Consider the following 70,007-nt stretch of genomic DNA (forward strand, 5'->3'; position numbering starts at 1 on the left):
GTGGTCACGAACATTTTTCAAGGACAGTTTTAAGTGACCCTCTTCTTTGAAGATGGCTTTTGAGGGTGGAATGCCTCTTTGGGGTCACTGTGGTGCCTTTGGGGGTATCTGTCCCCTTAAGCATGCCCAAGGAAGCAGTGGACAGATCCCAGGGAGGGATTCAGTACAGTTGGTGCAGCAGAACCACTGGAAACCAATTAACAGGCTGAATACCAGAGTAAGGACAGTGGCCAAAGAACAGGCACCCTGTGGTAAACAATTACCAGTGTGGGCAGGGACGGCAATGTAGGTCAGCTCTCAGCCAGGAAATCGTTTCACAAGTGCAAAATGCGAATCCTTCTGGAAGTGGAATTTAGGGAATGAGTTGTTTTGTTTTCTATATTTGGGAGGATGGCCACCTGGTCACCCTGCACCTCACCTTGGTTTCTAAGATAGCTGGTCTTGGCGTCCACCTTCCTCCAAAAGAAAGTGGCTCAGAGGCCTTTCTAACTTTGACCTTCTGGCTGAGGATCGTGACAGACGAGGCCAGTTCTTGCTTTATGGACCAGGTCTGGGTTCCAGATAGTGTGCAGGAGTTGTATGTCCACGTTTTGGTAGACACTGGATATTTTTTGGCATGGAAGTATTTGATTCTTTCTTGTTTGTTTATTTTTTAAGAATACACAACTGTCGGCATCTAGAGTACTTGTAAAGATTTGACGTTTTACATGAGTGTCTAGGGAACCTGAAATTAAGGTCAATGTCCAGGCTTTAAGGACTATTCTGGAAGGGATTTGGTCAGCAGAAACAGGAGACTTTGGGGTTCAGATCTTGGTCTAGAGGCTCAGGTCCATATGAGCCACTGTGACATTTAACCTCCTAACTTGGCGTGGGCACAGGACCTTTGAGTTTACAAAGCGTTTCCGTGTTTCTTCTCTCTCTGTTCCTCAGAACAGTTTTGGAAAGCAGGCAGGGCAGGTGTTAAAATCTTTGCATGTTGGATAAGGTTCAAAGAGGCTAAAGCTTTTTTTTAAAAAAAAAAATAGAGATGAGGTCTTTCTATGTTGCCCAGGCTGGTCTTGAACTCCTGACCTAGAGCAATCCTCCCACCTCGGCCTCCCAAAGTGCTGGGATAACAGGCGTGAGCCACACCTGGCCAAGAAAGGCTAAATCTTGTACATGGCAGTCAAGGCTGGAGTAAGATCTCCTAGTATGGAGGCCAGGAGTCTTTTCCCCATGCAATAGTGTGATTAGGTGGTCTTCTGAGAGAACCCTGCTCAGACAGGACAGCTGTACTAGAGAAAACATATTTCTGGCATCTAGCTGTTAACCTTATTCTAGGAAATACTTGGATTTAGTAATAACTCAAGGGAAGTTGGGCCACCACATTGCTTGGTATCGGCATGTGGCCTACTGGATACCACCTTCCCTGGAAGGCCCAAGCCACAGAACCCTGACAGGCATCTTCCTGGGTGGTCCCTGATTCTGCTGCAAGAAGACCAGAGGAGAAACTGCATCTTCTAAATATCTGTGACTCCCTAGGGAAGCGAGAGTTGCCATTTCGAAGGGCTTCAGAGGCTCTGCTGTCTGCTCTCTGACCTCACTCCAGTGCGTCTTTCTCCTGAGGTTGCATTCCCTGCTGGCATACTTTGGCACTTTGGCCTCTGGATTATGGGTGAGTACTGACCAAACCCCTAGATCCTCACCTTCTCAGGCACTGCATGGGACATCTCTTTGACATATGGCCCTAACGATGGCTAAACTTTCTGCTAGCCTTTTCTTTTCTTTTGGATTCAGGGTCTCACCCTGTCAGCCAGGCTGGAATGCAGTGAGGCAATCATGGTTCACTGCAGCCTTGAGCTCCCAAGCTCAAGCGATCCTCCCACCTCAGCCTCTTGAGTAGCTGGGACTACAGGTGTGTGCTATCACACTCAGCTAATTTTTATTATTATTATTTTTTGTAGAGACAGAGTCCCACTATGTTGCCCAGGCCGGTTTGCTGGCCTTTTCATAAAAGAGCAAATAACTGTCATCCTTAACTTAGCAGTGTAAACCTTCATCCATGAAAAGCACCTGCTGACAGCTAGTCATTTTAAGAAATATAGCATTTCTTAAAATGGTACATGAGAACGTTTGCAGAAGCAATTGTCTAGAACCCTTCTGGTCTTGCTTCACACTGCCAGCTGAGTTATCATCCTAAGTGAATCACAGTAGAATCCTGCTTTGACGCATTTCTAACCAATTGGACCAGCTGCAGCTCACACTGCCCTCAACTCCCCAAATAGCGTTCCATGCAGTAAATAGTAGGTTGGCCCAAAAGTAATCGCGGTTTTTGCCATCACTTTTCAATGATTAAAAACTGAGATTACTTTTGCACCAACCCGATACTTGGCATGAAATGGCTTTCAGGGTACTCTCTAGAGCCTCATTATAGAGGGGTAAATGTTAGGGGCAAAGGAATTCATTGTGCAGCTGTAGGAGTTTAATGTCTTTTAAGCCAGGAATTGTGTAATTAATGAGCATGCCATGAAAGCCACAGACCACCTCATTAAATGTCAGAGCCATTTCCCAGGTTGGGGAGAAATGAACATCCTCAAAGAAAACCCACCTCATCAATTAATGAAGATTTTTTTTTTTATGTGGTAAATATTCAGCAGACATTTCTAATTGACAAAGAGCATTCACCAGAGGACTTAAAGAAGAAAAGCCCCAGATTTCTGGTGGGATGTGGAGGGAGGAGGGTGGTGAGAAGGAAGAGGCTTCTCTACATGGTGTACTCCGTTGTCAAGAAGCAGCTGGTTTGTGATTTCAGGGTTCGGATGATTTTCAGTGGCTCTCCCTTCCTTTCAAGGACCCTTCTATCATTGTAGGTATTGCTTACTCTTCTAGAGCCACCATTAGGATTGTTGTGTGGTTAAAAGAGAGAATCCAGACTGGGCGCAGTGGCTCAAGCCTGGAATCTTAGCACTTTGGGAGGCTAAGGCAGGCAGATCGCCTGAGATCAGGAGTTCCGAGACCAGCCTGGCCTACATGGTGAAGCCCCGTCTCTATTAAAAATAAAAAAAAAAAAAAAAAAAAAAAAAAAAATTAGCCAGGCATGGTGTCCTATGCTTGTAATCCCAGCTACTCAGGAGGCTGAGGCAGGAGAATTGCTTGAACCCAGGAGGCAGAGGTTGCAGTGAGCTGAAATCACACCACTGCACTCCAACCTGGGCAGCAGAACAAGACTCCGTCTCAAAAAAAAAAAAAGAAAGAAAGAAAAAAGAGAAAAAAAAAGAGAGAGAGAGAGAGAATCCACCAGGTACAGTGGTGCACACCTGTAGTCCCAGCTACTTTGGAGGTTGAGAGGCAGGAGGATTACTTGGGCCTGGGAGTTTGAGGCTGCAGTGAGCTCTGGTCTTGCCACTGCACTCCAGCCTGGGTAGCAGAGCAAGACCTTATCTCAAAAAAAAAAAAAAAGTTCTTTAAAAAATGTAATATGTGTACAGCTTCACCTACCCTTTACTGAACAGCATGTGTTGTTCTTACTTGTTAAACACTATAAACAGCAATTCTTAGGTTCCACTGTGAGGATGAGATAAACTTAAGCCTGCCTACGTATGTTTAAAGCAAAAGAAAACCAGAATTCATTAAAAAAACGTAAAAAGCTAGGCACAGTAGTGCATGCCTGTAATCCCAGCTACCTGGGAGGCTAAGGTGGGAGGACCCCTTGAGCCCAGGAGTTCAAGGCCAGACTGGTCAACATAGTGAGACCCTGTCTCAAACAAAACAAAACAAAACAAAACAAACAATCACAACAAAAGAGAATCCACAAAAAGCTTATGCTTCAGTGCCTGACACACAGCAAACGTTTGGGGGTATTTGCTGCCTTATGTTATTTAAAAATATCATTATTGAGGGAGGACAGTGTCCCTTTGTGTGAAAGGGGAAATAGAGGCAGAAGTCAAGGAGAACTGGTGGCCTTGGCCACTGCAGAAGGTCTCATCTGCTCTTGGGTGTACCTGTCACAGGCCAGGCTGTGAAAGTGACAGTGACAATGACAGTGTTGGAGGAAGTGTTGGAAGGAGCCCAGACTGCATGTCCATGGGTGCTGGTCAGGCACTGACAGCAGCCCTCCAGGGTATGTTGGTGGTCTGGGTTATGTGAAGACAGCAGTGTGGTCACAAATAAAAGGGCTCCAGGCTGTCCTTTATCAAGAGCCTTGTTCACTGCCTGGTGCCTTGCAGCAAGACCCTGCTTACACTGCACCAGCCTCAGCATAGGCCTCCAAACAGACCTCCATGCCTCCAGTTGGTCTCACCCTCGGCTTGCCTGCATACAGCCACCACAGAGTGCCCTCTAAGATGAGCTTCTGATTTGGGCCCTGATACAGCCCTGGGTTAAAATCACCACTGGCTCTCCTTTGCCTACAGGTCAAATCCATACATCCTGGTGTGGTCTTCAGGGCCCTTTGCGATCCCGTTCCCTAACTATCTCTCTGGAAGCATTGGCACTAGCCACTCTGAACTTGCCACGTGTTGGGAGACAGGCCCTTTCTCATTCCAAGCTCAGGACATGCCCTTTCCCCTGCCTGGAAAGCCCTTCCCTACTACCTTGTCTGCCTGGCAAGCTCGTGTTTCACTGATCAGGAATCAGGCAGGGTGGCCCGTTTGTGTGGCCTTTGCTGACTTCTTCCAGCAAGGACCTTCCTGTGGCTACCTGATAGGGCACCCTCACACACCAGGTAAAACTCTTGTGCCTCCCTTGTAGACAATGACCTCTTCCAGGGCAGGTCTCAGTCCCCGAGGCCTCGCCTAGAACGTGATGTATAACAGACATTAGGTGTTTGTTGAATGAAGTGCCCTTTGTATGCAATGCCAGGGTTTTCAGCAATTTTCTAAAAGTCTGACTTGATGGGTAAGACACAGTGCTTGAATTAGGTAAAGGAATTTCTTTTTTGTCTGTAGCCTAAGAAATAAAAACCAGTCTGATGGGCAGGAGGTGGGGATTGGGGAGTTTCTCTTCTCCATCTTCTGTTACCTCCTCAGACTCAGTTGCACCCCAGCTCTGAAAGGGGCCCTGGGGAGTGTCTGCTATGGTTACTTCCCATTTCTGCCTTCACACACTCTTTTGTGAAGGAACCTTCTGCTCGCCCAATATGTTTCCTGCTATTCGAGAGGCGGCCGCCCTTGCCGACCCCACTGCCACTTTCTGCATGGGGCTTGGGTATTGCAGAACAATGTAGCCTGGCCTTGGATAACACTCTTTGAGACTTGCCATATGTGGTCTCTTTCAGCCTCCTTCAAAGGCACAGTGTGAACATTTACACCAGAAATTGTCCTAGGCATGAAACTTGTGTCATTGATGATTAAAGGATGGTGAACACCATTTAATCACCTCCTCATTTTTGTAATAACAAAATGCCAAAGCACTAGGGACTGGACTTGAACTGTCCTCTGAACTCTGTAGCAGGGGCTGTCATCTTGGGTTGGGGGGGTCAAAGTATTTCAGAACCACCTGCCGATTTTTCTTGCACAGATGGGCTGACTGATCCTGGTGCCCCTCCCTCTTGCCCCCCAGATTCTAAATGCCCCTCCTCACCCCTTTGCCTCCTCTGTCCTGCCGCAGTCACGGAGTAGGGCTTCACCATTACAGACCCTGCATCTGAATCCCAGCCCTCTGCTCAACGGCTGTGCCACCTTGGCCAAATTGCTCTTCCTCTCTGAGTCCCATTTCCTCCTCTGTAGAATGGAGGTAAGACGTTTGATCTCATTTGATTTGAAGATCAAATGAGAGTCTGTGAAGTTTTTAGTAGACACCAAAAACAAGTTCATTCCATTCTCCTCATCCCTTCCTTGTTTTAGCTAGAAATTCACCCCAGGTTCCACCGAAGAAACGGCACCCCAGGTGGCCACGTAGGAAGTTGTCTGGGCACTTCCACTGTCTGGACAGTGCAGCTTTGGCAAAGAGAGAGTGAGGCCTTGGGCAAAACATAGGCCATCTCCCTCTTCTTTCTACTGCCTGAGGAAAGCTCTACATACTGACCAGACCCTTCATGGCAAGGGGTTCCACAGATTTGAACTTATGTCTGGGCCAGCAGAGGTGGGGGGCATTGTGGTGCATTTCCTTGGGGGGCAGTGAAAGGTAGTAAGCTCTCTAGGAGGTATGCCAGGTAGCGCTGTAGAGTGACCAAATGGCCTGGCTGCGAGAGAGGGACCAAGAAGAAGCACGTGGGGAGAGGGTGAAAGCTGACCAATGAGGCAGGGCCATAGCAGGGCTATATTGGCAGTGGACAGGGAGCCCTTGGTAGCCCACCAGTCATTTGACGCCCTGCTCAGGGCTACTCCTTTTACTTTAAGGTTACATTTGAGCACACTGCAAGCATGTCCACCCATGTTCTTGACCTCACTGTTTTTAAAATGGAGGCAAGTCCCTACCTTACAAAGTGATTGGCAAGGATGGTGACAATGATGCTCTCCAGGTGCCGTGTTGGATGCTGAGAGCTTCATGTGTATCCACGCGTTTAATTCCCACAACCCTGGGAGGTAAGTACACTAACAGCCCATGTTTTCAATACCGGGAACTAAGGCACAGAGAGGCTAACTAACTGCCTAAGGTGGGATGATGGGTACTTGGGAGACTTGGAACTGAGCCCTGGTGATCTGGGCCTGCGGAGCTTGCCCCTCACCATCTATCATGCTACAGAAAGAGCTCTTTTTGCCCTTGAAACCTAAATGACTTTTTTGGCTCAGGTTGTCCTCCAGTAGTTGAGGTTAAGTCAGCAGCACTGGCTTAGAGAAGATACATCTAAGAATCTGGAGATTCCTCTTCCTCTTAGATAATGTACCTTTAGGTTGCCATTTTCCAAAGGCCCCAAACCAATGCACGAGGGGTGTGCTCTTGAGTTCATGGGACGTTCATTTATTATTCAATATGTGCTTACCAGCCAGGCACTGGGTGCCTGGAGCACAGACAGGCAAGGCCCCTGCTCTCATGAACCTTATATTGGGGTTGGGGAAATAGCTGATAAATAAAAAAGTCAACAAATAAGGTAATTTCAGGTAATCATAAAAAAATGAAGAAAAGCCAAGGCAGGTTAATGGGGTACAGACTGAACAGTAGTTGGAGAAAGGGAAGGAGAATGGGGAAATGACACGCTGGTGCAGCAGGCAGATTATTCTGTAGGAATTTTGAACTCAACATTTCCTAATTCTGTGATCTCCTTCAGGCAGAGAAAATGTCATTTGACTTGTACAGCAACCTCTACACACACCCACTTGCCCAACCACCCTATCCTGACATAAAGTGTGTCAGTTTAGGCACAGGTTAAGCATCAAATAAGGGAAGATGTTCTCTAAATGCCGGAGCTTCTGGAGCTCAGGGAGGCTGTGAGTCTCCTTGTTCACCTGGCCCCCGGTGTAAATGCTTCAGAAACATAGTCCCCTGCAGGCTGGCTACTGGCTGGGTCAGAGGGCTGGATAGCAATTGTTGAATCTCAGATCTGAGCATTTTGCATAAAGAAGACTGTTTGCACTCACAACTTTGCATAGTACTGGCTTTTAGCAAAATCTCCAGTTACAGGCCATGAAGACCCCAACCCTAGTGGGCTGTGGAGTTATAGAACTGAAAGGGTCCTGAGAGGTCGCCCAGTCTCTGTCTCCACACAGGGAATGTATAAGCCATCCTGGTTACAGGGCTCCATTTCTCTTCTTGGATATACCCAAGGACAAGAGCTCATAGTCATCTGGGCCTGGGCAGCATGCACTTTACCACCCATCATGCTACAGAAAGAGCTCTTTTTGCCCTTGAAACTTAAATGACTTTTTGTGGCTCAGGTTGTCCTCCAGTAGTTGAGGTTAAGTCAGCAGCACTGGCTTAGAGAAGATACATCTAGGAATCTGGAGATTCCTCTTCCTCTTAGATAATGTACCTTTCCGTTGCATTCCAAAGGCCCCAAACCAATGCACCAGGGGTGTGCTCAAGGCTGGGAGCTCCTGGAGGGCAGAGGGCACATCTCTCTTTTCGTATCCCCAGTGCTCAGCACTGAGCAGGCGCTCAGCAAGTGTCTGTGGAGCAAACAGAGAAATGACAATAGAAGGTGGGTAGTTGCTATAATAAAAATGAGCATTTGCACCTGTTTTTACAGGTGTCAAAGCATTCTCCATGCACGTTATTTCGAAATTTAATATTTCCCAAAACGTATTCACCCAGTGTCCTCAGAATTACAGCTCTGCCTCAGATCTAGACTTGGAACTCAGGCTACAGTGTTTTCCTTCAGAAGTGTGGTCCCTGAAAGGGACTCCAGCAGGGGCCATTCGAGTATCTGATTGCTTATGTGACACTGTCTCACTTGTAGGCTGGGCTTTCGTTCTTGTGGAAATGTGAACTATTTAGAAAACAGGACCCTACCTGTCTTCATGGTCCCTTGCTGCAAAGAATATATTATCTTGATTAAGGTAATGAGAAACCTGCTCTGAAATATGTGGGTGAGGACCAAAGCAGATGGGCTGAATTAATCTGTGTTTGCCAGCTCTACATAGAGCACTGCAAGGAACTTTGGAAATCATGCCAGGCTCTTTGGGGATGGCATCAATGTGAGACACGTCACTGTGAACTGGCTGAAGGGCTTGGGTGACTCAAATGACCTAAGTAAGTTTTGTGCCTATGATGCCGAGTTGCTTTTTGTTTTTTAAATCAGGATCTTGAACAGTTTCATTTCTGAGAGGTTGACACCTATTAAGGACAGTGCCCACTGCTAGGCACCAAGAGGCACAGCAATGAATTAGCCACAAGCTGATCTTGCAGGGCCTTGAAGCCTTGTGGAAGAGGCCAGATGTGCACTGGTTCTTTCCTACTCAGCCCTTGGACTCTCAGCTCCCATGTAACTTTCCAGAGGCCTCCCCCATCCTCAGTCTGTGACTCCATAACACCCTTGAATTGATTCATCATTCCACACTCACTGAGCAACTACCCTGTGCCAGGCACTGTTTTAGGCACTGGGAGTGCATCGGTAAAGAAAATTGACGGCCGGGCGCAGTGGCTCAAGCCTGTAATCCCAGCACTTTGGGAGGCCGAGACGGGCGGATCACGAGGTCAGGAGATCAAGACCATCCTGGCTAACATGGTGAAACCCCGTCTCTACTAAAAAATACAAAAAACTAGCCGGGCGAGGTGGCGGCCGCATGGAGTCCCAGCTACTTGGGAGGCTAAGGCAGGAGAATGGCGTGAACCCGGGAGGCGGAGCTTGCAGTGAGCTGAGATCCGGCCACTGCACTTCAGCCCGGGTGACAGAGCGAGACTCCGTCTCTAAAAAAAAAAAAAAAAAAAGAAAATTGACAATTGTGCTAATCTCGTGATAGATATGATAGCTTTCTGTGTACCTCTCTGGCTCCCTGCACTGGGCTGGGAGCTCCTGGAAGGCAGTGGGCACATCTTTCTTTTTGTATCCCCAGTGCTTGGCACAAAGCAGGCACTCAGCAAGTGTCTGTGGAGCAAATAAAGAGATAGAAGATGCGTAGTTGCTAAAATAAAAATGAGCATTTTTACCTATTCATACAGGTGTCAAAGCATTCTCCATGCACGTTATTTCATCCGATTCTTCACAACCACTCCTCTCAGAGCACTTGTTTCCATTTCTGGGGGGGAAGATGGAGGCTGGGAGAAGCAATGACCCACCCAGACGAAAAGCATGGAACACTTGAATCCGAATCCCCTGTTCTTTCTACGCCACATCGGAGTGTTTTATAAAAAGTCTTGAGGGAGATAATGAGCTGGAAAAACTCAAGGGAGGGAGAGGTCTCTTCTGGCCAAGGCTTCAGGGAAATCAGGGCTGAAGCTGACACGGAAAGGTGGCCTCCTGACAAGCGGTGCTGGGGTCAGGGGAGAGGAAGCCTGAGCAAAGATACGAGAACAAGACAGCCCTGGAGAGTCACAGACCATAGGTGTTGGAAGGGACCTCATCCAGCCCAGAAGTTCTTAGCCCAGCTGAGCCTTAGCATTCCCTGGGGAGTTTCTAAAAGAGTGGTTCCCATAATCCAGCTCCAGAGACAGTAATTCAGTCGATCTGGGGCAGATCTTTTTGAAAAGTTCCAGAGGCTTTGGGATGTGGAGGCCCCCTTTTAAAAATCCATTATTCTATTTTTGCCTATTGGACAATCTTAGAATTCAAAAGCCATCTGGGAGGCGTTTCTGGCTACACTGAGTGGGGGTTGCCCATCCCAATCTGTAGAAAGAGTGCTGTCTGGGATTTGCTGGTGACTTTCTGCATTTCCCCTAATGCTTGCCTCCTGGCCTTTGTCTACCAGCCACGCCCCCGTTTCCTGTCTTCCATCTCCTCTGCCTGAATGTGAAGGGACAACCTCTTCCGTGGACTGTGAATGTACATGTCAGTTTCTCTCTTGGGCAGGTGTCTGTGACTCACACCTTGGACTTCCTGGAGGACGGGACTGAGGACTCTAGACAGGTTGATGCCAGATGCCTTGGCTAGCAGGCCTGGTGGGGAATGATCTGAGCAGGGTAGTGTAGCCTGCACAGACAGGACCAAGTGCAAGCGCATTTTCAGTAAGGCCCAGGAATGTCTCCTCAACAGCAATGGGGACAAACGCTCTCTGCAGAGTGAACTGATTTCCTGTGCTCCCAGACTGGCCTTTGCCTCAACCTGCCTCTCACACCTCCTCCACACTCTTTTTTTTTTTTTTTTAAGTCCAAATTAAAAGACATTAGAAACCCATGGCTTGGTAGCACTAGTCCTCAGACTGAATGCTAAAGGCTCTGACCAGGCTGCTGTGAAGTCAAGCAATCAGACATCCTTCCAGAGACCGTTTACTGTAGATGAAGAGGACTATTTCCTGCCACTGTTGTGCTAGTCAATATCTCACTTGACTATGGACAAGTGAGATAAAAAGCTAGTATCATTCTTACCATATATGCCCATTTTAAATTCACATGGCTCTTCCCACTAGATTGGAAGTTCCTTGAGAGCAGAGACCAGTCTGGTTCATGGTCATGGTCATGTCCCATGTCTGTTGCATGTACATGTTCCGTTTGTTGACTCAGTGAAAAGATATGTATTTAAATAAGATTTGATTCATTAAAATCTTGCATGCATTTTCAAGATCATGTTCAAGATCGTACATATTTTGAGAGGTGTAATGCTTCATGTAAATATGAAGAGTAAGAACAAAGACATTTCTCTCTCAGCCCCCAGCAGTCCTACTTTCCTTGGCATTAATTGGACTAGAGTGTCTGGATTATGACAACAAAGTAACTGTGCCTCCGTGTTTTCACTTTACTATTAAAAGTGTGTTGAGAGGCATGGGAAATATTAATACTTAATAGTAATCAGCAGCATGGAAAGTTTTTGAAGTTTAGTTTCCATTTTCAATCAACAAAATTAGGGAAAATTTTAAAAAGCAGTAACAACAAAACCGAAGATGCTACAATGAAGTTGTTACGTGCTTTGCTATATAATGTGCTGAAAAGCAAAGCGAAATCCATAAAACTTTTTCATATAATTTGACCTACCAATCCTATTCCTGGACATTTGTCCTAAAGAAAGAATTCAAAAGATGCAAAAGCTAACTAAATGAAGATTTCAGCATAAAAAAAATTGGAGCCATATAGATGTTCCTTCCATAAAGGGAAAATAGTTTAATAAATTATGGTACATCAACATGTTGAAGTATTACTCAGTCTTAAAATAATTATGAAGGTTGTAGATATTTGGAGAAAGAATATTTAACTGTGTTTGCTAAGATTACAAATGTTAAAAATATGCATGTGTGCCTACTGGCAAGAAAGTAATGTGCAACATAAATTTAGTCATTAAGAATGAAAAAATACGCAAAATATTAACAACAGTTATCTCTGACCAAAAGGATTATGGATGATTTTTATTTTCCTCTTTAATCTTCTCTATATCTCCCAAGCTTTCCATTTTTCAAAAAAAGCATGTGTTTTTATTTTGGGGGAAGAATATAATAGCTTCTGTAAGAATGAGCCTTTTGTGTCTGGAAAAATAATGTATAATGATGATATACGTTATGAGTTAGCATTTACTTCAATGCTACATTTACAATAAAATTATTACTTTTTAAAAAATAAATAGATTCTATACCCAGAAGCTGACCACTTCTCATGACACCGTAGGGACCGCTCTGGTCATCATCTGTCACTTAGATTATGCTAATAGCTTCTACTTGGTCTTCTGTCTTCTGCTTTTGCCTAATCTCAACTTGGCAGCCAAGAGCGGATTTGAAGACATCCATCAGGCACCACTCCTCTGCTCAGCTGCCTGCGATGGCTCTGCATCTGACCCAGAGTGACACTGCGTGTCTCCTGTCCCCATCTCTGACTGCTCTACCCACCTGGCTCCAGCCACACCCACTGCTGGTCCTTCCTCTAACAGGCTAGACATGCTGTCTCCTGAGGACCTTTGTGCCCCCTCATCCAGGAGCACTCTTCTCCCACCTATCTACAGGCCAACAACCTTGTTTCCTTCTGATTCTTCACCTGGGTGTTCCTTGACCATCTGTGTCAGATCTCATCCTCTGCCAATCCCCTGCCCTGCCCATGCCCTCCAGATCTCCATAGCCTGCTCTACTTTCTTTTTTTCTTTTTTTTTTCTTTGAGACAGAGTGTTGCTTTGTCACCAAGGCTAGAGTGCAGTGGTATGATCTCGGCTCACTGCCGAGATTCAAGAGATTCTCTTGTCTCAGCCACCTAAGTAGTTGGGATTACAAGTGCCCCCCACCACGCCCGGCTAATTTTTGTATTTTTAGTAGAGACGGGGTTTCACCATGTTGGTCAGGCTGGTCTTGAACTCCTGACCTCGTGATCTGACCGCTTTGGCCTCCCAAAGTGCTGGGATTACTGGCATGAGCCACCGCGCCTTACTTTCTCTTTTCCGTGGCATGTATCCTCTTCTTCCATTCTATGTGAATTATGTATATTCACTTTCTGTCTCCTCCCGTTAGTATATGGGAGGAGGGAGTTTTGGCCTGTTCTGTTCACTGATGAGCCTGATATGTGCCATCTAGGTGCTTAATATATATTTACTGAATAAATGTGTTACAGATGATTTGAATCAGATGATGGCCTGCTGGGAACTCCATTAAAAAGGAAAAGAGCGCTGGGCACAGTGGCTCAAGCCTGTAATCCTAGCACTTTGGGAGGCTGAGGTGGGTCGATTGCCTGAGCTCAGGAGTTTGAGACCACCCTGAACAATATGGTGAGACCCCATCTGTACTAAAATACAAAAAAATTAGCTGGGCATGGTGGTGCGCGGATGTAGTCCCAGCTACTCAGGAGGCTGAGGTGGGAGAATCACTTGAACCCAGGAGGCTGAGGTTGCAGTGAGCCGAGATCCCGCCACTGCCCTCCAGCCTGGGTGACAGAGTGAGACTCAGTCTCAAAAAAAAAAGGAAAAAAAAAAAAAGGAAGGAACACGGTGAAACCCCGTCTCTACTAAAAAATACAAAAAACTAGCCGGGCGAGTTGGCAGGCGCCTGTAGTCCCAGCTACTTGGGAGGCTGAGGCAGGAGAATGGCGTAAACCCAGGAGGCGGAGCTTGCAGTGAGCTGAGATCCGGCCACTGCACTCCAGCCTGGGCGACAGAGCGAGACTCCATCTCAAAAAAAAAAAAAAAAGGAAGGAAAACTGCGAACTGAGGTCCAGCCTGGGCTGGGGAAATCCTCTACGGAGTGGCCAAGAGTCCAGATCCAGAGTCTTCAGGACCTAGTATGCTTATGTCTGGTCTAGGCTGGTATCGTCAGGATCCCAGTATTGTATGCAGGTGGTGGGGTGGGGGGGCAGCAGTTTCCAGACAATACGTCCCAGCTGGCAGGGTGGGAGCCCCCACCATTCTCCCAGGGTTGATCTGCAGGTGGCTGGTGATTCTTGTTAACAGTGGCTAAAGCTAGAGCAGACTCAGGCTGTCTGCTGGAGGTGCTCACCAGCCAGAGTAGACCCAGGACACCTACATCTCCCATCAAAGAGAACAAATGTCAGAGAGACGCAGCTCTTAGCCAGTCACAAAAGGGACCAAGGACCAAGGCCCCACTGCACAGATCCCCTCATATAAACACGAGGTGGGCATGAAAACTATGAACCTAGGAGCTTTATTATTTAAGCCCCAGAATGATGGCTTTGTTTGCCCTCCCAAGAAGAAATGCATCGCCAGTCAGCGGCTGGATTGGAATAAACGGAGGGAAGGGTGGCAAAAAAGGGAGGGATGAAGGACAGGAGACAGAGATAAACAATGTATTTAACTAGAACAAGGGATTTCTTATTAAGTAACCTTGGTCAGCAATCATATCCTACCCCAGAGTTAGATGATACTTTTAACTTATATCTAAACATTAAGTGAAACAGTGATCTTAGTTTTATCTCTTAATTAAAACAATGAATAGCTTTGATTTTCTCTGTACACTTTGTCCAAAAACACTCATGCATTTCCTTGATGTGAATGTTCCTGCTGGTCAGTGTCTTCCCCTGCCTGCCATGTGCTTTGCTGCTGTGGTGTTTCTTTGCTTGTTTGTTTTTGCAGAAACAATCCATGTTGGCGATATTGGTCAAGCTAAGTCCACTTGGGTAAATTCCAACTTGTCAAACGATTCTCCTTTTTTTTTTCCTTAAGAAAATGGATTATATGTCCAGAATCTGTCCATCTCTCATGACATCCCTGGCTACCACCCTGGCCCGAGCCACCATCACCTCTCGCTGGGTCACCTTCATATCTCCAGCGCTTAGTCTTCCATCTTCCACCCCAGACCCTCAACATGGCAGCCAGAGGGCATCTCTGAGCAGGACAGTCTGAATGAGGCTTGCTCAGTTTTACCCGTGGGCATTTGTCACCACAGTCGTTCAGCCTCTTGGGATAGGATTTAAGTGTGTCCAAAAATACCTCCAGAGATTTGTGCTTCCGCGTCGACTGTTAGGAGGGCTGCTGCTTCCTAAACTGTTTGAATGTAAAGGCACACAGATGAACGTCAGAAAGGGCTGGGAGAAGCTTCCCTAATCAGGAAAGGAAAGTGGCACGCCACCCGTGTAGACAAAAAATAAAACACCCAATTTTAGTTTTATGAGTTGCTGTCTTGTGTGTTGGTAACTGAGTCACCAAAAGTCTGTTCTCCTTTGATTGCTAACTCCTCCGAAGTGACCTCGGGTCTTCTCTGTTACATGGTGGGGTTTGGTTGGTTCTGGTTTCTGGATGAGAGTCAATAGGCTCGTGAACTTTCAACTTCATTGTGGGGTGCTGCCTTAATGGACGAAGAAAACAGATATTCCTGCTTAATTCTCAGAATGACTTCTAAACTAATGCTAAAGCAAAATAATATAGCTGTCTTCATTATTCCATTTAAAAGGTAGAAAAGTAGATCCTCTTACCATGTAAAAGGCTCTTTCATCCGAACTTATTATGAGGACTTTATTTTAAAAACTATGTGAAGATAAACATCTTTGTCCCAAGAGGCAGAGTGGCTTTATTTGACATTAGAAACCCATTTAAAATGGCAGATAAGAGCATGAACAAAAGTAAAGTTTAGTTCCTCGAATGCCTGCTTTTGTAACGCGGGTGGATCTGGCTGTAGTCTTTAAGGTTATTAATTGGAATGAATGCCCCAAGGCTGCTCTCAGTTTCTCTGCCTGTGAAGCATTTTATATGGGAGCTCTGGGGTGACTCTGGGTCCACAGTCATGTTCACAAGCCATCTCTTCCACAGGACTGCCCTGGCTTGACGGCTGTTGGCTGGGTCCCCAGATACTCTCAGGGCAAGAACTGTTGTGTTATAACCACCTGCCATCTGTTGGTGCAAATTTTCTGAATTCTAGATGATGAATCACTTACTTCTCCTGCTGTTCCTTCTGCTGCCAAGACTAATTTACCTATTGGACTTTATCGGGAATATACGGGAGTAACCTATCGTGAAGGTTTGTCCTATGCAAAGTTCCTACTCCATCACTAGGAAAGGTGGGGAAGGGTTTTCTTAGCATCTCCAGAAGGTGGGGAGAAGACCCAGTAATAACAATGTGGGATCCTCACTCTGGGGTCCTTTGCACATAAAGCTGTAGCCACTGACTTCAGTAAGGTTTGAGTTGAGAGTTCAATGGTGGGTTCGTATTTTCTTGCCAACACTTTCTTGCCAGGACACCCATGCTTGTCTTGAAGTGTGGCACCGGGTAAGCCCTCAATGACCATTGGTTAAATGAATAACTGAGGTCTGTGACCCCAAATGGGGCAAGGCTGACCCACCCAAAGCCACCAAGGGGAGTGTGCTAGGCCAGTTGAGCCCATTGAGGACAGGGGGCCTCAGCTGCAGTGCCACATGAGGAGCCATCAGGAACTCTGAATGCTGATTTAGTTTGTTCTTGCCAACCCTCAAAATCAGAGTACTTGGAATGATGTTTAGGAAAAATTCAGGTGACTCTTACCCAGACAAGCTAAGTGCTGTGACAGAAGCTGAGAACAGGAGCCCCGGAGCTTCTGCAGTGGGCATCGGAAGTGTCCAGGGAGGAGGACATGGTTCTAACAGTGGAACAAGTGCTTTCCCAATGAGAAAACTGAAGATCAGGCTAACACACCCCTCTGTCCAGTCGTGTGTGGGAGGTGAAGTCTTAGGTTAAAATACGAGATGCACTTCTCCACTGACTCAGTTTCACACAAGTTGGTTTTTATTGTTAGTAACATCATCTTTCGTCCAAAAAAAAAAAGTTTATTATGATGGTTTGAGTCTAGCTTTATTCACATATCCTAAAATATTTCTATGCTTATACCTTCCACTTTTTCCCAACCCCAAAATTCTAAGCTCACCAGCAGCAGCAGCAAATCCTAAGTGTAGAAGATTCTAACTCCTTTAAGCTTGCTCCATTTCACTCAAGTTTTCTAAAGCTTTCCTGTCTGGAGAAATTACCAAGTCCCAGGTGGGTGGCATTTTATTCTTACCACAGAGTAGGTGTGATTTTATGGGAGGCTCTTCCCCCAGCCTCCTAGATCAGACGTAGAGTTACATGCCCGAGTCCTGGTGGGAAGTGAAATTCCTGTACTTTTAGGTTCTGGGCTCAAGTTCCCTCTGCTGTGGTCATTAACGGGAAGAGGTGGCCAGTTGTGTGGGCCTGCCCGAGGCACCACTGGCCCCAGCTGACCTTTCCAATCAAAGGAATGGCTGACCAAACCAGGATGGTATTAAGAAATTCTGTAAAACATTCAGAAATAACCTATTCTAGAGTGATCTGGGTGGTGGTGTGGGATACAGTTAGGACAAGGCCAGCCTTATTCTGAGCAAATGGCAGTGGCGCCCATCTCCACTGCTAAGCCTCAGTACACAACAAAAACACTCCCAACCATGCACCTTATCTGAGCACAGGATGCGCTTGTTGCTGGGGTAGCCACATGTATATGCTTCTGGAACTCCTGATTCCTGCCTTCTCTCTGTATACCCAGGAGGCGGGGGCACACACCAGAACTCAGGGCTTCGTGATGACCAAGCTCTGGGGGAACAACATGCCCAGAACGTCTGAGTGTTCCCTACTCTGAAGGATGATTTGGCCATAAAAGGGATCAGATGAGTCATGGAGCCTGGCTGAACTTGCAATAGAAGAGAACATTGGCAAATCGTCCACATCATCACTTCAAAGTTGGAAGCACAAGACCCCATGGTCTTCAAAGCAGCTCAGGCTAAGACAGGCTGATGTACTTCATGCCGGCCAACCAGATGTTTGGGGCACATGGTCTTTCAGTACAGGCACAGCAAAGTAACACCAGACCAAGGCACACCCCTCCTCCTCCAGAGGTTCTAAGTCAGAACAGGCACCTCTGTCACAGCTCCAAAGGACACTCCATGTTTGAAGTGGGCAACACACTGAAACTGGGGAATAAAACAACTGCTCCAACCCCAGATAAGCCAAGGAAGTCATCAGTACAAACCCGTTTAGACATAGAGGTTTGTACATTTTAAAAACAAAAGATTCCATTACTGACAAAAGCAAAAGAAATCAGATTGCACTGGCTTTTTCTGTTTTGGAAGAATTCAGCCCACAAAGTAGCTACCAGAAGTTGTAAACCTAGTCAGTCTCTATTAAAAAGTAGCTACTGGGTAATCCATGCTCATGGAAGCAACTTACTTTCAAGCTCTAGAACTATTTTAGAAAAGCTGATGTTTTGGGGGAAGAAAACCCATTCTTCCCTTCGATGCCACCTCATACAAATAATAAATCCCTAAGAAACTAACCATGCATGGCCAAGGGCTACTTCCAAGACGGGGTCAACAGCCTGTTTCTTTAAAATACTTGCAAGAAACACAAATGCCAGTTAGATAGTTCCTACACCCTGGTTATTTACCAGACTAGAATCCACTCTGGGAAATGTTTAATCCTGCATCAAATACAGAAAGGAAAGCATTGGCTTCAAGAGAATCAGAGTTCACTGTAAAGGCAAGCTGGTGTTCCAAAAGGACCATTAGTTTAGAAGGACCCAAAACTCTGGAAAGGAGAAGTCGTGATCACCACTGTTTCAGGAACAGCCTTGGTAACTTGCCAGTTATGCTGATGGCGGAGAGAATGGAACAGCTGGAAGGGAGCCTTCTCAGCGCATTTGGCGCAGGCACAGATTTCACTGCTTCAGAGGACACGCAGTGGAAACGAGAGTCCCACGCTTCCCAGTTGCACCAGGTCCACATGGCACTTGAAACAGGCTGCCTGGGAGGCCACGATGCCCAAGCATCCTCCTTTGCTCAGAGACCCAGGACCTCAGCTGGGTGGCTGTAGACCCAGGGCTACCCTTCCCCATCTTCCAGTGAGATGCCCAGCACAGACTTGTGGGGGATTCGGCACTCTTGTAGAGATTTGGTGAGGTCAGAAAATCGCCTCCTGGGCACCTCCATTGTTTCAATGCTGCAGTGTCGGTAGGAGGTTTTGTTTTTCTGTTCGGCCACAGCAACAATGGTTTGCAAATCATCAGTTGGCCGGAAATGGCGTACAAACCTTTGGCCTGTTGGTGATCTGACAGCAAGCAGCAACCTTGGTTCTTGATCCGATGGTTCCTCCAGGTTTCCAGCCCTGGAAGAGCCCTGTTTCTTGGTTCGGACAATGAATTTCCTCTCCATGGCAAAAGCTTGAGCTCTGGAATCTTGTTCACTTGTCTTCATGCTGCAGGTCTCCTCTTGGTAAAGAGCCTGGATACTGCTCAGTTGCAGTGAGCTGGCCTTTTTGGCGACGCTTTCCACAGCCTCCTCCTCCGGGTTCTTTCTGTTGATAGAAGGAAGGACTGGATACTTATTGAGAGAAGAGGAAGCTCCAATGGGAACTTGCTGCAGCAGCTCAGGGATCTCATCAGAAGCTCCCTGGTTTGGAGATTTGGGTGCACAGGCTCCTGGTTTTTGGCTGTTTGGCGACTCATAGGGAATGGCTGGAGGCGGAGATGGTATATGATGAGCGCACACCTCCGCGCCCTGGGATTTTTGCAGACTCGGTCTTGTCCGTCCCTTGGCGGACTTGGGCCTTATCATGTGCATATTTAGTGAGTTTGGCTGCCAAATGAGGTCGTCAACTGCTGTGCTGACAACAGGGCTACACTCAGGTGGTGCTATATTCACAGGGGCTTCTGTGGCCATTGCTTCTCCAGACCCCTAAGGAAGCAGGAAAAAAACAGGAGACTGTGGGTTAAACTTCCTGGGACTCCTAGATCCAAGCCATTCCCTCCCTGAGTGCCCAGAATAAGCACAAATTTCTGGCATCTAGAAAGGGGCACCAGCTGCAATGTATTCATTCACGCATGCATTCATTTATTTTAGGCACTTGGGAGACATCAGCGAAACGAAGTCCTTGCAATGTAAATCATTATAGTGAGGAAAGACAGGGGTTAAAACCCACAAGTAAATAGGCATTTTCAAAGAGTAACAACTGCTATCAAGAAAATAAAAAGTATTGCACCTGAGTGTGATTAAGGTGGGGGGACTCATTCTTACTCTTTTAGGAGGGGGGAAGTTTCTGGTAAAAACCAGAAAACCTGCTGTGTTTCAATAAAACTTCATTTTTGGACTCTGAAATTTGAATTTCAGATAATTTTCATGTGTCACAAAATACGCTCTTTTGATTCTTCTTCAATGATTTTAAAATGTGAAAGCTATTCTAAGTTCATGAGCCACACAAAATAGGTGACAGGCCGGATTTGGGCTGTGGGCCATCATTTGTTGGTCCCTGTCCTATAGCAACTCTGGGCATATGCTAATTCTACAGATGTGTGAGCCAGAAAGGTAGAGTGATTTCCTGATGGTCACACAGCCAGCTGGTGGCAGAGCAGGAGATAGGACCCAGGTCTTGTGACACCCAGTCCTGTGTCCTCTGTACCCATACAAGCTGCTTCCTGAGCCCAGCACATCACATTCTGTATGTCTGCTAGCTGCTCACATTTCTTTCTTTCTTTCTTTCTTTCTTTCTTTCTTTCTTTCTTTCTTTCTCTCTCTCTCTCTCTCTCTCTCTTTCTTTCTTTCTTTCTTCTTTCTTCTTCTTTCTTTCTTTTTTTTTGAGACAGAGTCTCACTCCATCACTCAGGCTGCAATGCAGTGGCACGATCTCAGCTCATTGCAATCTCCGCCTCCCAGGTTCAAGCAATTATTGTGCCTCAGCCTCCCGAGCTGTTCAGACTTCTGTCTTCCCAGCTACCTGATAGGCACCCTGGGGCCTCTGTATCTGGATCTCCCACCAAGAGTCTACGTGAGTGCTGGTTAAATCCACCAGAAGCAATGAACTGAAGCATGGTGGGAGGCGTGAACATTTCTCTGTGCAGACCCGAAATTGCTAAACCACAACACCTCCTCTTTCATTGCCATCTTGGTGGCCACTTCACTAACACTACTACCAGCACCTCCTCCTCCCAATCTCCAGTTCCATCTTTCCCTAAACATTGCAGACATCTTGTTGGGCTCCCTGCCTCCCTCTGAGTCCTGACCACCACTGTGACTCCTGACTTTTCTGCTCACAAGTGAACCTGGCCTCTCCTAGCCTTCTAAAGACCTCCTGGTGACTTTCCAGTGATTCATGATCCCCAAGAAACAGCATATTTGGGAGCAAAGGACAGAGGACCGGGTGTCACAAGGTGTGGGTTCAATTTCAGCTTCTCTGTCACTGGCTAGCTACCTGATCAAGGGGCAATCACTCTACCTTTCTGGCACAAAACTTTCCTCATCTATCAAATTAGCTAAATGATCTTAGAGGTATTACTTAAATACCTCAGAACATCCACCTTTTTGTCTGTAACATGAGGATAATAACATGAAATAATGTAGGTAAGGCGGGAAGCGTTTAGTTAAGGGTTTTTGTTGTTGTTGTTGTTGTTGTTTGCTTTGGGTTGTCTGTTTAGTGCTTTCTGTGTGCTAAGTTCAAAAGCCTTCCTTGTTTTGCTCTAGAACTTTTCCCCTTGTGTCCTCGGTGATTCTACTCCTAGTCAACCAGCTGGGTGAGTCCTGAAACTCATGCCTGCTGTGTCCACTGCACAGAAATGCAGGGAGGTGGATTGCAATGAGCTACCACCTATGCAGTTGCCTCAAAAACATGTGAAAAAAAAAAAATCCTGAGTTGATCACTTCTCTTCTAATTCCACATTTTACTTACCTCAAATTCACTTCCCATAGAATGAGTACTTTCTGCAAATTCATTCCTTTCATCACAAAATCTTCAACATAATCTGATCCTCTCAAGGTATGTATTCTAACCTTACCATTCCGTGCATGTAACCACTGCTGCCTAATTTTAGGGAGTATCTGCTTCCTCTCCACTCAAACCAGGACCAAACAAAACACAGTATCCCTGCATCTTCCTGATGTCCTGCTCAATTCAAAATCTGGGACAAAGCTACCCTCTTTTAAAAGCCTCTATGTCGGCTGCATTCTACTCACAGCCTGAGTCTCCCTCCACTCCCCATTTTCCACTTCTCCCTCGTCTTTCACACCCAGTCTGGCTGCTAGTAGCTCAGGAGCCTTCTCCTTAGCAAAGTTTTGGCATCAAAAAAGACTGTCCATCTCCTTGTTAATTTCATCTATTTTCTGATCAACTGTGAAGAATGTGTTTTTCCCCCTTTAGTCTCATTCTCAAGTCTTTCTCTGGCAATTAGCAGCTCTGCACTTTCATTCAAGATGGCAGGAGAAGGTCATAACTGTCCAACTGTTCTGCCAAAGATAAGCTCCACAGGCAAACCCACGCCCCTCTCGGCCCACCCTCCCCACTTGTGGAATGGCTATTAATTTGCCACAGCTTCTACAGAATTATCACAGGCTTGGCTTCCAACACCCACACATGCCTCAGGAAGGTTTAGCTGTCAGTGAGTTTGGTAACTTAGAAACCTCTTCCTTAACAACTTTGATGAGGAGAGTCATGTGTTCTCACAGGCTCTCTGTGGGATTATTTTTAACAGTAAAACTTGAGTATGTGCATGCACTTTCTATACCTTTTGGTTCTATATAATTATCCATGTTCAGGGGGTGTCATATTCAAGACACCCTGGTCATAAGATAACATGACTGTGAGCTATCTCAGAGAAAAACCTCAATTGTGACTAATTCCTAGGAGCCCACTCATGGTTATTTAGAGACTAACACCTCCTTCAGGTAAAACCATTATATCCAACCTGCTTTCATAACCCACTGCCTCCTCCCGAGCACAGGGACCATCTGTTACACGGAGGGAACACCAGCTCTCCTCAGCATCCATCACATAGGGATGGGGCAGTGGGGGAAACAGGTGTTTGGGGATCTGGGCCAACTGTGCCTTTATATTCACACCTCGGGTCCCGAACTCTGCCCGCCGCCCTCAGTCCAGGAAGGCTCCTAGCAGCAGCCATCATTATCCCTGCTCAGTTCATTTCACCACCTCTAGGCCTGGCAGCTGCTCAACCACAAACTGATTTGACAAGATCTAGGCGTAGGCATCTACTAAGCTGCCAAGCTGAATAGGCGAGTGGCCTGTTTACTTAAACACAATAGCTGCGCCCCAGAGTCCTGCTAGGAGTCAGGAAGCAAACACTGTCAACTGTTTCCAAGAAGTTGCCAGAAGGGCAGGTGCCCATTCCTTAAGATTCATCACCAAATCAACTGGAAAGAAGGAAATGTGGATGGGGGAAGCTAAAGCAGGGCTCCTGCTTTCTAAGGGTGCCCACCACCCACCACAGGGTCAGACCACCCTATTTCACTCACAACCCAAATCTAAGCCTACAGTATATGCAGTAAAATATAACCACCTACATACCATCTGCTGGTATATACCAAGATACATACATTTGAATTGGTCTTTTAAAACTGTATCAGTTAATCCTATCCGTTGCCACTCCCCACCCCCAACCCACACCCCCACTAGGCTTTCAGGATAAAAATGCTCTGAAGAACCAACAGGAGATGGTGGTTGGCCTGAGAATGAAAAAACTCTGGTACCATTCCCAGTTCTGCCCCAAACTAGTGATTAGAATACACTGTCCTATGCAGAGTGCCACACTGAACCACAAGCCACCAAGTGATCAAATGTTTGGAAACAGAATTAGGGATGATTCCACAGACAGAAGGGCAGGGAAGTGGTGGGGATAACTCAATTATGTCCAAGTTCCAGCGTCCTAGAAGGCAACAGGCTTAAGGGGTGGAGGAGAGATCTGGGGGAGGGGCGAGAAAGAGCATTTAGAAAGTGAGAATTGACTTCAGTGAAAGAGCACAGGACTGGGGGAGGGTCCATCTGGTTCCGGTCTCTGCCCTGCCAGAGACTGGGACGTCCTTTTCTCTCCCTGGGTCTGTGTCCCCATCGCTACATCCCAGCCTGGAGGGCATGGCCCAGCGGTTGCATAGGTCCCTTTGGTAAAGGTGAGCTCTGACCAGGCTTGCTTTGCCTCGGGACCAGACTTTTCTCCAGGTCCCTCGCCTGTCTCCCCGGGTTCGCGTCCCTGGGGCTGGGGCTGGGGAGGCCCTCAAGGGTGACGTGCTAGGGGCTCGGGGACTGGCTTCCCCCGGCCCCTTCCAGGCCCGGCAGAGGCCAAGGGCAGGCCTCGGGGTCTGGCAGCCGCGCTCACCTAGCCGTTCCGCTCCATCCGCCGCCTGCGCCCGGCTCGGTCCCGCTGGTAAACAGCCCTGGTCTCCCGGGCAACGACGCGGGGTGGGGGGCCACGTGCTTCCGCCGTGACCGGAACCGGCCTGGGTCGGGTGGGGTCGAGTCGGGTCGGGTCCGGTCGGGTGGGGTCGGTGGGGGTCGGTGGGGGCCGCTAAGCCCGGAGGGTGGAGGCCATGAGCTCCAGGTCGGTGGATTACCAGCCGTATTGCCTGGTCTGGAGGCGACGGGGACCTGCGGCCTCCTTCTCTCCTCCTCTTCCTAGCGTCACCTGCCTCTGTTTCTCGCTGGGGAGAGTGTCTGGGAGAAGGAGAGCCCTAGCCGGGGCGTGGAGGCGCGGGGAGCAGCACCACTAGTCTCAAACCCCGTTTCTCACCTTGGGTCAGGTCCTGACCCTCTCAGTGTCCCTGGTTTTAAAATGAGGCTGTGGGACTGATGGATTCTCGGAACCCCAGACTCTGAGTGGATGCTTCTAGGGTATCTGAGTTGCGGGGAGCAGGGTCCCCATCCTCAGTACAGCTCTTTCAGCGCCAGATCCCTGACCTCCTCATTTTCACATCAGCCTCCCACTCCTGGCCACACTGGGAACCTTATCAACAGCATCTGCACCTCCTTTGATGTCCCCAGCCACAATCTCTTCCACTTCCAGCCACTTGAGTCACTTCTGCTGTATCTGTTTTTCACCATCTTTGGGCTTCCTGTCCATTGCTGTCTCTGCTTTCCCCCTCGCTATCAACCTGCTTCTTCCCTATCCTGGCCCATCCCTCGGCATTCTTAAAAGGATCCTCCCTGCCCGAGTCCTGCTCTCCTTCCATCTGATGAAACCCCAAGCCAAATCAGTCCGCCTACACACGGGTACTGAAGAAGTCTTGGCCAGCCACACACCTTGGTGTAACAAACACGAGGTCTCTAACCTCAATTAGACCCTCAGCCCTGTACTTCCATCCCCGACCGACCACTGGGTTCTCTCTCCCTCCTTTCTTCTTTCTTCCTTTTTTTGTTTTTTGAAGGGGAGACAGGGTCTTGCCCCGTCACCCAGGCTGGAGTGCGGTGGTGCAATCACAGCTCACTGCAGCCTGGACCTCCCCAGCTCAGCCTGCCTTGTAGCTGGGACTACAGGCGTGGATCACCACGCCTGGCTAATTTTTATTATTTTTTGTAGAATAGGGTTCTGTCATGCTGCTGAGGTTGGTCTCGAAGTCTTGGGCTCAAGTGATCCTCCCGCCTCAGCCTCCCAAAGTGCTGGGATTACAGACATGAGCCACCTCACCCAGCCTCTGCTTTCTTCTCAATAGCTATTTCAAAACGTCATTTTGCTCCCGAAACCTCCCACCTTTCCCTCTCCCACCTCCCTCCCTCCCTCCTCCCTCTAAGCAGATACCTTTACTGCCCTCTTAAGAGAAAAAATAGAAGCCATCAGATGGAAACTTCCTCATCCTTCTGCCATCAGGCCTGCAAACTTGCCTGCCTACACTTCCTTGTTTTTCTCCCTTCCTCCAGTTCTAATGTCTTCTGATTCTCTCCAAGGTGAATTGCTCCCCCGTGGGTGCTTGGAAGCCCATTTCTGACCACACAGCCACACATATACACTCCCTCTGACCCTAGAAGATTCCTCCCAACCCTCCCTCATCTGCCTAATTCCTGTTCACCCTTCAGGTCCCAACCTCATGGATGAAGTCTTTCTTCCAAGGTGGAATTAAGATTTCTTCCAAAGAAGTCTTAACTGGACTATTGTCTGCCAAGCTCTGTTCTAGACTCATGGGATACGCAGATGAATAATTTATTGACAGTATCATTAGAAGATAATGTTAGTAGACATGCACGAACCATAGATTCAGGCCAAGCATGGTGGCTCACGTCTGTAATCCCAGCACTTTGACAGACCGAGGTGGGAGGATCACTTGAAGCCAGGAGTTTGAGACCAGCCATGGGCAACATGGTGAGGCCCTATCTCTCCAAAAACAAAGAAAAAAAGAATGATAGATTCATTATCTAGCATGTGGCAAAATATTTGCTATCTGGTCTGTCCTGGACATGTGGACACAGGATTGCGACAGGAGCACAATTCTAACCGTCTTTCAAGACGTTCACAATCTGGTTGAGAGAATGCTTTTGACGCTGATGAAGAGTTACAAATCAGATTATTTTCAATACAATTTGAGCCCAGGGTAGAATAGCAGGCACAGGCTGGACACGATTAGGTGCCAAGTGATTAGCACAGACAAGGCAGTTCTTTGGGGGCCGTGAAAGAAGATCGTTTCAGTGGTGGTGGTTCTGCTCATCTCAGAAGGGAAGGCCGTGACCCGTGGGAGTTGCTGGGGAGGGCCTGGGCTGGGCCGGGCCTCTCGTTTGGGTTGCCCCCTCACACACTCTGGTCATCCAGGAAGCTTCTGTGGCCCTCAGAATGTGTAAAAGATGGTGGTTTTAGGAGCTGCTGATTTTGCAACTGAGTGCTGGCGGCTTATTTCTTGTTAATGATTCTGTCAAAAGTGTCTTAGCGATGCTCTTCAGCCCTTCAGCGCCCACCCAAAAAAGATTAAAGTGGATTCTTCATCAGCTATTTTAAAATCACCTAAGAATTATGCAATCCTTTGGAGAATCAAATTGGCTTCTCACCTTGTGTGTGTGTGCGTGTGTGCGTGCGCGTGCCTTTGCCAGTGCACAGTGAAATGGCGGTCTGTTTAATGTCAGCAGTACATGCAGTTAATGTCAGCAGTACATGCCTTTTGCGCTCTAGTGTTGTGTAATGCACAGCCCCAGGGGGAGGCAGGAGAGGAGGAAAGGAAGGCGCCAGTCCATTGCTGTGCCTCTGCTGCCTTTGTCCCCGACCTTCTATAAAGAGGATATCTTCAGAGGATGGACCCCATAATGCCTGGTGTCTGGCACATGCCCAGAGTGGATCTCAGTAAACATGGGCAGAGGTCATTGCCCTGCCGGCTGAAATGTAGACTCACCTTCCTTTCCAGCCATGTCCCCATCTACTCTCCAGCTCTCTCCCTGGGCTGCAGCCAGCTTGCTCCCCAGATTGGCCCCAGCTTTTTCATCTCCAATGTCTTTGCTCATGTCTACCCCACCCTGCTCCCTTCCTTGAAGTTAAGCCAAACTGACTGATCCTCCAAGGCCCATCTTAAAAGCCATCTCTTCTGTGAAGCCCTTTCCTGACCACAGCCTTCCCACAAAAGCTCATGTGCTCTCTCTGGTCCAGTGGAACATGCCCAAGATGGCGCTGTGCACCCTCCCTGAGTCGGCTCCTTTCATCTTCACAGTGCTCCTTCATGGAGGCATCATAGCCCTCCTTTGGTTTAGAAAACAATGGAGCCTCAGGGTTCCCCCTGGTGCATGAGCAGCAGAGCACTTTTACAACCCACATCCAGCTGTTTCCAAAGCCCACCCTGGACCCCAGAGTCCCACCCTCAAGCTCCTCACCTCCATGTTCCCCCATAGCCCTTATCTGTACTGCCCATTGCACTGATCGTAGGGACCGCAGGCATGGCCTCTGATGTCAAAGCTTGAGTCTGAATCCTGGCTCCACCACTTGCCAGCTGAAGATGTTAGGTAAATGACTCACCTTCGCTGGAAGCCAGTTTCCACATCTCCAGAATGGAGATAATAAGCACAGGATTGTTGTGCGGCTAAAATGAGAAAACACACGTGCCAAGGGCTTAGTGAGGGCTAACTCTCATCACATCATCTTCACTTACAGTGTACATCTCCTTCAGTAGGTTTTGAGCTCCTTGAAGGCAGGAACTTGCCTGTCTCAGAATCCCCTGCTTTGCCCACACAGTGCTTACTTTGTGATAGGTACTCAGCAATGATGATGTTGGTGCTGATTCCAAGGCTAGCGTTTCCACTGAGTGATCCAGCAAGCTGCTAATTGGTATCCTCCCCAACCATATTTGGCTTGGAGTTCAAATGACCTCCCCAGGGGCTGGCTGAAGGTGGGAGCCCCAGTTTCTTAGCAGCTTGTCCTCACAGAGTGGTTGGCCCCATTTTGAATTAGTGACTTCTAGATTTCAGAGTCCATAGCCAGTGTCCTGCTCTGTCTGTCCTTGGTCTCATTAGACGTGTGGATTGAGATCATGGGTAACCTTTAAGCAGAAGGTGAACCAGGTGGATATTCTAGTAGCAAGGCCAAGAGGCTGGCAGTTAGTCATGGCTCCTGTGATCAGCTTCCCGAGGGGATCTGCAAGAAGGAAGTTTCTGGATGATGAAACTTAACCCTTGAAGTACAGTCATGGGTCACTTAACAATGGGGATACTTGCTGAGAACTTCATTGCTAGGCAATTTTGTCATTGTGCAAACATCTTGGAATGTGCTTACCCAAACCTAGATGGTCTAGCCTACCACACCTAGGTTATATGGTATAGCCTGTTGCTTCTAGGCCACAAACCTGTACAGCATGTTACTGTTCTAAATACTGTAACACAATGGCAGTTATAACACAATAGTACGTATTTGTGTATCCAAACAGATCTAAACATAGAAAAGGTACGGTTTAAAATATGGCATAAAATATAAAAAAGTGTATGCCCATATAGGGCAGCTACCTTATAATCTTATGGGACCACCGTCGTATGTGTGGCCTGTCATTGGACCAAAATGTCATTATATGGTGCATGACTGTACCGCAGTTTTTTATTATTTTCCCCTTTTTGTTGGAAAATATCCAAAAATGTATAGCCTACTTTCCAGTCTTGTTAAGCAGAACACATCAAACACTGTAACTCACCTTGGCTACTGTTGACCAAGTGTTTTCACCTTCAAGAGCCTATGGAATCTTGCCGGCATTCTGTGGGGGGCCAGAATCATTGTCTGCACCTCTCTGGTGGAGGAAGCTGAGGCTCAGGTAGTTTAAATCTGTCGGGAAGTGGCGGAACAGCTCCAACCCCTTTCTTTGACATAGGCTCCTGAGTTCGTTGCTCTCCACCCTTGCAGTCTCTTGCACAATGCCACCTTTCCTTGGCAACTCGCAGTCAATAATTGTGCTCCAGGTGCACTAGTTTGATGTGGATGGAGTCAGCTGCCCCAACACACAGTGGCCCAGGCTCCTAGGCTTCGTTGATTATCACTTTAATCACCCCTCTCTTACCTTCCTATTAAGAGAAGCTGCTCTAACTCCATTCCTGTCCGGCTGCTGGGCCTGATAAATGAAGCTGAGCAGCCTGTTGGAATTACATCTAAAATAAGAGTCTGAGTGTTGTGATACTTGCTTCACTGCTTGGGTTGTTTTGGGTTTTGTCTTCTCGGTGGTGTTTTGGTCAGACATGGAAGCAGGAGAGCTTTCAAGGATTAGGAGTGCCAGCTTTGGAGTCAGACACACCTGGGGTTAAGTCCGCGACCTGTCAGTTTGCAGGTCAAATCACCTGACCTGTGCCAGCTTCAGTTACCCTTATTGGTAAACTGGAATTAATTGCATATGTCTCATCAGCAGGATTCAAAAGGATTCAAGGAGAATCCTAATTCATATCCTGTGCTTAGCCTCCTGTTGGTACTCGAGGGATTGCAGTTATTGTTTTTATTTCTGTAACTTGTAGTATGATAAGATTCTTATCACTCATTCTCTCATTCATTCATGCCTCAAATATTTATTTACTGCCCGTCTCTCCATGCCTAGTTTCCTTATCTGCAAAACGAGGGTAATAATGGCACTTATTTAGCTGGGAGATGTGAAGATTTAGTGAGTAAATATATGCAAAGTGCTCAGAACCCCTGCAAGGCATAGCATAAGTGTGATATATACGTTAGCCATCATCGTCAGTAGTATTAGTTCGTGCCAGGCACTGTGCTAAGAAGGCACTAGGGGTAAAGAGGTGAACAAAACAGACATGACCTCTGTCCTTAATCAGCTTGCAGGCTCCATCCACCTTGTTTTCTCTATGGGGAGGAAAGCCAACCAGTGTTTCATCACTGTTGATAAAAGCTGAATTGATGGGTCCAGCAAATGACACAGATGGTGGCTCCTAAGGACCCTGCAACTTACTGGCTGCTGCCCTAGGGGCTGGCGTGGGAGGCAATGCCATGCTTTCTACATTCTTGCCTCTCATCAAACCTCTGGCCCTCTGGTCCTGTGCTCTTACTTTAGCTTCAGCACAGTTCTAGGCAGCCCCAAATGACTCATCAAATGGAGAGAACCATGCCTGAGTCATAGCTGTGAAGGTCAGTGCATGAAAATGCCCTCAAACCTTCAAAATGCCACACAAACGAGAGGTCTAGGCAGAGAGACTGGCAAGGAGGAAGAGCACTGGATTTGGAGAAAGGGACCAGAGTTTAAGTCCTGGCACACTTCGTAGATGTGTAGATTTTTTCAGGTTACTTTGCTCTCTGAGACTTGGTCTCCTCCTCTGTCAAATGTGAATGTGATAGAACCCGCCTGGTAGGGTTGTAGTGAGGAGTAAATAGGAGCAGAGCATAAACTTAAGGGGAATTTAGACCTTCTCAAATACCACCTCTCCTGGGAAGATTTCTGTGACCTTCTCAAGAGAGTTCACTGCTCCTTCCTCTGAGCTCAGAGGCATTTATTTATATAACCACTGGAGCAGTGCTCCTCACTCCACGTGGATGCAGACTGAGCTCCCTAGAAACAGACTCTGACACAAAAAAGTATGTTGCTGGGAGGTTCCAGGAGATACAGCTGTCCGGAAGTGAGCAAGGGAAGAATGGGGAGAAGGAGAAGCTGACATGCAAGGGATAAGCTGACACAGAGGGAGAAGCTAACACAAAAGGGAGAAGCTGGAACAGAGGGAGAAGCTGACACACAATGGAGGAGCTGGCACAGAGGGAGAAGCCTACACACAAGGGAGAAGCTGACAAGAGGGAGAAGCTGAACACACAGAGAGAAGCTGACACACAAGGGAGACGCTGACACAGAGGGAGAAGGTGACATACAAGGAAGGGAGAAGCTGATACACAGAGAGAAGCTGACATAGAGGGAGAAGCTGACACACAAGGGAAAAGTTGACACAGAGGGGTAAGCTAACACACACACACACACAGAGAAATCAGCATAGAGGGAGAAGCTGACACAGAGGGACAAGCTAACACACACACACAAACTGACATAGAGAGAGAAGCTGACACAGAGAAGCCAACACAGAGGGAGAAGCTGACACAGAGGGACAAGCTAACACACACGCATATACAGAAACTGACATAGATGGAGAAGCTAACACACACAGAGAAGCCAACATAGAGGGAGAAGCTGACACAGAGGGACAAGCTAACACGCACACACACACAGAGAAACTGACATAGAGGGAGAAGCTGACACAGAGGGAGAAGCTGACATAGAGGGAGAAGCTGACACACAAGGGAGAAGTTGGCGCACACACACACAGAGGCCAACATAAAGGGAGAAGCTGACTCAGAGGGACAAGCTAGCACACACACACACACACAGAAACTGATATAGAGGGAGAAGATGACACAGAGGGACAAGCTAACACACACACACAGAAACTGACATAGCGGGAGAAGTTGACACACACAGGCAGTTGCTGAGGCCACAGGGACCTCTGGGGCTGGGACCGCCTTTCAGAGCTATCCTGAAAAAGGCAAGGGATGGCCCTTTAAACTATCACCCCAACCAGGGATTGGCTAGAGACTCCTTCTTCTGTCTTCCCTGGGAGGGGCCATAACCGTGGGCCACGTGGTACCTGCAGCAAAGGGTGGTTCCCAGTGAGGGAGAGCGTCAGCAGCAGCTGGCACCCTAGCCCTGAAGAGGGGGCCTACCAGGACTGTGTGAAGCATTCGGGAACTAATGGAGAACCAAGCAGAATTGCTGCCCACATGGGGCTTTGGGTAAGCTATATTTGGTCTCTGTTTACCTATTTGGTCGCTCCAGCCAGCTTGGCAGCCTTCCTTGGGTCAGAATGTTCTCATTAGAAGAGCTCATAGTTGGTGCTTAATAAGAGTCTATCAGATTTCATGACCAGTAATGCACCCAGGTCCCTGTCTGTGTCTCTCTGAAGTGTCATCACCTGCTCATTCAAAAGAGCGAGCCCATTTTTCCTGGGCTAAACCTGCACATGATTTTTTTTTAGACTCAAAAGAGAAAAAGGAAGCAAGCCTGTAGAGACAGAACCTAATTAAAAAACATCCCGCACAGCAGTTGAAGTGAAGGTTGGCTGGGACCAGGCCTGGTCAGGGCCGGGCCTCGCAGCATCCACCAGAATGTTGCCAAAGGGGGAAGATAGCAAAGACACCCTGATTAACTCTCCCAGGGATCTGCAGCAGGATGGTCATTTTGAAGTTTTCCCGGGAAGCTTTGCCACCAGGTGTAAATCTAGCCCAAGCTCTGCACCTGCCAAATTCTCTAGGCTCAACCGAGCTATTGTTTCACACTCCAAGTCCTGACATTACCAGATGTAGCCTGATTTATGATGGGGGCTACCAAGACTGATCCCTGGCAGTTCCATGGCAGGGCTGCAACCCACATTCTCCTCCACTGTTCTCATATGGGTATCATTACCCATACTAATTGGAATATGAATTCTGTGTCTACCTGTGACTGCCTTTGATAGTACAAAACGGTTTTACTTTCATTATTCCAGCAGGTCCCACAATGGGTCTGTGAAGGAGACGGCTATGTGATCGTGAGGAATTTGTTCAACCTCTCTGGGTCTCAGTTTACCTATCTTCAAAATGATAACAGAACCTCAGAAGGAGTTGTAAGGGTTAAACCATGTAATACCTGTGAAGCCCTTAAAATAAAGGCTTGAAATTATTATTATTTTTTCTTTTTTTTTTTTTATTATACTTTAAGTTCTAGGGTACATGTACATAACGTGCAGGTTTGTTACATATGTATACTTGTGCCATGTTGGTGTGCTGCACCCATCAACTCGTCAGCACCCATCAATTCATCATTTATATCATGTATAACTCCCAATGCAATCCCTCCCCCCTCCCCCCTCCCCATGATAGGCCCCAGTGTATGATGTTCCCCTTCCCGAGTCCAAGTGATCTCATTGTTCAGTTCCCACCTATGAGTGAGAACATGCGGTGTTTGGTTTTCTGTTCTTGTGATAGTTTGCTAAGAATGATGGTTTCCAGCTGCATCCATGTCCCTACAAAGGACGCAAACTCATCCTTTTTTATGGCTGCATAGTATTCCATGGTGTATATGTGCCACATTTTCTTAATCCAGTCTGTCACAGATGGACATTTGGTTGATTCCAAGTCTTTGCTATTGTGAATAGTGCCGCAATAAACATATGTGTGCATGTGTCTTTGTAGTAGAATAATTATAATCCTCTGGGTATATACCCAGTAGTGGGATGGCTGGGTCATATGGTACATCTAGTTCTAGATCCTTGAGGAATTGCCATACTGTTTTCCATAATGGTTGAACTAGTTTACAATACCACCAACAGTGTAAAAGTGTTCCTATTTCTCCACATCCTCTCCAACACCTGTTGTTTCCTGACTTTTTAATGATTGCCGTTCTAACTGGTGTGAGATGGTATCTCATCGTGGTTTTGATTTGCATTTCTCTGATGGCGAGTGATGATGAGCATTTTTTCATGTGTCTGTTGGCTGTATGAATGGCTTCTTTTGAGAAATGTCTGTTCATATCCTTTGCCCACTTTTTGATGGGGTTGTTTGTTTTTTTCTTGTATATTTGTTTGAGTTCTTTGTAGATTCTGGATATTAGCCCTTTGTCAGATGAGTAGATTGCAAAAATTTTCTCCCATTCTGTAGGTTGCCTGTTCACTCTGGTGGTAGTTTCTTTTGTGGTGCAGAAGCTCTTTAGTTTAATTAGATCCCATTTGTCAATTTTTGCTTTTGCTGCCGTTGCTTTTGGTGTTTTAGACATGAAGTCCTTGCCCATGCCTATGTCCTGAATGGTACTACCTAGATTTTCTTCTAGGGTTTTTATGGTATTAGGTCTAACATTTAAGTCTCTAATCCATCTTGAATTAATCTTCGTATAAGGAGTAAGGAAAGGATCCAGTTTCAGCTTTCTACTTATGGCTAGCCAATTTTCCCAGCACCATTTATTAAATAGGGAATCCTTTCCCCATTTCTTGTTTCTCTCAGGTTTGTCAAAGATCAGATGGCTGTAGATGTGTGGTATTATTTCTGAGGACTCTGTTCTGTTCCATTGGTCTATATCTCTGTTTTGGTACCAGTACCATGCTGTTTTGGTTACTGTAGCCTTGTAGTATAGTTTGAAGTCAGGTAGCGTGACGCCTCCAGCTTTGTCCTTTTGACTTAGGATTGTCTTGGCAATGCGGGCTCTTTTTTGGTTCCATATGAACTTTAAAGCAGTTTTTTCCAATTCTGTGAAGAAAGTCATTGGTAGCTTGATGGGGATGGCATTGAATCTATAAATAACCTTGGGCAGTGTGGCCATTTTCACGATATTGAGTCTTCCTATCCATGAGCACGGTATGTTCTTCCATTTGTTTGTGTCCTCTTTTATTTCACTGAGCAGTGGTTTGTAGTTCTCCTTGAAGAGGTCCTTTACATCCCTTGTAAGTTGGATTCCTAGGTATTTTATTCTCTTTGAAGCAATTGTGAATGGAAGTTCATTCATGATTTGGCTCTCTGTTTGTCTGTTACTGGTGTATAAGAATGCTTGTGATTTTTGCACATTAATTTTGTATCCTGAGACTTTGCTGAAGTTGCTTATCAGCTTAGGAGATTTTGGCTGAGACGATGGGGTTTTCTAAATATACAATCATGTCATCTGCAAATAGGGACAATTTGACTTCTTCTTTTCCTAACTGGATACCCTTGATTTCTTTCTCTTGCCTGATTGCCCTAGCCAGAACTTCCAACACTATGTTGAATAGGAGTGGTGAGAGAGGGCATCCCTGTCTTGTGCCAGTTTTCAAAGGGAATTTTTCCAGTTTTTTCCCATTCAGTATGATATTAGCTGTGGGTTTGTCATAAATAGCTCTTATTATTTTGAGGTACGTTCCATCAATACCGAATTTCTTGAGCGTTTTTAGCATGAAGGGCTGTTGAATTTTGTCAAAAGCCTTTTCTGCATCTATTGAGATAATCATGTGGTTCTTGTCTTGGTTCTGTTTATATGCTGGATTACGTTTATTGATTTGCGAATGTTGAACCAGCCTTGCATCCCAGGGATGAAGCCCACTTGATCATGGTGGATAAGCTTTTTGATGTGCTGCTGAATCCGGTTTGCCAGTATTTTATTGAGGATTTTTGCATCGATGTTCATCAGGGATATTGGTCTAAAATTCTCTTTTTTTGTTGTGTCTCTGCCAGGCTTTGGTATCAGGATGATGTTGGCCTCATAAAATGAGTTAGGGAGGATTCCCTCTTTTTCTATTGATTGGAATAGTTTCAGAAGGAATGGTACCAGCTCCTCCTTGTACCTCTGGTAGAATTCAGCTGTGAATCCATCTGGTCCTGGATTTTTTTTGGTGGGTAGGCTATTAATTATTGCCTCAATTTCAGAGCCTGCTATTGGTCTATTCAGGGATTCAGCTTCTTCCTGGTTTAGTCTTGGGAGAGTGTAAGTGTCCAGGAAATTATCCATTTCTTCTAGATTTTCTAGTTGATTTGCGTAGAGGTTTATAGTATTCTCTGTTGGTAGTTTGTATTTCTGTGGGGTCAGTGGTGATATCCCCTTTATCATTTTTTATTGCGTCTATTTGATTCCTCTCTCTTTTCTTCTTTATTAGTCTTGCTAGCGGTCTGTCAATTTTGTTGATCTTTTCAAAAAACCAACTCCTGGATTCATTGATTTTTTGGAGGGTTTTTGTGTCTCTATCTCTTCAGTTCTGCTCTGATCTTAGTTATTTCTTGCCTTCTGCTAGCTTTTGAATGTGTTTGCTCTTGCCTCTCTAGTTCTTTTAATTGTGATGTTAGAGTGTCAATTTTAGATCTTTCCTGCTTTCTCTTGTGGGCATTTAGTGCTATAAATTTCACTCTACACACTGCTTTAAATGTGTCCCAGAGATTCTGGTATGTTGTATCTTTGTTCTCACTGGTTTCAAAGAACATCTTTATTTCTGCTTTCATTTCGTTATGTACCCAGTAGTCATTCAGGAGCAGGTTGTTCAGTTTCCATGTAGTTGAGCGGTTTTGATTGAGTTTCTTAGTCCTGAGTTCTAGTTTGATTGCACTGTGGTCTGAGAGACAGTTTGTTATAATTTCTGTTCTTTTACATTTGCTGAGGAGTGCTTTACTTCCAATTATGTGGTCAATTTTGGAATAAGTGCGATGTGGTGCTGAGAAGAATGTATATTCTGTTGATTTGGGGTCGAGAGTTCTATAGATGTCTATTAGGTCCGCTTGGTGCAGAGATGAGTTCAATTCCTGGATATCCTTGTTAACTTTCTGTCTCGTTGATCTGTCTAATGTTGACAGTGGAGTGTTGAAGTGTCCCATTATTATTGTATGGGAGTCTAAGTCTCTTTGTAAGTCTCAAAGGACTTGCTTTATGAATCTGGGTGCTCCTGTATTGGGTGCATATATATTTAGGATAGTTAGCTCTTCCTGTTGAATTGATCCCTTTACCATTATGTAATGGCCTTCTTTGTCTCTTTTGATCTTTGATGGTTTAAAGTCTGTTTTATCAGAGACTAGGATTGCAACCCCTGCTTTTTTTTGTTCTCCATTTGCTTGGTAGATCTTCCTCCATCCCTTTATTTTGAGCCTATGTATGTCTCTGCATGTGAGATGGGTCTCCTGAATACAGCAGACTGATGGGTCTTGACTCTTTATCCAGTTTGCCAGTCTGTGTCTTTTAATTGGAGCATTTAGTCCATTTACATTTAAGGTTAATATTGTTATGTGTGAACTTGATCCTGCCATTATGATATTAACTGGTTATTTTGCTCGTTAGTTGATGCAGTTTCTTCGTAGCCTCGATGGTCTTTACATTTTGGCATGTTTTTGCAATGGCTGGTACCGGTTGTTCCTTTCCATGTTTAGGGCTTCCTTCAGGGTCTCTTGTAAGGCAGGCCTGGTGGTGACAAAATCTCTAAGCATTTGCTTATCTGTAAAGGATTTTATTTCTCCTTCACTTATGAAACTTAGTTTGGCTGGATATGAAATTCTGGGTTTAAAATTCTTTTCGTTAAGAACGTTGAATATTGGCCCCCACTCTCTTCTGGCTTGTAGAGTTTCTGCCGAGAGATCTGCTGTTAGTCTGATGGGCTTCCCTTTGTGGGTAACCCGACCTTTCTCTCTGGCTGCCCTTAAGATTTTTTCCTTCATTTCAACTTTGGTGAATCTGGCAATTATGTGTCTTGGAGTTGCTCTTCTGGAGGAGTATCTTTGTGGCGTTCTCTGTATTTCCTGAATTTGAATGTTGGCCTGCCCTACTAGGTTGGGGAAGTTCTCCTGGATGATATCCTGAAGAGTGTTTTCCAACTTGGTTCCATTTTCCCCCTCACTTTCAGGCACCCCAATCAGACGTAGATTTGGTCTTTTTACATAATCCCATACTTCTTGCAGGCTTTCTTCATTTCTTTTTCTTCTTTTTTCTTTTGGTTTCTCTTCTCGCTTCATTTCATTCATTTGATCCTCAATCGCTGATACTCTTTCTTCCAGTTGATCGAGTCGGTTACTGAAGCTTGTGCATTTGTCACGTATTTCTCCTGTCATAGTTTTCATCTCTGTCATTTCGTTTATGACCTTCTCTGCATTAATTAGCCTAGCTGTCAATTCTTCCACTCTTTTTTCAAGATTTTTAGTTTCTTTGCGCTGGGTGCGTAATTCCTCCTTTAGCTCTGAGAAGTTTGATGGACTGAAGCCTTCTTCTCTCATCTCGTCAAAGTCATTCTCTGACCAGCTTTGATCCGTTGCTGGTGATGGGCTGTGCTCCTTTGCAGGGGGAGATGCGCTCTTATTTTTTGAATTTCCAGCTATTCTGCCCTGCTTTTTCCCCATCTTTGTGGTTTTATCTGTCTCTGGTCTTTGATGATGGTGACGTACTGATGGGGTTTTGGTATAGGTGTCCTTCCTGTTTGATAGTTTTCCTTCTGACAGTCAGGACCCTCAGCTGTAGGTCTGTTGGAGATTGCTTGAGGTCCACTCCAGACCCTGTTTGCCTGGGTATCAGCAGCAGAGGTTGCAGAAGATAGAATATTGCTGAACAGCAAGTGTACCTGTCTGATTCTTACTTTGGAAGCTTCCTCTCAGGGGTGTACTCCACCCTGTGAGGTGTGGGGTGTCCGACTGCCCCTAGTGGGGGATGTCTCCCAGTTAGGCTACTCAGGGGCCAGGGACCCACTTGAGCAGGCAGTCTGTCCGTTCTCAGATCTCAACCTCTGTGTTGGGAGATCCACTGCTCTCTTCAAAGCTGTCAGACAGAGCCGTTTGCGTCTGCAGAGGTTCTGCTGCCTTTTTGTGTTTTTTTTTTTTCGCTGTGCCCTGTCCCCAGAGGTGGAGTCTACAGAGACAGGCAGGTTTCCTTGAGCTGCTGTGAGCTCCACCCAGTTCCAGCTTCCCAGCAGCTTTGTTTACCTACTTAAGCCTCAGCAATGGCGGGCGCTCCTCCCCCAGCCTCTCTGCTGCCTTGCGGTTAGATCGCAGACTGCTGTGTTAGCAATGAGGGAGGCTCTGTGGGCGTGGGACCCTCCTGGCCAGGTGTGGGATATATTCTCCTGGTGTGCCCGTTTGCTTAAAGCGCAATATTGGGGTGGGAGTTACCCGATTTTCCAGGTGTTGTGTGTCTCAGTTCCCCTGGCTAGGAAAAGGGATTCCCTTCCCCCTTGCGCTTCCCAGGTGAGGTGATGCCTCATCCTGCTTCAGCTCTCGCTGGTCGGGCTGCAGCAGCTGACCAGCACCGATTGTCCGGCACTCCCTAGTGAGATGACCCCAGTACCTCAGTTGAAAATGCAGAAATCACCAGTCTTCTGTGTCGCTCGCGCTGGGAGTTGGAGACTGGAGCTGTTCCTATTCGGCCATCTTGCTCCGCCCCCGCAGGCTTGAAATTATTGACAGGAATTTCTAGTCTCACTCTAAAGGAGAAGAAACCAAGATGCAGAGAGGTAAAGTTGATGAATAAGATGCCCGGGTATCAAGGAAGAAAGGCACTGTGGGACTAGATGCAAACCGAGCTAGGCATTCCTGTGTGGGATTTCTATTATGAACAACATAGATGCCTTTCTAGCTTGGGAGCAGAGGAAATATGGACTCCTCAAAAGAAAAAAAGAAGAGATGAAGGGATGATGTTGCCAAAGAAAGAAATTTGGAAAAAAAAAAAAACCAACATTTACACTTTTAAAACCATGGAACCTTCTTATTTTTATGTGTTCAGGTCTAAATGCCAGAAAGGATACCATATTCAAAGGGAATGAGATTTGAAAACGATTTCTTTGATTCCTCTGCCGAGGTCTTTCCAAGGCACTGCAATTAGGGTTTTGCACCCAAATACCCTTGCCTCATTTTGGTCGTTTTGTCCCGAACAGAGGTTCAACTGGGAGACCCCTCACACACAGGTGAAGGCGTGGCTGTAGAACCTCAGACCCCCTGGTCTCCTCAGAAATGAAGGTCATTGCCATCCTCCTCCTCCTCCTCTCCTGCTGTAAGTAGAGGGCTTGCTGGGACAGCACCAGGCTTCTGTCTTCCTGTTTATGTCAGTGGGAGGGGGGACTCTCCAGGTGGTACCAGGTGAAGGAAGTCACAAGTCACTCAGAAAAGAATCAGGAGTGGGCCGGGCGTGGGGGCTCACGCCTGTAATCCCAGCACTTTGGGAGGCCGAGGGGGGCAGATCACAAGGTCAGGAGATCGAGATCATCCTGGCTAACATGGTGAAACCCCGTCTCTACTAAAAATACAACAAGTTAGCCGGGTGTGCTGGCGGACACTTGTGGTCCCAGCTACTCAGGAGGCTGAGGCATGAGAATGGCATGAACCCAGGAGGCGGAGCTTGCAGTGAGCCGAGATCACGCCACTGCACTCCAGCCTGGGTGACAGAACGAGACTCCATCTCAAAAAAAAAAAAAAAAAAGAATCAGGAATGGAATGGGCTCCCTCCAATGTCCTCTTGCTTCTGTTTCTGCTGTGAAATGGGCTGGTCCCAGTGTTGGGATCTTATAAAGTGTCTAGGAAATCAGAGGTTGTCAACTATTTGCTAGAAAGGGAGTTTGACTACTATTTTACGCCCCTCTCCCCCAAGAGTCTCTTTTCCTTTGGATGCTAGTAGCCTTTATTTAAGGCCATTTGGATTCAGAACAAAAATGCAGACATACATCCAGCTAATTTAAGAATGATTAATGCTTATCAGAAAGACATTTTTATGGTGACTTATGGGATAATTGGTAGCTATAAGTCATTGCTTATTGCTTACCTCTGCAAAGTGAAAAAAGACCTACTGGGAAACAGTTTGGGGTCTATTGGAGACTCACAGACTCCTTTGCTGGATTGGTAGAGTGGAGGTTTGTCCAGATCCATTTTCCTGTCTCTTTCAATTGAGTCACAATAACTTTTGAGTCCCTAAGTCAAAGATGTCAAAAACAGACTTCCTTCCCCGCAGTGAGTAGTGGAACTTACACTTTTCAAGGTGATAGCGCAGGAGGATACCGTATGCAGGGATGACCGCCTCTGCAGCCCCTCAGTCTGAAGATCAACCCCTGAGTGCAGCTCCAGGGACTGCTTGGGCACCCCTGGCCTTCTTCCCCTCACACCCCCGTTTAGACTAAACACAATAGTGAGATCGAAAGCTCCTGAGCAAACTCCCCCAGACTCTATTTCTGTTTCTCTTCTTCAAGTTCATGTCTTTATTGTATTTTTCTTGCAAATTTACAACATGCTTATAATTAAAAAGTAAAATAAATGAGTATATAGCAACAAGGTAAAGCTCCTCCTCATCCTCCCCAGACCCTAGTTTTTTCCCTACCTCCAGAGGTGACCACTCTTAAGAGTTTGATATACATCCTCTATACAACCTTTACACACACACGTGTAAAACATCATAATAGGGAATACATGCTGGGTCGGGCGCGGTGGCTCATGCCTGTAATCCCAGCACTTTGGGAGGCCGAGGCGGGCAGATCGCCTGAGGTCAGGAGTTCGAGAGTAGCCTGGCCAGCTGGCCAAGATGGTGAAACCCCGTCTCTACTAAAAATACAAAAAAATTAGCCAAGCGTGGCAGCGGGCACTTGTAATCCCAGCTACGTAGGAGGCTGAGGCAGGAGAATTGCTTGAACCGGGAGGCAGAGGTTGCAGTGAGCTGAGATTGCACCATTATACTCCAGCCTGGGCAACTACAGTGAAACTCCATCTCAAAAGAAAGAAAGAGAGAGAGAGAGAGAGAGAAGGAAGGAAGGAAGGAGGAAGGAAGGAAGGAAGGAGGGAGGGAGGGAGGGAGGGAGGGAGGGAGGGAGGGAGGGAAGGAAGGAAGGAAGGAAGGAAGGAAGGAAGGAAGGAAAGAAAGAAAACACATGCTTATTGTGCAAAGACATGAGACAGCAGAGATGTATATAAAATGAATGTTGACTGTTTCTTTTTCTCTCTTCAATCCCAATTGCCTAGAGATAGTGCTATCAAGTATAGTTTATTTTTGAGACACATAATTTTGTTATTATCTCCCTGTCAGTGGACATGTGGATGGTTTCCAATTTTTTTACATCACAGATAATGCTTCAGCAAACCACTTTGTGTATGCATTTGTGCCCACTCTCATAAGCATCTTGTAGAAGCAAAAACAGCTGAGTTCATGTGTACTTGCCATTTAAAAAAATAATAATTGAGGATACCTTTCCTGCCTCTTAAGTATTTTGTTTCTCCTGTGAGATAAGGCCTGATGACATCTGGAGGGACTGGCATTTCTGGCTTTGAACTTTTCCCATTCATGTTGCATCAGACCCGAGGGTGTTCTGCCTAGGAAGGTGGTTTCCTGCTTTGAGGGGGAAGACTATGGTTGATGGGAGAGCCTTGTTCCAAACCTCATGGGAACTGGGTATTCATCCGGGTTAGCAAAAAACTAGCTGTGTTATGGGAGCAAATCTGAACTTATTTTCTTCCCCAGGAAAAGGGCTAATGATTCCAGCCATGCCCCTTGCACTTCGCTTTGGGGATCTGGTGATATTTCGAATTCTAAGCATTCTAGTAAGGGGAGGGGACATCAAGGCAGCATTGTGCTCATTGCAACTTCCTTCTTCCTTGTTTCCTCATTGGCAGTGGCAGCCCCCACCCACAGCAGCTTCTGGCAGTTTCAGAGGATGGTCAAACACATCACGGGGCGGAGTGCCTTCTTCTCATATTACGGATATGGCTGCTACTGTGGGCTTGGGGGCAAAGGGGTCCCCGTGGATGACACTGACAGGTGGGTGCAGAGGCTCTGAGGCCACCTATCATTTGTTTTGCATTAAAGTTCAAGCTCGAAGCCAGAGAGAGGGTGTTAGAATTCTTGCATGGCAAGTAACAGAAAACAATTCAGGCTAACGGAAGGAAGAACTGAACGGGATTTGGAGGATGTGTCTTGAGAAACCCAGCATCGGGGCCAGCTTCTTGAGTGTGTGATCTGTGAAGTTTCACAGGGCCCAACACTCATAAGGGCCTAAATGTGGTTTACTGCTCTGCTGCCGCCATCTTGAAATTCTTAATAAAGGGCCCCACGTTTTCATATTGCTTTGGCCTCTGCAATTATACATTGGTCCTGCCCAGAGCTCTAGAAGCTGTTTCATCCTCATAGTAAAAGTGCTCTGCTTCCAGCTCTCCAGCTTTTAGGACTATAGGCACAGCACAACTGACTCACTAGTCCTAATTCCATATTCTAGGAGAGGGAATCCAAGTGGCCCAGTTTGGAGAAGTTGTCCATCTGGGTGAGGTTGCATGGCACAAACCCGCTTCCCAGGCCTACTCCAAAGGGTGGGGGTGGGGAAGTGTGAGTTCCTAGAAAAAGTAGAGGTGGGTGTCATGTGGTGAGTGTATGTGTGGGGAGGTAAGAAACGGGAGAGTTTGCGTGTCATTTCATTTGAAGAAATAAGAAAGCAAAATGTTCCTTGCCACATTTAACCTAGTGTGGAGAAACATGTCGCCACAGTGGGGCCTTAAATATCACTCCTGGAGCTCAGGCCTTGTGGGTTGGGCTCATGGAACCATGGGAGGACCTCAGAGCCCTGGAAGGTCAACTGACACTTACAAAATGCCCATTATATGCCAAGCATGGGACTGGCGATTGGCACACAAACCTAATTTAATTCTTTCAGGGAATGCACAAGACAGTGATACCAGCCCATTTAACAGGTGAGGACAGTGAGTTGCTAAACCACTTTCCAAAGGCAATGCAGCTTCTAAGTGGCAGAGTTAGAATTGAACAAGAATTTGCCTGTTTCAAAGTTTGTCCCCTCTCCTTGATGGTCTGTACCTCCGCTGTCAAAGTCCAAAGGCTGATTAGAAATTGAACATCATTAACCAAAGCTGATCAACAGCAGAATCCTCACTTGCAGATGGGAATGGCGAGAGAGGGAGACTGAAACATTTTTCTTGGCCTTTCAGGCCTTAGAATCCAAGCTTAAGTTTCTGCCTTCCTGTGCCTTGAGCAGTGGCTGAGGACTTGGACTGAGTCTCCTGCAGTGCTGTCCCATCCAGCCCCCAGCCAACTCTGGGTGCCATGAGTAGGACTACCTCTACTTTTGCAGACAGTTGTCTCCTCAGAGACCATCACAGTGCCTGGCTCACAGTAGGTGTTCAGTAAAACGTGTTAAATGCGTGAATGGACCCAGATTTGTGTCCTGGGTCTCTCATTTTCCAGCTGCGTACGTTTGGGAAATGGGCCTCTCTGAATCTCAGTCCCTCCCCTACAAAAGGGAGACAATGGTTGTACTTCATAGGTTTCTATGAGTAGATAATGAGATAGCAACAGATACTAGAAAGGGCTCAGGAAATGCTACTGGTTATTATTTTTATTTTGTATTTTATTTATTTTTTGGAAGACAGGGTCTTGCTCTGTTGTCCAGGCTGGGGTGGAAAGGCTCAATCACAGCTCACTGCAGCCTCTGTCACCTGAGCTCAAGCAATCCACCCACCTCAGCCTCCTGAGTAGCTGGGACCACAGGCTGGTGCCACTATGCCTGGCTTTTTTTTTTTTTTTTTTTAAACTTAAAAAACATAGGAAGTCTCCCTGTGTTGCCCAGGCTGGTCTCAAACTCCTGGACTGAAGCGATCCTCCTGCCTCATCCTCACAAAGTGCTGGGATTACAGGCATGAGCCACCACTCCTGGCCTATTTTTATTATTATTGATAATTCACCTCCCCACCTTCAATGCCTTCTTGCCTAGAGGAGGAGGCAGGAGCCCTTTCTAGTCCCCAGATAAGGTCCTCCAGCAGATTCCCGAGGGACCCACTTCCAGGCACAGCCCCTCATTTCCCTCTTGTCTCGCCCCAGATGCTGCCAGGCACATGACTGTTGCTACGAGAAGCTGAAGGAGTCCAGCTGCCAGCCTGTGTTGAACGGCTACCAGTTCCACATCGTCAATGGCACAGTGGTGTGTGAGTAGCCTTTTCTGTGTGGAAATGTCTTTTAACCTGGGCCTTTCCTTAACATTCACCTCCTGTTTGACCCAGAGATGTTTTAGAAAATGAAATGCTTCCGAGTGCTTGGAAGGAGGCAATCCTGAGCTTTTCCCTGATGCTCCAGAGCTTCTCGGAGTGTCTGTGCTTATCCTGCCCTGGTCTCTCCCGCCCATGGGTGTACCTCCTGAACTCTCTGGGAGCCCAGAGCCCTGCAGATGGTACATGCTCAATACATACTTGTACACTTGAGTTTACACTGAATTTTGAAGCTTCCTTTGACAACTGTTACTGTTGATAACGTGTTTCCTTGTTTCTGTCATGTGTTAACAAAACAGTTCAGCTGTCTTCCAGTTGGACAAATATTTATTAAGGGTGACTGTATGCCAACCACTAAGATAGGTGCCGCCAGGGCTACAAAAGCAAATAGGTGGGAAGGGAAGGGGGACTCACATGTTATTGAGCTCGTTCAAGGAGCCATGTGGACAAGCGGATCAAGTGCCCTGCACATGGGGTGTGGTCCTGGCATCTGGGGTGTGTTCTGCTGCTGGTAGGGTATGGGTATGTGCATGGCAATCCTGGTCTACACAGCAGGCACATTCGGAGGCAGTGGGCAGTGGCCTTTGGTGAGTACCATCCTTTCCAGCATAGCCAGGGTGGGTCCTGGGGTCCCAGGCTGGGAGGGTGAAAAGCACCGAATAAAGAAGTGGTCCCTTACAGCATGTGGCTCACTTCCTGCCTGGCCTCGTGGGGTTGCATGAACCGCTTTCCTTCCCAGGTCTATTTATTCACAGCTGTGAGTGTGCCTTGGAGTTCCTCTGTTTCCTCCTGAGGTCAGGGAACCACCACCTCTCCGCCACTCATCCCCTAGGGCGGGAGATACATCCTCCATCCCGTAGTGGGTTGCAGGGCTCAGACTCCCGGTCTCCTGAGCTCCCCCCACCCACCACTCCAGCTCAGCACACACCAAGACCCAGAGTTAGCACTGTGAGGTCTCCCTGGAACCAGCTGTGTGGGCTGGGGCCTTGGACTCCTACACCGGGAGGACCTGCCTTGGCTTTCAGCCTGCTTCTTGGCCTGCACTACCCACTGCCACCAGGACGTGGTTGACAGGGAAAGAACCTCCTTTTTTGTTCCCCATGTGAGCTCAAGGAGACTGAGTTGGAACTCTCTGGTGTGGTCCTTCTCAGGCCTAAAGCAAAGTGTCTTTTCTGTGACACCTCCGACGCCATGTTCAGGAGAGGGGAAGGGATCAGGGTCTGGTGGGAGGGATGGGGATTGGGGACTGGAGAAGCTGGCTGCCAGGGACCAAGTTTCCCATAGCCTCTTCCCACCCGTCTTTGCCACAGGGGTGGGGATGCCTGGCTGGCCCAGCCCAAGCCTCCACCCTGGGCTCCTGTGGACTGACTGCACTTGCCAGGGCTGGCCTGGGCTCTCTGTACCCAGGGAAACTTCTCTATTCAACGCTCTTCACCCTCCCAGCCCAGGACCCCAGGAGATGAGGGAGAGTGGAGCAAAGGTTGAGGAGCAGAGGCTGGAACCCCAGGCAGTGGCACTGCTGGGCGGTGGTGGGAGGTGCAGGCAGACGCTGGGAGTTGGACCAGAAAGTACATGGCCTGGGCTGTACTTTCTTCCCACGTTGCCCCTGCAGAGCAGAAGCAGCCAGTTGCTCCTGAAGCCTTGATCAGGGCTCCTTAGTCCAGAGCCCTGCTCAGGGCACTAGTGTGGGAGGGGGCTTCTGCATCAGTACCAGGGCATCAGCACCCGCCTCCCCAGCTGACCCAGCCAGTGAGGACCAGGCCAGCCCCTGTCATCCCCATCCCCACCTCGCCAAGCCCCTGCCCCCAGGAGCAGGGCTGAGAGCCAGGTGATCTGGGTTCTAATCCAGAGTCTGCTGCTAACACGTGCTGAGCCCCAGGCCATTGATTTACTTGTCCCAGTATTGAGTGAGCATCCACTGGGTACCCGCCCAGTGCCGGTGCTGTGCCAGGGGCCAGGGGCACAGAATAAAGCAGAGCCAGTCCCTGCTCTTCTGGCATTCACAGTCTTGTGGAAACTCCAGAGCTAAAGTGCCCTTAGAGATCGTCCAGATCAGTCCCTCATTGTAGCAATGAAGAGACTGAGACCCACAGAGGGGACGAGTTTGATCCAAGAAACAGACAAGATTAAGATGCATGTGTCTTGAAACTTTTCAGTGCTCTGGAACATACCGTCTGGCCTGAGTTGTCTGGGCTTTGGTTTTCTCATCCATGAAATGGGTACAATAACAGCAGCTACACTGTATGAACCTCTGTGGTAGATGCTGTACACACAACACCTGAACTCACATGATAAACCTCTGAGGTGACATTATCTCCCGTTATCAAGGAGGACCCTGAGGCTCAGAGAGGTTAAGCACGATCGCCAAGGTCACACAGCCAGGGAAAGAAGAGCTGGGATTCAAACCCCAGGCACCCTGTCTCACACCAGCTTCCCCTGTGGAGGGTGCTGTGTGTGTGCGTGATTGGAGGCCGCCACACAGTGTAAGTCTCAGGAGCTGCAGCAAACTGGTCAGGATGCTCTGCCCTGGCCCAGGGAAGGAAAGAGAGGCGGATGGAGTTTACTTCTCTGTAAGGCCCCGGCGCTTAGTGTTCCTGCTAAGAGGCCTCGGAGTCAGGCAGCACTGGGTCTGATTTCAGCTCCACCCTTTGTATTAATAGTTGTATTAATAGGTTAGTGTATTAATCTCCTCACCTGTGAAATGGAGATAATTGCCTGTACTTCATCAGGCTGCTGGAAGGATTAGCTAACGCAGCCCAGCTGCAGGGGCTGGCCAACAGTAGGTGCTTCATTCATGCCCTTCTTTTTAGATGTGGAAATTCCTCTTTTTGTCCAAGTTTTCTTTTCTTCTTTGCTTACAGCACTGGGATTTTCTTTATTACTGTTTCTTTGAAGAGTCTGCTCTGTACTTGTGCCCATTGGGCTAGGATGAGTGACCCCTTATGAAATAAAACCCCTTTCCTGGCCAGGCACGGTGGCTCATACCTATAATCCCAGCACTTTGGGAGGCTGAGGTGGGGGGATCACTTGAGCCCAGCAGTTCAAGAACAGCCTGGGTAACACAGTGAGACCCCTGTCTCTACTAAACATACAAACAATTAGCCAGGTGTGGTGGTGCAGACCTGTAGTCGCAGCTACTCAAAAGGCTGAGATAGGAGGATCACCTGAGCCCGGGAGATGAGGCCACAGTGAGCTGTGGTTGTGCCTCTGCACTCCAGCCTGGGCGTCAGAGTGAGACCCTATCTCAAAAAAGAAAAACAAACAACCAAAAAAACTATTTCTCTATCCTAATTGCACCTCCGTTCAAAGAGCTGCCCCTGCAAGAGTTAACCAACTCCCTAGCCTCCCCTGAATTCTGAAATCCTGCACCCAGGCCTGGTCCAGGTTGCCTAGCAACCAGGGGCTGCTCTGGGATGCAGTAGGTAAGCAGGGGAGGGAAAGGAAGAAAACAACTTGGTCTGTCCATGACTCTAAATGTCACTGAGAGATCAGTGCAGAGAAAGGCCTGTCACCAGATCCCAGGGCCCAATTTGCCTGGTGGTGAGAACAGCTGTCCTCAGGCCACCTGGGAGGTGGTTATCCTTCCTCTTAGTGGGCTTACATAAGTACTTGGCATTTTTCCAGGGGACTTTAAGCTCACTCAGCAGTGACACCCCCTCTGCCCACATGTACATACATGTATGGTACAGGGAAGACCCTGTGTGGGAGGCAGAGATGAGGTTTCAGCCAACTGAACCTCCATTATCTACATCTCCTGGCCTCTGACTGCCTCCCTCTGCCAAAGCGGGAAGATGAAAATGGTAACTGCCGGAATTTGTATTTTGCAAAGACTTTTCTCATTTAGTGCTGAATATATTCCTCATCTCAGCCTCCACTCACTGACACGCTACCCACTGTCTCTCCCAGCATTCATCTCTACCTGAAATGATCTTGTTTACTTCTATGTGTCTGTGTGCATCGACTCTCCCCCCAGCTAGAAAGTTCCGTGAGAGCAGGGAGCAAGCATGTCTTGTTTGAGGTCACTGGTTCTCACAGAGCCCACAGAGAACCATGCCTCTGGACTAAGCAGTGTGGGGTCTGCTGGCTTGCACCTGTGCCCCCAGCTCCTAGCCACAGACCAGACACATGTTGGGAGCTCAATACTTGTTTGTTGAATGAGTAGATGAACAAAAGCACTCATGAAATAGGCAGTGCACGTATCTTTATCACCATTTGAAAGCTGAGGAAACAGGCTTGGAGAGGGAAGCAACTTGCTTGAGACCCCAAAGCACAGAAGCAGCCTATCTGGCCCACGAACCTGGCTTCCTGTCTCCTAGGTGTCAGCTGCTGGCACTGGCCTGTAGGCCATGTGAGTGTGGCCAGTAAGGTGGTCAGGAAGGAGCCCTTACTGCATGTTAGGGTCAGGAGATCAGCAATGAGGAGGACAAAATCCTTGCCCGGAAGGAGCTTGCATTCCAAAAAGAACAAGAGACCGTAGTGTATTTATTAATAAAGACACATTCAAACAGGGCCAGGTGCTCTGAAGCACCTCAGACAAAGGCTGCAGAATGACAGAGGTCAGGGGTCAAGGAGACAGAAGGGTGCCTGCTTTAGGTGGTCGAAGAAGGCCTCTCTGGGGAGGTGGCATTTGGTCTGAGACCTCAGGACCAATGTGCTAGGAGCAGAGGAGCCTTGGGAAGAATGGAGATGAGGTTGGACAGGGTGAGACACGCGCCTTCTATGTCAATGCAAGGGAGTCATTGGAGCATGTGAAGCAGAGGATGCTCTACTTCTGCCCCAGAAAGATCACTCTGGCTACGGTGCAGAGAAAGAAGAGTCAGGGGGGAAAGAAGGGCCCCATTAGGGGACTGTTGCAGAGCATTGGGAGGCACAACCACAGCCAAGATCAGCACGGTGACAGTGGGGATGGGAAGTGTCAGATGCCAGGAATGCTGTGCAGGTAGGGTCAGGGGCGGCAGGACCTGCTGATGGGTTTGGTGTGGGATGTGAAGGGAACAGAGGCTGCATCCCAGGCTCCTGGCCTGAGTAGGGGTTTGGTGTGGGGTGTGAAGGGAACAGAGGCTGCATCCCAGGCTCCTGGCCTGAGTAGGGGTTTGGTGTGGGGTGTGAAGGGAACAGAGGCTGCATCCCAGGCTCCTGGCCTGAGTGGGGCTGTAGATAGTGGCACCAAATACTGAGTTCGTGAAGATGGGGGAAGAGCTGATGATGAAGGCAGCAAGAGTTTGGTGTTAGTCACCCTGAGTTTGAGACACGTGTCAGACATGTAAGGGGAAGGCAGGTGGACACGTGCTTATTGAAGTCTGGAGCCCAAGGGAGAGGTGTGGGCTGCAGCGGAGAAATTGGGAGTATTCAGAGTTCTGACACTGAACAAGAACACCCCTGAGAGAATTCAGAGACAACCAGGGCTGAGGCGAGGGGCTCAGACTGGGGCCTGGGCCAGCCACAGGCAGGAATGCAGACTTGTTGCCTCTTCTTATTTGTGGAGACGTAGTTCATGCAGCAAGAAAGGTGTTCCGAAGCCTTCCTTTCCTTTCTTCATGCCTCAGTTTCTCCATTAGCACATTAAAAGATGCAAGGTCTGGAGTTAAGCTTGTTTTTAAAAGGCGGCTTCCAAAGATGGTTTTTCTTGGCCTGGGACTGTCTCATCATCCAGGTCATGAAAGGCCCGGTCCATGGTTGAGAAATGCCACAGAAGTGACAGTCCACCGCAAAAGACCACTGCTCCAGATCAATTCTGGAAGGCCTGGGGATAGGGCAGGTCACTGAAGTAGAACTGGATGTCAGATGCATGCATTAGAAAGGACAGGAAGACCAAACGAGAAAGGGAGAGGGGGCAGGGAGAAAGGAAGGAGGGTTAGAGACTCGAGACGAAGGAAACAAGAGATGGAAAAGAAGAAGAGAGGACCAGAAGACAGTGAGATCAACAGAAAGAGAGAGGGATGAGAAAGAAGGTGGCTGAGGAAGGTGAGAAAAGTTTCCGGGGCGACAGCAACTGGACCAGGCCCTCTGGTTGGACAGTGAGGCTGGCTGGGGTCCTGAGCTCAAGTAGCCCCCACCCCCTGAGAGAGTGGGGGGCTACCTGGGGAGCTGGGCTTGATGCATCTGGAAGGATTTTCACAGGGGCGGGAGGGGGAGTGGGAGGGCAGAGGGCACCCAGGCGCTACAACAGTGGGAGCAGCGAGAGCCGCAAAACCGGAGAGCCAGAGGAGTGAACATCCCTGGCAGATTTCCTGCGGGCAAGCAGAGGGGGCAGGAAGCTTGGCGGTGTTGGCACAATGTGAGAAGTTTCAGGGAGGCGTGGGAGGACGGCTTCTGCAGGACGCAGACTTTGCAGAGGGAGAGTGGCAAACAGACTGACTGCAGCCAGCTCGGCCGGCTCCACAGGGCGCTGCTTTTTCTCCACGTGGAGCTGGAGTGCATCACCCTGAGAACAGCAGCAAGCCCCCGTAGAGCACCTTCTGCGTGCCAGGCACATTCAGACCACTCGTCGGTACACACCATCGATCCTCACCACCACCCCAGGAACGGGACACTGTCATGTGTTTTTGAAATGATTAGGTTTTAGCATCATTTCATAGACGAGGAACCTGAAGCTAACTTGCCCAAAGTCCCAAACCAGGGTGTCTGGTGGCCTCCCCTCCTCACTGCCAATCCTGAGAGCGGACTAGGGTGGAGTTATCTGGAAAGAGGAAGCTGTACCTGAGAGCCCTAAACACACACGCACACACACACGCACATACATGCACACAACACATGCACACGCACGCACATACACACGCATGCACAGATGGACACATACCTGCACACACATGCATGCACATGCACACAAGCGCACGCATACACACACATGCACACGCATACACACACATGCATGCAGTGCTACAGCTCTGATTAGTGGGTAAATAAAACGTCCCCATCTAGTGGTGACTCGGCCAAAGTGCAGAGACTCAACCCCAAAGGTCCATAGAGGCTTCATTCATTTCTTCTCTTATTCTTTATTCATGGTTTCTTTTTTTTTTTGAGACGGAGTCTCGCTCTTTCGCCCAGGCTGGAGTGCAGTGGCCGGATCTCAGCTCACTGCAAGCTCCGCCTCCCGGGTTCACGCCATTCTCCTGCCTCAGCCTCCCGAGTAGCTGGGACTACAGGCGCCCGCCACCTTGCCCAGCTAGTTTTTTGTATTTTTTAGTAGAGACGGGGTTTCACAGTGTTAGCCAGGATGGTCTCGATCTCCTGACCTTGTGATCCGCCTGTCTCGGCCTCCCAAGGTGCTGGGATTACAGGCTTGAGCCACCGCGCCCAGCCCATTCATGGTTTCTATTGAGCATCTGCTTTGTGCAGCATCTGTTCTGGATGCTGGGGACACTGTGATGAGCCAGACAAGGTCCCAGCCGCACACAGCTTATGCTTCTTTGAGGGGAGGCAGACACAAGCCAGGAAACCATTAAGAGAAGTTCAGTAAAAAGCACAGTGAGTGAGACAAATGGGTACGGAGGGCGTGGCCAGAGAGAGCTTTAGTTCAGGCAGTCAGGAAGCGCCTCTCTGAGGAGGTGAAATGTGAGCAAGCCTCAAACAGTGGCAGGGATCCCACCCCTTGCAGATCCTTGGGAGAAGCATTTTAGACAAAAAGAACAGCAAGTCCAAAGGCCCAGGGACAAGGCAGAGCAAGACCTGTGACATGAAACAGCCTGGTGTGCCCAGAGCAGGGAGGCTGGGAGAGCGGAGGGGGAGGGCGATGAGGGTGAAGAGGCTGGTGAGGGTGGCATCCCGGCAAGTGTGCCTGGCCATGGAGGCCACGGGAGGATTCAGCATGTCTTTCCCGAATAGGAAACCACACTGGGGCTGTAAGCCAGAGAGTGAACATAACTCAGGTTACAGTTTGAGATGGTCCCTGCTTATTTCCTTCCATGAAGGAGGAAGAGCTGTTGATGACAGGGATTTGGGCAGTGGCCAAAGAGATGGAGAGAACAGGGCAGAGCATGGGCTATTTTAAACACAGAGAAGATTAGCAGGAACTGCTGGCAGACCGGATGTGAAATGTGGAAGGAGCGGGAGCAGCGAGGTCGGCTCCTGGTTTCCTGAGAATGTGGGTGAATCACCGGCCCACAGGCAGAGGGAGCACTGGGATATCAAGGGTTCCATTGTGAATGCCTCAAGTTGGAGATGCCTGAGACATCCAAGTGAGATGTCAAGCAGGCAGCTGGAAATAGGAGATGAGCTCTGGGAAAAAGCTTTATCACCCTGGCCTGTGCACTGCCCGGGTGAACTCACTCAGGGCCCCTCCATGCAGCCCACACACCCCTCCTCCTGCTTCCTTCTAGGCTTCTCCTCATTCCAGCACTCATGGGATGCTCAGATGTGATCAGGGAAAGGCTTGGGGATGCAGGGAAGCTGTGGCTGAGAGCCCTAAACACACATACATGCACACACACATACACAGACATATGCACACATGAGCATACACATGCACACACTTGCACACAAATGCTTATGCACACACATGCATGCACACACATGCATGCACACACATGCATACATGTATCCCTTTCAGTGGCTTTCCTTCCTGTTTTCCACCCTTGGCCCTTTGCAGTGAGCTCCCCGCTCCCCCCAGCCTTGGAACCAAACCCTGGGGCTGGGCTGGGAGCCCCCAGTGACCCTCTGTGTCTCTGCAGGTGGATGCACCCTTGGTCCTGGTGCCGGCTGCCACTGCGGGCTGAAGGCCTGTGAATGTGACAAGCGATCCGTGCACTGCTTCAAAGAGAGCCTGCCTACCTATGAGAAAAACTTCAAGCAGTTCTCCAGCCGGCCCAGGTGTGGCAGACATAAGCCCCGGTGCTAGGGACACCACAGGGTCCTTCTCGTCATGCAGCATCTGCTCTAGCGTTGCTCTTCCGGAAAGCCTTCTCAGATCATCCCCGACAGGCCCCTGTTCTTCCCCTGGGAGGGAGGACAAACTGTCTCCTGCAGGGCAGCTCACCTTTCAGCATTCTGACCAAGGGGACTCCTCAGCATCGGAGGACTGGAGAGCAGAAATGGGAAAGACGAGATCCCTGCCCTGCAGGAGCTGGCATTCTGTGGAGTGGGGAGGACTACAAATGCATGAATATAGAAGTAAGAGACACATTAGACCATAGTAAGTGCTATGATGTAGTAAAACAAAGGGACGGGATAGAGATGCACCCGATTCCACATCCCAGGGTTCCAGGAGGGGAGAGGCCCCAGGATCTACCCCAAACTCTCTCTTCACCCCAACTGCAAACCAGGACGTGGAGCAGACTTGAGCGCCAGGCCCACACCCAGCTCTAGCTGGGAACAAAGCCACCACTTTCCTTGCCTCCCTGTGTCCTTACTTTTTATGATGTCATTCTTAGTTTTTCTTATCAAGAGGCAGAATCTGTTTTCCCCACCTTGTGAATCTGAACTGGTCTTGTGGCTTAGTTCGGTCAACAGAATATTGTGGGAGGGATGGTTTACCAGTTTTGAGTTAGGCCTCAGGAGGTCTAGGGCACGTCTACTCTTTCTTAGGATAGCTGCCCCCACCCTGCAAAAAAGCCTGGGCTAGCCTGCTGGAGGATGACAGCCCACCTGGATCAGTTGTCTCAGCTGATTTCAGACACATGAGAGAGAGCTCAGAGAGACTCAGCTTGTAGCTGACTACAAATGCATGAGGGAACCTGGCTGAGACCAAAACAACTGTTCAACTGAGCCCAGGCTAAACTGCTAGCATGCATAATTGTGAGCTAAATAAAGGCTGCTGTTCTAAGTCACTGGGTTTTGGTATGGTTTGTTAGGCAGCCATAACTAACTGGTGTAATTGGTCCTTATTCCCTTATTCACTGAGAGTGATGGGTTCTCAGCCCTGAGCTGGACTTGGAGGCCATGGAAATGTCGTGGACATGGCCTTTGTTCCTTACCTTGAAGGTGCAGAAGGAGGTCAAGTTCATGGAATAATGGAGAATATACAGCTGTAATCGTTTGCTTGTTCAGGCAACACACATTTATGGAGCATTTACTATGTGCCAGGCACAGTGCCAGGCAGTCGGGATTCAGAGATTTAAAGAAAACAAACACAAATCAGGTCTAAAACTCCTGGGGAGAATGCTGAGAGTGGTACCAGCTTTTAGGAATTCAGACACAAGATCTGGATTGAAAAACAGACAGATGTGAAGACAGAAAAGGACACCAGATGGGGAGGGTCAGTGGAGGGTCTGGGGGCCCTGGCTCCTGCGCTCTGGCTGGCTCAGCTTGTACTATCATGTGGGTGACTGGCCTGCTCTTCTCCCGCACACACACGGGTAGAAATTGCAACTGCAGATGGGCAGCTTGAGGTTTATGAGCATCAGGGAGATTGTTAAGCCGACCATGAGGGAAGCAGCCGTAGAAAGGTGAGCATGGAACCAAGGTGGCCAGGCCCAAGCCAGCAGGCACCCCCCTACCTCGGGGATCCTGACTACTGCAGAGACCAGCTCCAGGCTGTGAAGGTGCCTGGCTGACCGATACAGTGGAGGAAGAGGGGCGAGGGCCAGGCTTAGGATGGGGGACAGGGTTCCCATGTGAGATACAGGCCATCTCTTTCAAAAAATGTTTTGAGACAGAGTCTCGCTTTGCCTTACAGGATGGAGGGCAGTGGCACGATCACAGCTCACTGCAACCTCCGCCTCCGGGTTCAAGCGATTCTCCTGCCTCAGCCTCCCAAATAGCTGGGATTACAGGCGCCCACCACCACGCCTGGCTAATTTTTGTATTTTTAGTAGAGACAGGGTTTCGTCATGTTGGCCAGGCTGGTCTGGAACTCCTAACCTCAATTGATCCACACACCTCAGCCTCCCAAAGTGCTGGGATTACAGGCAGGAGCCACTGCGCCTGACCCCACGCCATCTTTTTCACTCCCTCCTCTCTTCCATCCCCTAAACCTATAAGATAGAAATGATGGGCCCTTGATGGTATGCAAGCCCCATTTGTTTGGCACTGATGCCCTGATTCTTGGAGAGCTGAGGTGGGAGTGTAGAGGGATGTGCAGACGCTCGCTGGGAAAGCCTGCTATCCTCAAAAGGAAATCATCCATTCCATGAGCACATGTTGCTGACCTACTCCAAGCCAGGCCCTCTGCGCCAGACTCCATGGAGCTCTCAGACCAAAGGGAAAACAAGTAAGTAGGGGATTGCAGAACAAGCTGGGGGTGCTGGGATTGGGGTGGGCTTAGGGAGCAATGCCCACCTCCTGGAGGGTGAGGGAAGGTTTCCTGAGGAGTGCTGGGGGTCTGACATCCAATCTGAGACTTGATGAGGAGGCGTTAGGAGGGCTGGTGGGGCCATGCAGAGCCTCCCAGGCTGAGGGTTGGGGAAAAGCAGCATATGTCTACGCAAGCTCCTTGTCCACCTGCCTCGCCCATCTCCACCGAGGGCTCTTCATCATTGGTCCCTGCAGCCCAATAACCTGGGTGATGAATTCTCATATTCTGCATCCCACACCCAATCTGTTGGCACTACCTACAAAATGCATCTAGATTCTGTATTTATAAAATGCTTCCATCAAATGTTTACATGGAAAAAAGAGAGGGGAACAACCTAGAAGCTGGCCACTTCTTACGACTTTCACTGCCATCTTCTTGGGTGGGAGCCACCATCACTGGTGCCTGGGTCACTGCAGCTTCTCTATGTCGTTCTCTCTGCACCCACACTCAGCCCCTCCGTCTCTTCCTCACACAGCAGTCAGCCAGCAGTGACCGAACCTGGCACTCTCTGCTCAGACCCTTGGTAGCTCCCACTGGGCTGTCTTTACAGTGCCACCCCTTCAAGTCTGGACTGGAATCGCACCTTCTTGATGAGGCTTATGCTGACCACCCTATTCAATCCTTTCCTTTCCCATCAGGGTTGCCCATTCTCTCTGTTCTCCTCCTTATTTATCTGATGAAAACTGGGGACCGGGGAGGGACTGGTGACTTGTTGCAGGTCACCAGCTAGTGCCCAGCAGGGCTGGAATGTGAGCCCCTGTCTTCCGATTCCTGATGTCTTACTTCCCACCCACTTTCTCAAAATGAGGAAGTTGGATCTGAAGTCCTCTGAGTCTCAAGCTCTGGAGTTGGAGTTCAAACCCTGTGTTTGCTGCATGACCTTGAGTCATCTACTTGGCTCATCTGGGCCTCAGTTTCCTCCCTGCAGAAGCAAAGCTGTGAATAGTCCCCACTGTAGCAGGATGAGGCGCAGACAAAACCCCTCAGACACCGGGTTAAGGAAGGATTTGGCTTTATTCGGCCAGGAGCTTTGGCAGACTCTCATCTCAATGGCTGGGAGCTTCAGAAGACTCACATCTCAAGAACCAGGCTCCTCGAAGACAGAGTTCCTGGCCCTTTTAAGGGCTTACAACTCTAAGGGGTTCCACGTGAAAGAGTTGTGATAGATTGAGAGGACATGTGGTCAGAGTGGGGGGTTAATCTTCTAACCTTAGGCCTGGTCATCAGTGGTACCGGCTGGTCTTGCCTCTGACTTCACTTCTGTTGTTTTTCAACTTTTACTTCTGCCTCCTCTTCAGAGACAGGAGACAGTAAGAGAAATGGCTTCTCTCCTCATTCCCCTCTTTGAGAACCTCACTCACTAGTGGGAGTTCTCACTCTCATCTTCACTACCCAGGTCTTCCTGCCAGTCCAGTTCCATTGATTCCTAGAGTTGCATACTGTCCTGTTTTCCAACAAGGATCAAGTACTTCTAATGGGTTATCACTTTCCCTAAACTACTTTTGATAGTCCAATTCATCCATTCCACCTTTCCGGAACTCTGTCGTCGGTAAGTGGTATGTAGTCTCCATGTGATCCCCAATACCTTTGCTGTCTTCTGTACCAAGTCAGCTACAAATGCCGGCCTGTTGTCCGAGCTGATTCATAAGGGCAGTCCAAACCTAGGGATGAGATCTCGGAGAAGCACACGGGTTCCTTCACGAGCTTTCTCAGTTCATGTTGGATAGGCCTCCACCCACCCAGAGTATGCACACACTAGAACTAGCAAATACTTGTTACTTCCACATTTGGGCATCTCGGTGAAGTCTACTTGGAGATCTTCAAAGGGGGCTGCTCCATAAGCTTGTATGCTGGGCAGAACGGTTGGACTTGCCTAGCATTGTGCTGCCGAGAGGTGACGCACTGCTGCACCACTGTTTTGGCAAGGGCTGACAGATGTGAGATGTAGAAGTACCAGCTCAACAACTTTTCAAGTGACTCTTGGCCTAGGTGGGTGGTCTCATGCACAGCCAACATGACTGCGGCTCCTAGCAGTTGTGGCACGGCTATTCTTCCATCCAATAACCGGATCCATCCCTCTTCTACCACCTGCCCTCCCTCTACCTGGAGAAAGTCCTTCTCTTTTTTAGAATAAGTAGGTACAAGGTCAGGTGCCTGAGGGAGGAGGGGGCTGTGACTGATGCCCAGTAGGGGGTGGATGCTGCTTTTTGAGCCTCTGAGTCAGCTCGGGAGTTCCCCAAGGCAATCAAGGTGGAAGCTCGCTGGTGTCCTCTGCAGTGCAGAGAGCATGGGCTTCCATACTGCTCTGCCTCTAATAATTACAGGATCTCTTGCTGATACTTTATGTCTTTTCCCCCAGAGTTCAACAGGCCTTTTTCTTTCTATAACACCCCATGCCCTTGGAGGGTTAAGAAGGCATACTGAGAGACAGTATATATATTTACAGTCGTACCTTCACTTAGCTATAAGGCCTGAATTAAAGCAATGAGTTCGGCCTTCTGGACTGAAGTACCTCGGGGCAACCATTTGGCTTCAATGACAGCGGCGTCCAGAGTTACCACTGCATATCCCGCACACCTCTCTCCTTGTGGGTTGACAAAGCTGCTCCTGTCTACATACAGCTCCCAGTCTACTGATGTCCAAGGATAGTCTCAGAGGTCAGGCCTGCTAGAAGAAACTGTGTCCAACACCTCTACACAGTTATGTTCAACTGGGCTCTCTGATACCGGGAGTAAGGTGGCAGAGTTCAAGGTGTTGCAAACTTGAATGGTAATGTGAGGATTTTCACAGAGCAAGCTTTGATACCTAGTTAGTCTAGCATTCCTTAGCCAATGATGTCCTTTGGTATTCATTAAAGTCACCACAGCGTGGGGGGGCCTTTATGTTCAGGTTTTGCCCAAGAGTTAGTTTATCTGCTTGTGCTAGCAGGGCAGTTGCTGCCAAGGCCCTCAAACATGGGGGCTAACCTTTAGAAACTCCATCTAGCTGTGTGGAGAAGTAGGCTACCAGTCTTGGCCAGGGCCCCACTATCCGGGTTAAAACTCCAACCGCCATCTTTTCTCTCTCTGACACATACAGTGTAAATGGCTTTGTAAGGTCAGGTAGCCCCAGGGCCGAGGCTGACATGAGCTTCTCTTGTAACTCATGACAAGCTCGTTGCTGTTGGGACTCCCATTCGAAAGGCTCTTTGTTACCTCCCTTTGTGACTTCGTACAGAGGTTTGGCCAGTACTGCAAAGTTTGGGATCCATAACCTGCAGAACCCCACAGCTCCTAAGAATTCTCTCACCTGCCTTCTGGTCTTAGGCTCCAGCAGGTTGCAAATGACCTGCTTTCTTTCTGATCCCAGGCTGCACTCCCCCTGTCGGAGAGTAAATCCCAAGTAACATACCTGCTGTCAACAGATCTGAGCTTTCTTTTTGGACACCTTATACCCATAGTACTCCAGGTGCCAGAGCAGGGTATCCATTCTCTTGGCGCACTCGACTGCTGTGGGCTGTCCCGGCAGGAGGTCATCGACATACTGGAGCAACACGCAGCCTAGGTCCCTAGTGGGAAACTTTCGCAGGTCTCGAGCCAGGGCCTCCCCGAAGATGTTGGGGGGGGTTCTTGAACCCTTGGGGAAGCCAGATCCAAGGGTACTGAGTGGTGACACCTGACCCCAGATCTTCCCACTAAAAGGCAAACAGTTTCTGGCTCTCAGGGTCTGGTCTGACGCTAAAGAAAGTGTCCTTCAGGTCCAGGCAGGTGAATCATCTGTCCTCAGCTGGCAGCAACCCCAGCGATGTGTACGGGTTAGGTACTGTTGGATGTAAAGTCACTGTAGCTTGATTGACCAAGTGCAAGTCCTGTACTGGCCTGTAGTCCTTGGTCCGTGGCATGGGAACAGGCAGGAGGGGAGTGTTCCATGGAGACCGACATGGGACTGTAATTCCAAAGGCCCTCAGGCACTTGAGGATGGATACAGAGCTTCTCTGGGGACCGGGTACTATTTTTGCCTGACTGGCTGGGCCTCAGGCTTAACTTCTATGAGTACGAGGGCCTGGTTGACTGCCAACCCTGGAGTGTTGTCTTCCGCCCACACCCTGGGCCACCACTTAGCCAGAGCTGGTCCTATCCCTTGGCCTGGCTCAGTTAAGAAGAGTCTCCATTCCTCCTACTGAGAAACCATAAGGGCGATGATGATTCCCATTCCACATAACTTTAGCTGTAAAGAGCCGTGCTTTGTAAAACAGATGGCGGCTCTCAGTTTGCTAAGTGGCTCTCAGTTTGCTAAGCAGGCCCCTTCCTAGCAAAGGCAAGGGGCAGTCAGGCATGCACAGGAACTGGTGAGTCACTTCATGCCCCCCATGGTACAGGCCTGGGGGAAACAGAGAGCTTGCTTTGACGAAACCCCTGTGGCTCCAATTATATCAATAGTCTTTTTGGTAAGAGGGCAACCAGGGTGGTCACTACGGAATGTTCAGCACCAGTATCAATTAGCAACTCAATGTTCTTGCCCCTGACTGTCATCCTGACCATGGGCTCTTTAGGGACACATGAGCCGGGTCCCCCTCTGTCCAGTAACCCTTCTGCCAGATTGAACAAGGCTCTTTCATCCTTGTCTGAGACCTTCTGCTCAAAGTCACCTTCTTTCCCTTTCAACTGGGGGCCCTTGTCCTTCCAATGTCCTATTTCATTACAGTAAAGCACACTAGTTATGCTGCAAGTGTGGATGGCCAGACTGGGTATTTTTTCCTGGGCCCTCCCCTTCTCTTGCCTCTTTGTGGGGGACCCCTCTAATAGCTGCCACTAGCAGGTCTGTGTTTTGCCAGGCTTGGCGTTTGCTGCCTGTGGTTCTCTCTGCGGCTTACAGCATCTCTATTGAGAAACACCTGTTCGGCTATCTCCAATAACTGGGACGTATTCGTGCCTGCAAACCCAGCCTGTTTCTGCAGTTTTCTTCTCATGTCTTCTGTAGTTTGACTAAAGCCATGTTAATCATGCGCTGATTTTCAGGGCTATCAGGATCAAAGGGAGTATACATACGACAGGCCTCACATAGTCTCTCGTAGAATTGCGCCCGACTCTCACCTTTCTCTTTTTTTTTTTTTTTTTTTTTTTTTTTTTGAGACGGAGTCTCGCTCTGTCACCCGGGCTGGAGTGCAGTGGCCGGATCTCAGCTCACTGCAAACTCCGCCTCCGGGGTTTACGCCATTCTCCTGCCTCAGCCTCCGAATAGCTGGGACTACAGGCGCCCGCTACCTCGCCCGCTAGTTTTTTGTATTTTTTAGTAGAGACGGGGTTTCACCGTGTTAGCCAGGATGGTCTCGATCTCCTGACCTCGTGATCCGCCCGTCTCGGCCTCCCAAAGTGCTGGGATTACAGGCTTGAGCCACCGCGCCCGGCCTCACCTTTCTCTTGAGTGATCTCAGAGACTTTGTTAATATTTGTGGCCTTCTGAGCTCCCTTCTTTAACCCTTCCAGAAGGGCTTCCCTGTACCGGTTCAGGCTTTACTTACCCTGCCTTTCATGTGGGTCCCACTGGGGGTCTGTTCTTGGTAGTTGGATCCTCACATATTCTTGAGGGTTTTGGTAATCAGCAGGAACATGTTCTTCCAACCACTTAGTTGCTGCTTGGAGCACTCTCCTCCTTTCATCTGTGTTAACGAGGTACATGAGCGGCCGGGCGCGGTGGCTCAAGCCTGTAATCCCAGCACTTTGGGAGGCCAAAACGGGCGGATCACGAGGTCAGGAGATCAAGACCATCCTGGCTAACACGGTGAAACCCCGTCTCTACTAAAAAATACAAAAAACTAGCTGGGCAAGGTGGCGGGCACCTGTAAGTCCCAGCTACTTGGGAGGCTAAGGCAGGAGAATGGCGTAAACCCAAGAGGCAGAGCTTGCAGTGAGCTGAGATCCGGCCACTGCACTCCAGCCTGGGTGACAGAGCGAGACTTCATCTCAAAAAAAAAAAAAAAAAAAAAAAAGAGGTACATGAGCAACTGGTGGCGATCAGCCCAGGTGCGGTTGTGGGTCTGGATAATAGTTTGGAGCAAATCAAGTATAGCTTGAGGCTCTTCGGTATAGGATGGGGCATTGTTTTTCCTATTGAGGAGATCGGTAGAGGTGAAGAGCTGGTACACAAAGGCACGCCTTTCCACCATATGCCCGTCCTTGCCTACCCCAGTATACCGTTGCTCTCCCAGGGGCATCTGTATCCAGTTCTAGGCCTCAAACAGGCTGCCAAGGGAGGCGTTTCTCCCGAGACCTCGCATCCTTTCTTTTCCACTCTGGATGGCCTAGGGGTATACAGGCCTTGTGGAAGCTCGGGCACAGTGGGCTCAGGAGTGGAAGGCCTTCCTTCTTGGTAAAAGGGGGAGGCCACTGGCACCGTTTCTTGCCGTGAATCCTCTGATGTTGGGTTGGACAGGACTTTAGGAGCTGATTCCCCTCAGTGCGTGAAGCAGGATTCTTCCTTGGCTGTCTGTCCCTTTGCCACTAGTACTACTACTGCCTGTCCTCTTCACCACTGTGGGGGGTCTAAAACCAGTTGTAACCGAGTGTCTATGTACAGAAACTGGTGTAGGTATCCTTTACCAGTTACCTTGTGCCACACCACTGAAACAAAGAACCTGTCGAGGCTTCCTTCTGATGGCCAACCCACTTCTAATGCCTGCCAGTCTATCTCACACAAAGTTCTAAGTTTTCCCAGTGTCATAGTTAACTCCATAGTCTCCACTAAATCCTTCCTTGAAATTTTTCAACATAGTTCCTAGTTGAGTGGGCTTACTTTGCGTTCCACCCATCTTCCTCCCGAGACAAGACAACACTCACACCACAAGAAGGCAAGGGTAAAGGGGTCACTCCAGTCTCGCCCGTCTCAAACTCAAGCACTCACTTTCACTTTCCTTTTTGCAAACAAGTCAAGCCAAATCAAAATCAGTACTGAGACCAAAGTGCCAATTGCAAACAAATCAAGCCGAATCAAAATCAATGCTGAGACCAAAGTGCCGATAAGGGCACACTGCAGGTGATCAGGCCACGCTTCCACTCAAATGGAGTGGGGAAATTCCCAGGACCGGTCCTACTGTATTCCAGTTGTCCAGATTCCAAGTGCCTGTTCCTTCCCGGTGTTCAGCCACTGCATTGATCCTCCGGGGGGCCTGCCGTGCACCGCTCTGACAAGGCGTTCCACTGGGGCAAATGCTTACTGGGGAGCGCTCTCAGGATTCATGTAGCCCAAGCTGGCCAGCACCCCCCACAGGGATACTTTTCATGGCAGGCCTAAGCTGCCTCAACCATCTGTCAATTACCTTGTTTCGCGGTCAGGGAACCAAGAAATGTAGCAAGACGAGCCGCGGACAAAACCCCTCAGACACCGGGTTAAGGAAGGATTTGGCTTTATTTGGCCAGAAGCTTTGGCAGACTCATGTCTCAAGAACAGAGCTCCCCAAAGACAGAGTTCCTGGCCCTTTTAAGGGTTTACAACTCTAAGGGGTTCCACGTGAAAGGGTTGTGATAGGCCGGGTGCGGTGGCTCACGCCTGTAATCCCAGCACTTTGGGAGGCCGAGGTGGGCGGATCACGAGGTCAGGAGATCGAGACCATCTTGGCTAATACGGTGAAACCCCGTCTCTACTAAAAATACAAAAAATTAGCTGGGCGTGGTGGCGGGCGCCTGTAGTCCCAGCTACTCGGGAGGCTGAGACAGGAGAATGGCATGAATCCGGGAGGTGGAGCTTGCAGTGAGCCGAGATTGCGCCACTGCACTCCAGCCTGGGTGATGAGCAAGACTCCATCTCAAAAAAAAAGAAAAAGAAAAAGAAAGGGTCGTGATAGATTGAGAGCACATGTGGTGAGAGTAGGGCGTTAATCTTTTAACCTCAGGCCTGGTCATCAGTGGCACCGGCTGGTCTTGCCACTGACTCCATTCTTGTTGTTTTTCAACTTTTACTTCCTCTTTCTCTTCAGAGACAGGAGAGGGTAAGAGAAATGGCCTCTCTCCTCACCCACCTCCTAGGGCTGCTGAGAGGGTTAAATGAGAGGACACATGTGAAACTCTTGGCACAGTGATTGATGTGCTCTGCTTTTCTTACTTGGGCCCTGACATATTGAGATCTCAGACTCCCTTCCTGGGCAGAGCATGGGTTTTAGAGGGGTTGACACTGGCAGGGCAATACATCTTTTTTTTTTTTTTTTGAGATGGAGTCTCACTCTGTCACCCAGGCTGGAGTGCAGTGGCACGATCTCAGGTCACTGCAAGCTCTGCCTCCTGGGTTCACGCCATCCTCCTGCCTCAACCTCCCAAGTAGCTAGGACTACAGGCGCCAGCCACAACGACCTGCTAATTTTTTTTTTTTTTTTTTGGTATTTTGTTTAGTAGAGACAGGGTTTCACTGTATTAGCCAGGATGGTCTTGATCTCCTGACCTGGTGATCCGCCCTCCTCGGCCTCCCAAAGTGCTGGGATTACAGGCATGAGCCACTGCGCCTGGCCCAATATGTCTTTAAAAAAAAAAAAAAACTGCACCCCGTCTCCTGTTGCTAGGAGCCTTGGTGTTTTTCTCCAGAACTTTCCTTGTTGTCACAGTTGGTAGCATCAGCTGCTTGTTAGAAAGCCACAACTGGGGAAGCCACCAGCTAGTGTTACCATGCCAACCTCTGGAGGAACGGCTGCCTCTCTGCGTTCATAGTCAGGGCCGGGCTGAGGAAGTGTCGGCTCCTAGGCCCAGCTGGGGGCAGGGTCAGTCAAGGCCCCGGGTGCCTGGCTGTGGCTTAGGGACAGCAAGGGTCCACAGACCCTTCCCTTCTGCATCCTCTCCCTCCTCCTCCTCCCACCCACTCCCTTTCCCCTCACACTCACAGGCAGGGAGCCAGATTTTCTTGCTAAGTAGCAGCTTTGCTTCTGCCAGTTTTCTGTTTGGGGAAGAATGTCACAGGCAGTCCACTTCCACCAGCAACACCTTCTTCTACCTGCCGCTGTCTGCCACCCTGACCTGAGGGTCTTTTGCCCAGAGCACCAGTCACCCGCTCTAGACAATTTCCCTTCTTCATGCCAGGCCTTGTGCTAGGGGCATTCTCATCCCTGACCTCATGTCATCCTCAAACCCTATGGGGTGTGCTTCATTATCAACCACATTTTACAGAAGGGGAAACTGAGGCTGAGAGGGGTGAAGCGACTTGCCAGATCTACCCTCCCCCCGCGAGGGACAGGGCCACCCAGCCTGTGCTGTTTGCTGTAAGGGCAGCACTTCTTCAGAGGCAGTGATGACAACAATGAGAGGATGGTGGACGCCACACTGATGGCTTCCTGTGCTCTCCTGGGCACTGTGCGCCTGGGGCAGGCCCTCAACCGAATTCCACTCTGGGTCCAGGGCAGAGGGGCGGCAGGGGTGGAAGGGGTGGAGCGGAGCGCCGGTTGTGACCCGTGATGTCCACTAGGTGTCGCCCACGTTCTGGAAAAACTGTCAGCGACGCCCCCACAGGTCCGAGGAAACGGGAAAGGGGCCTGGAGGGGCATGGGTCTCCCGAGAGGGTAGGCGGACCTAGGTCTGGGCAGAGATGGCAGCCCCAGGACAGAGAGCACGACAGCCCCCTCCTTAAGTTTTAGCGTGGAAGATCTCAGTCCCCGGATGGAGTCTTCACTGGTTCTCAGGGGAAGAGATCCCCAGGCGGTAGAAGAAGGGGCCTCTCCTCACAAAATGTGACCCTCTGCTACTCCTCTCCACGCCAGGGAGACCCCAGCCGCACCATCCCAGCTGCACCCATCCGCTTTTGGCAACTTTGGGACTGCCACACAGACCTGGGTTCTCTCACCCGTGTGCTCCCGGTCACACCACTTAGCACTGCGTGTCAAGGTTCGGAGCTCAGCGTCTGCCTCCCACTTGGGCTGCAGACTCCCTGAGGGGGCAGAGGCTGGAAGCCCAGCACCGCAGCTGGCACACAAGGCACTCTCATGCAGGGCCGCTGAGTGAACGAATCCGCGGGTGAGCTTGTCCAGGGATTTTCAAACTTAAAATATTGAGCTGAGGAATCCCTCTTCTTGCAGGGTCGTCTGTGAAAGCTTCCCCATATAACACAGGGGTACTCACTGATGTCCCCAGCTGATGTCCCCAGGGAAGCCCACGGCTTTAGAGAGCATGAGAAACAGCCGCTCTGGTCGCTGCGGGGGAGGCAACCGATGCCCATACAGGAAGGAGCCTGAGTCGGGAAGGAGCCAGGACCCAGCTGCCCTGTGGGACCCTCATGGTCCCACTGTCACTCCCTTTCACTCTGAAGAAATATCCAGCCTCCATACTAATGATCTCGACGGTAATAATCTCCTGCCTGCTTTCCCCTCCCCACCCTACTCAGCTCACAAAGCCCTTTCCTCCCACTGTCTCAGTGGCTGTGGCAACAAGCCTGGGACTCTTCACTGCAGAAATGTAGTCCCATTTCACAGATGGGCCCACCAAGGCTCGACAGATGTCAGCGGCAGAGCCGGAAGGAGAACCGGATGGGCCAGCATCAGGACCTTGGTCTCTCCTCCCACTGCTTCAGATGCCCAAATCATCATTCAGGAGCTGCAAGGTGCAGGGGTTAAAAGTCAGACGCAGCCAGGACCGGTGGCTCACCCCTGTAATTCCAGCACTTTGGGAGCCTGAGGCGGGCGGATCACTTGAGGCCAGGAGTTCAACACCAGCCTGGCCAACATCGTGGAACACTGTCTCTAATAAAAATACAAAAATTAGCTGGGTGTGGTGGCGTGTGCCTGTAATCCCAGCTACTCGGGAGGCTGAGAAAGGAGAATCGCTTGAATCCAGGAGGTGGAGGTTGCAGTGAGCCGAGATCACACCACTGCACTCCAGCCTGGACAATATGGTGAGACCCTGTCTCAAAAAAAAAAAAAAAAGTCGAACACAGAGGACTCAGAGCCCAGAGCCCAGCCCTATCACTTGTAACCTGTGTGACTTGAACTCTCTGGGCCTCAGTTTTTCAACAGAAATGGGTGGAGAGAGTATTGCAGAGATCTGTGCCTGAAAAGTGCTTAGCCCTGTCATTATCATCATACCACGGTCATCATCCCACTGCTGGACCATGGGGCCTAGGGTCCATGGCCTGGGCACCACTTCTCACCCCCAGGCTGGGGGCAGGAGGGAGATGGGTTGTGCCAGCTACTGGGCATGGGAACCCACCTTACCCAGAGCTGGAGAAGCAGGGAGAGTCACCGTGCCCTCCCTCGACGCCTGGCCAAGGAGGGCCCAGCCATGGGGAGTTGAGGTAGGAGGCCTTTATTCATTTGAGCAGGGGAAGCCAAGTCCTGTGGAGATTCTCTGGGACCTGCAGCATCTGAAGCATCTGGGGTGAGTGAGGGTGGGCAGGACCCCTGGGCAGCAGAATCCCATCCCCAGATCCTGGCCTAGACTTTCCGAGGGACAGGGGAGGGTGTGTGTGCCGGGGGGAGGGGTACAGCTGGGAACCCACATTCCTCCCAGCCAGAGGACCATGGCCAGCAGGAGGCAGCGGTGTAGCGTGGGGGGGTGGGGGACATGGGCCCCTCCCCTACTGACTGTGGCGTTTGGTGGCAGTGTCCTTGTCTCCAAGACTGGGGCTCTGGAAACCGCCTCTGGTGAGGCTTCCTGTCCTCTTTTTCATACGTGCCCCTTTTGCCTCCTTCTCTACCCTTCCTGGCTCTCCCTCCCCAGTGACAATGGTGCCCCAGGGGCACTGCCACGTGAACTTGCTGGCGGCTGTTGAGTCCAGGCGGAGGATGGCGTCAGTGGTCCTTGGGCAGGTGGGGCTGGCTCCATGGAGGCCGCTGACCCTGAGTTGAGGCTCGGGCAGGTAAGGAGGAGGTTACGGTGCACCTGGAGAAACAGCAGTGCTGGGGGCCGCAAGGCCGTCCCCTCTACTTCAGCCCCAGCTCCACACCCCACACCGGAACCCAACCCCATAAGGTCCTGCCCCCCAGCTCCTCTGTGCTGCCTGGAGGCCCCTCCCTGCTGGTGACTGTCACAAACCTCTTCTCTCCATGCTCCCATCTTCTCCCCTTTCCTTCACCACCCTGTTCCTTACTGCCTTCTAGAAGCTTCCATGTAGCCTCCTACCTTGACCCTCTTCTAGAAATTTCCAGGCAGTCTCCCGCCTTGGTACTCTCCCTGCTTACGTTTCCCTCTTCACTGAGGTGGGTCTCAGCCCTCAACCTCTTCCCCACCAATGGGACTTGTGACGCCTGCCCACAGCCCGGGCAGAGTGTGGGTCCCCCTCCACTGTTCTGGCTGCTATTCCAGGTGCAGGCCAGGAGGGCAGTGTCTGTCAGGGACCCGGAGGGTGGGGGTAGGGGCGCTCCTCAGACCCATGTGGTGTGGTGGGGCAGGGTTGGGGTGACATGCATGGGTAAGTGGGGGGCACAGAGAAGACTTGCAGGTTTTGGAGGCCATATTTTCATGTGTCCCCATATTAGCCTGTGAGGTGTACCTGGGTGTGTGGCTCTGTCAGTGCCCAGGAGCCTGCTCTGAGGCTGGAGTTCGGGGCTGGGACACTCAGCACTGCACGTCCCCTAGGGTCTGAACTGGACTCATGGCCACCTCAGTGAGGGCTGGGGTGGGGCACCTGCTCTGTGAGTGGGGCGCTACAGAGCCTCAAGCCCAAAGTAGCCACCCCCCCGGGCCATCCTGTGGGATCAGCTGAGGGGCTCCCGGAACCCAGGTTTCGTGACCAGCAATCTGCCTTCCTGTGATCTTGGCCCGAGGATACACCCGGCTCTGGACCTGGGCTGGCAGCTCAGACTCTCAAAGGCTCCGGGGTGTCAAACTGGCGCCAACAACAGAGGCCCCACTCAAAGGCCCCTCCTCCTCTCTCTCGGGTCTTCCCAGCCACCCTCAGGAGAGACTCGTACAAGCTCCATGCCTCCCACCCAGTCCAGAACCAGCAGCAGGATGCACCCATGCCTGGGGCTGGGCTGGGCTGGGGGAGTCAGGACCCAGGCCTTCCTGAGTCCTCTGGGGGCTGAGCCCTCACTGGAGAGCTCCAGGGAGGAGGCAGCCAGCAACCCTTGGGCTCCCAGCCTGGCTCCTACCCTCCCTGCTCCTCATCCGGTCCCCTCCGCCCGCTCTTCTCTCTCAGACCTCAGAGGCTCTAGGGAGGGGTGGGGGGCGCCGGGGATCGGTGACTCTAGGTGACCTCCTCAGGGGGTGGTTCATAGATGCTGCAGTTGGGCGTGGGGCCCTGGCAGTAGACATTGAGGAAGCCGCGGTACTCCTCTCGGTACGTGTGGTTCATGAGGCACAGAACCACAGTCTTGTCACACACGCATGTCTGCTTGTCACACTCTGTCTTGTTGAGGTCACCTATGGGGGATGGGGGCGGCAAAGGCTGTGGATGAAAGGGGCAGTGGCTCCCCCTGGATCACTGCTGGGGAGGGGAGCGCACAGGCTTGGAGACCCCAGTGGTCCCTGGAATGTGTTCCCCAAGTGGCAGGACCAGCACCACTCACGGGCTCCACCCTCCACCTGCAAGGTCAGCGGCTGTGGGCTGGAGCCCAGCAGTCTGTTGTAACAAGCTCTCTAGGTGACTCTGGTGCATAGTACAATTAGGGAACCACTGAAGCCCAACACAGTTATTGCATAACTGGGGAAACTGAGCCCCAGAAAGGGGGATGGGTTTACCTAAGTCACCCACAGAACTAAAGCACCTCCCACACCCCCCAGGCCCGTTACTTCCTGCCATCCCAGACCTCTTCCCTTCAATCACAGATTCAAAGAAAGCCCACTGAAAAGGGAGTTATTGCCGGGCGTACTGGCTCATGCCTATGATACCAGCACTTTGGGAGGCTGAGGCAGGTGGATCGCCTGAGGTCAGGAGTTCGAGACCAGCCTGGCCAACATGGTGAAACCCTATTTCTACTAAAAATACAAAAATTAGCCAGGCATGGTGGTGGACACCTGTAATCCCAGCTGAGGGAAGCTGAGGCAGGAGAATCGCTTGAACCCTGGAGGCCGAGGTTGCAGTGAGCCGAGATTATGCCACTGCACTCCAGCCTGGGCAACAAGAGCCAAACTTTGTCTTTAAGAAAAAAAAAAAAGGTGGAGTTATTGGTAAGAAATGAGTGGGAAAAACACTTGTCAAAAGCTTAGTCAATGCCTAAGAGCCCGGCACATGCCTACTCCAGGGCAAATGCTACTGTTATTTGTCCCTGTGCTGTTGTTATAATTAGTAGATTTCAGGAATCATCCTCAGGTGCACAATAGAATCAGCTGGAGGGCTTGTTCCAACAAAGACTGCTGGACCTCACCCCTAAGTGTCAGATTCA

The 70,007-nt window shown here is 49.2% G+C and overlaps 3 protein-coding genes across 11 annotated transcripts in view; 1 reads left to right on the forward strand and 2 right to left on the reverse strand.

Annotated features, from left to right (window-relative positions):
- Positions 1-14,058: 14,058 nt before the first annotated feature.
- On the reverse strand, positions 14,059-24,069 carry UBXN10 (UBX domain protein 10). The gene is made up of 2 exons (XM_033228010.1): positions 23,995-24,069; positions 14,059-19,576 (listed from the first exon to the last, which is right to left on the reverse strand). Exon 2 carries the CDS (start codon positions 19,559-19,561, stop codon positions 18,725-18,727), a length of 837 nt encoding a protein of 278 aa, XP_033083901.1. The 5' UTR covers positions 19,562-19,576; positions 23,995-24,069; the 3' UTR covers positions 14,059-18,724.
- A 2-nt stretch (positions 24,070-24,071) lies between these two features.
- On the forward strand, positions 24,072-54,251 carry PLA2G2C (phospholipase A2 group IIC). 5 transcript variants are annotated; one of them, XR_004441061.1, is made up of 6 exons: positions 24,150-24,216; positions 39,423-39,538; positions 42,136-42,280; positions 44,345-44,448; positions 53,178-53,616; positions 54,031-54,251. XR_004441061.1 is itself a non-coding variant. In XM_033228013.1 (5 exons), the coding sequence occupies exons 2-5, from the start codon at positions 39,499-39,501 to the stop codon at positions 53,342-53,344; spliced, it is 456 nt and encodes a 151-aa protein (XP_033083904.1). In that variant the 5' UTR covers positions 24,072-24,124; positions 39,423-39,498; the 3' UTR covers positions 53,345-54,251. The 5 variants fall into 5 exon arrangements, 4 of the variants coding, with proteins under 4 accessions (XP_033083904.1, XP_033083902.1, XP_033083905.1 ...); XM_033228013.1 differs by lacking the exon at positions 24,150-24,216 and adding an exon at positions 24,072-24,124 and having other exon boundaries at positions 53,178-54,251; XM_033228011.1 differs by having other exon boundaries at positions 53,178-54,251.
- A 12,715-nt stretch (positions 54,252-66,966) lies between these two features.
- The window catches only part of PLA2G2F (phospholipase A2 group IIF), a 24,434-nt gene continuing 21,393 nt past the window's right edge, over positions 66,967-70,007 (reverse strand). For 2 of the 5 annotated variants that reach the window (XM_033228017.1, XM_033228016.1), the window contains one exon: positions 66,967-67,580. In XM_033228017.1, coding sequence (XP_033083908.1) covers positions 67,375-67,580 — 206 coding nt within the window. In that variant the 3' untranslated portion in view covers positions 66,967-67,374. Of the gene's footprint in view, positions 67,581-68,823; positions 69,046-70,007 lie in introns of all 5 variants that reach the window. The other 3 variants (XM_033228018.1, XM_033228019.1, XM_033228021.1) reach the window with 3 other exon arrangements.

Source organism: Trachypithecus francoisi, unplaced genomic scaffold (assembly GCF_009764315.1).
Source record: "Trachypithecus francoisi isolate TF-2019V2 unplaced genomic scaffold, Tfra_2.0 Lachesis_group12, whole genome shotgun sequence".
NCBI lineage: Eukaryota > Metazoa > Chordata > Mammalia > Primates > Cercopithecidae > Trachypithecus > Trachypithecus francoisi.

Excerpts from the sequence above, each read along its gene's own strand:
- UBXN10 (XM_033228010.1), bottom strand. The coding sequence starts at position 19,561 with ATGGCCACAGAAGCCCCTGTGAATATAGCACCACCTGAGTGTAGCCCT.
- PLA2G2C (XM_033228013.1), top strand. The coding sequence starts at position 39,499 with ATGAAGGTCATTGCCATCCTCCTCCTCCTCCTCTCCTGCT. Across the intron at positions 42,281-44,344 it reads CCCGTGGATGACACTGACAG|ATGCTGCCAGGCACATGACT; the intron begins GTGGGTGCAGAG and ends GTCTCGCCCCAG. Across the intron at positions 44,449-53,177 it reads CGTCAATGGCACAGTGGTGT|GTGGATGCACCCTTGGTCCT; the intron begins GTGAGTAGCCTT and ends GTGTCTCTGCAG.